Here is a 72,089-nt window from a genome sequence, read left to right as displayed (position 1 = left end):
TACCTAGTTTGGGTGGTACCACCGTCAGACCTTGCTATAAGACATTGAATCGACCAAACAACAAGCCCAATTATGCCCTGATTCAAGCCAATTGGCCCCTAATTGAGTTGGTTTTGTTTCACCCTAATACCAACTCAATTAGACCTAAATTAACTTAAGATAGATAAATTATTACAAAGCACGAATCATATGTTATCCGGCATATCATTGGTTCTTCTAGCACTTCATATGATCCTTCAACGCATCGTCCTCTCCTTCAACGTATTGCCTAATCGGCATGTTGACTGTAATCACCAATAATTTCTCCCTTAACATAAATTAATTACTATAAATGATGTATTGTTTTATTATTAACTTATATGTTTGTGCACTATAGTTAAGAAAATGATTAAATTTGATTTCCTTAACATGTGGATAAGTTAGAAATTCTATTAATCAATTAAATTATTAATTGATTTATTTCCTAATGAGTGATTTGATTTTTTGGAAGTAAATAGTTTACATTCCATTTTGGTGTGTAAAGCATGAGAAATAAATATTATATTTCTCTCTTTGTGTATGAAAGAAAAATAAAAATAAATTAAAAATAAGAATTAAATTATTACTTACCTTCTAGGGATATCATATCTTCTCTTATATAAAGGAGACTACTCCTCCCTCATTCCTCATCGAGCTTAACGATAGGAGAATTGAAGAGAGGACTTTCCGAGGAGATGATATCAAGAAACGGATAGCCGAGGAGAGGTATGATCCTTTTTTTTTTAATTACCTTTGATTTATATTTTGAAATCTTGATGTTAAGATTATTATAATTTTATAATGCATAATGATGTTTCAATTTTGAAATTTCATGATTAGTAAATAATAATAATTGATTTGTGATGTTAGAATGATCTCTTAAGCTGTGAATTTTAATATTGATTTAAGTATTAAAATTTTTATTTTTGAATTAGCATAATAATTTTAATTTATTTAATTAGATATATCTATGTTTTAAGAATTATGTGTAAAATTCTATAATATAATTAGTTTCAAATTAAGCTCATGAATTTAAATTTTTAGTTAATGGATTTGAGTTATCCTTTAATAATTTTAAATATTAAATTTTTATTTGATAATATGAGTCTAATTGGGGTCTGACTTGAGTCAGATTGATCTATCAGATCGAATCAACTTAGCTTATATGGTCATGTACGTCCTAGCCCATGTAACTGAGCATGACCTAGTCCATGTGGTAAGGTATGACCCAACCACATGGCCAAGCATGAGCCGACTCATGGGGCTAGGTACAACTCAACTCATGTGTCACATACGACCCCAACTCATGTTGTCAAATGCATCGTTGCTCCGCTATCTAGCCCGTTATAACTCAAATCAACCTTTTACTTGGAATAGGCATGTGCAACGCATGTGATCCATCCAAGACTCACGTGGGCTAGTTTGGTTTAAGTTAGCACTATACGACATAGTCTAATTTCTTTCTCCTTTATTGGTTTGAGCTCGTAATTGACTAAATCAGACAGGTTTAATCGGTTAAAGCCAGTTTAGAATGATTTCAAACTAACTTGACTAGTTTAAACCCACTTGACTTAATTGAGATCAATCAAATCTAAATTAGACCGGTCTATGATGCTTCTAGATTGGTTCTATAAGGATTTGAGATTAGTTTAGTTTAAGTTATAATCAAATTGAGTTTGGTTTAAGTTAATTGAGCTATTCCAATTAGAGTTTTGGTTGATTGAGGACTATTAAAAAATTGATGTTTCATGTCTTTATGATTTAATGAATTTAAAGGATTTATCTGAAGATATCATTTAAAAATAATTATTGATTTTCTACTTTTCTTGAGTTTATGATATTAATATGAATGTTACCATGTAGTAGATATGACTATGCTAGTAGTTCATATTAGAAGTGTAACTTGTGAAAGGAGCTGCGAGCCCATCATATTGTAGAGCCACTAATGAACATAGTCTAACAAATTTACATTAAGTATAACCTATCATAATATTTAACATATTGATTTTTTTATGCATGCATAAGTGAATGGATGAGTGTAAATAAATAATCATAGATATTTAAGTGTCGAGGGTAGGTATGGTGATTCCTTTCGAGGATTAGTGAGCCGTTAGATGTGATGATTAGACATTCCTCCATCCATTGTTAGGAGGAACGTATCTCCACGGGTAAGAGATGCCACTCTATCTGCTGTTAGGAGTGTGATATGGTGGGAGGAATCTATCCTGTGAAATATGTCTTTCTATTTATTATTGGGAGAGTGCACCATCGGGTGATATACACCTTTGTTATTATGTATGTGTTGTATGTGACTGATACATGATTTTATTTATTATATAAGAAATTATTATCATTTTTCTGATGCATTAATTTTATGATGAATCAATATATTATCATTTCTTATAGAATTATTGATATTTATTTTTATTTCATGAATATTAAAAATTATTATTATGATTTTTTTAAGATTCCTACTAGTATGTATAGTTTTTGATATATTTTTATCTTATATTTATTTTCAGAGTAATCTACTACTTTGTAATAGATCTGAAGCTTGGGTGGAAGAGACTTGTGACTCTACCAAGAAATGTATTTTTTTTTTTAATTAATAAAATATTTACTATTTAAAAGATAAGGATTTAAATTCAAAGATGAAAAAAAAAGAAGAAATTTATTATGTTTATTCTTTTTATAAATCTGGGTCATATCATTGACTCGTAACTTTCGATAGCGCAATGTTCAATCCTTCTGCCTGATACCTAAACTCACGGGACGAAATCCTTCTGCTAGCATGTCGATCGATCCTCCAACTCGATGTTTAATCTCTTGATATGTTTAACTCATGCCCAATATTCGATTCCTCCTATTTCAATCAATTTATCTTTTCTTGATTGAAGTTAGTACTGTATCACTCAAAATACATATTAGATCACAAACTTCTCAATTGATTTTATCATTAAAATATGATATTCAATAATTTTTCTCTCCCAACATATTTTACATGCCCAAGGATAAAGTGACAAATTCAAATACGATGATTGCAACAAAAAGAAACAAATAATTTTTCATATACTTTTTTTATCCCCGTGTGATGGCTTCGCCATTTCTACTCATTCCCCTCCTACTCCCATCTTTTTCTCCTAGTGAAATTTTGAAATCAACTAAACTAGGATAACTCCATACTTAAATCAATTGTAGTCATTTTCAACGTTTGCTAACTATACTACGAAGAAATTGATCCAAATTGGATCAATCTTGCCTGTGATATCAATATCCAAGTATATGATAATAAAATCGGCCAAAGCCACAAACTATGCCTAAAACCTTAGAACTAATTGACCACTAAAGTCAAAGACATTAACTTATCCAGATTCTGATGTCTTTCCATTTCCACACATAGTTCCCAGCTTTATAATAAAGAACAAAAGATAGGACATGAATGTACCACCAACCAAGCAACAAACTCCTTTTAGCAAATAAATTAAGCTACACAAAAACAAAAAAATTAGGCATACCTTACTCGTAAAATTGTCAAGAATTAGGTGTGGATAAGCCTCAGACATTGTTCCCACTACGTTTTTATTCATAATATCATGCATCGTCACCTGAAAGATAATAATAAAATATATGAGTGTGTCAACAATCTTCAAATATCTAGAAAAGAAAAGTACTTGTACATACCACATTGAGCAAGCCAAAGTATGCAGTTGGAGCAAATGACAAATGGCAAACAATCAAACCATCTGGTTCACCCCGATGTTCATGCACGACAAGATTCAATAATTTCCGAGATCACCTATGACAGAATATGTTATAAGTTGACATAAAAGAAAACAGCTATTCCAAAGATTTCATTAGTGGGTGCAGCCCATCGAGATACACAACTATCAAGTAGCAGGGCATATCAAACAGGAAAAACTAACATATTACATAAGCAGTGTGGAAGAGAAGGAACATAAGAGTTGGTGCATGCATGAATAAACACACAAATCTGTGCAACCACAAAGTGGACATTCTCTAATGAAATCAAAATGTTAATATAAAGATGTCTAGGTCGAAGGATTTATAAGATTTTAAGCAATTACTGTAATCCATCCAAACGACAACACCAAGACTACAAAAGTAAATGTGCTGATCCATGACAACCTACACTTATACAGACTCGACTTGCTGAGGGGCAATAGGGTTTGATTAAGCTTGAGTAAGCTTGCCTATAAGGCAAAGACTACAAATTCAAGCCTACAAAATTGGGCAAGAATTATCTAAATCATTAGCTTTGCCATTAATAAAGTAATAGTACCACAATGTATTCAGAAAAGAACAAAAAACACACCTGAACACCACGATTCATTCTTGTTGAGTTGGGAAAGACAAATTTTAGTTCCTACAAGAACAACAATACCAAGTTAAACTTTCAGATATATGATTAGTACTTCAACAAAACCACAAAAATATGCAGCTACTTACTTTGACAAACTGAGTAAGAGGTTTTGGCTTGGATTACGAGATGTTGTCACCAAAAATCTTTGGATCCTTTTCTGATGCTGTGGCGTACTCATCGTCGACGTGCGTTCTTGGTACTACTAGGCAAAGACAAAGACAAAACAACGAGAGCTTTGAACGACCACACACTTAAAGAAGTATTCTAAATAGATGAGTGATAGACCAAAAAAATGAAAAAACACCAAGAAAGATAAAAGAAAACATATTACCTGCAGTGTATTGGAGAGAACAGGGATCGCAGCTGAAAGCTAGGATAAACACAGAATTGTCTTCTTGTCAAGCAGCAATAGCAGTGCAGATAAAGAGCCTCGTTTCTCTTGATTTGGATGGGAAATCTTCCAAAGATGTATTGCGTCGAACACTTGCCTTACTCCTGGATGCTGCTGAAGCTTGTATACTCTCTTTATGGTGGAAATTGAAAATATGTGAGGAGCTGTTCAGGACATTACTCGGTGGAATCAGCCAAATAGCACTGTCTTGCGGAGGCCAGCTCTTGAGAGTGTTGCACATTCCTCTGAAGCCCCTTGTCCTGACCGCTTGTGCTCGGTTTGCTTCTAGTTTCTTTTTTTTTTGTTTTTTGGATGTGGATATTGATCTTCCTATTATACACCAAGTTGTGAACAGATATCATTCGCTTTTGAAGTTTGCTCTTCGGAACAAGCTGGTGTGTTGAGAAATAATCATGGAACTATGTTAGTCCTTTCCGCTAGAACGAGAAAATTTCTCTACTCTGGAAATCCTCCCTCTTAATCCCCTATAAATAAGGGGAGAATAGCTTCAATGTAAAACAGCTTCTTCAATAATTTTTCTTATTTTTTATTTTTTCCAACATGAGAGAATTACTTGAGGTTATTAGATTGCTGTGGCACATCATATTTTATAAGCTTATTGATTTTTTAGCTAGAATAAACAATATACGCTAAAAATTTTCACGTTGATATAGCTATGTGATTTGTCGTCTAATGTAAAATGTTCTTTTTATTACTATCTCATTATTGAGCTTTTAGCCGCCATGCCATATCTCATTTCGGTATCATCTGAGTATTTCTTTGTTTAACCAATTTATGTTGGATTCTCACAAAGCATATGTTATATTGCAGGATGGAAAAAAAAAAACAGGCTGTTCCTGTTGTGCAGCTCAATCGTATGTCTTCTTGCTGACTTGAGCTCATCCATTAAAAAGTGGGAAGTTATAGACATGATATTTCCCCTCTTCATTGAGAGTCTTGAAGAAGGTGATAGCTTCTGCTCCATGTTTATTGCGTCTCCGAGTATGAACCCTTGTCTCTTAAGAATGTATATGCTAGTGAATAATGCTGTTTGTCTTTTTTGCGCTTTGCTTAGTATTTGATATATCATTTCAATTGCTTCTGTGGTAACTATTGTCATCCATATTGTGGCAATCAAGTTCAACTGTTTTCATAAATGTTTCAGCTACTTGATGCGGTATCTCGCATGGTTTGTTTGGGTTTTGATTAGTCTTATCGTGAGACAATAGTTCTAGTGACCAGAAACTATTTAGATGAACTCAAGAATGTCGGATTGGAAGAAGGCAAAACACTGCCCCCAAGAAACTACTACAGAGCGTGTAGAAGTATGTGTTTAGGTGTTTCTTTGTAGTTTGGACTACAGATTATGTGCTATTTTGCAGGCTTGTAACTTCTCATAGTTTTGCTAACTTCTTCAGTTTATATTTTAGAGACTCCCTGCAGGGTTTCTTCTGGTTGCCTCTCGTCTTAGTAGCTCAAAACTGAGGTCTGATTACCGCCAATAGGCTATGGTCTTCATGCTCTTATGTGGCAGTGGCTTGCCGAATCAAAAAGTGGAAGGTAGAGTGCTGATGGGTGTCAGGCTTTTATGTCAACCTTATTGCACTGCACGCCTATCCGCATACCATGTCTTGTTAGGGCCTTGACGCCTGAGCAGCCACCTGATTGTGTTTGGTATTGCTGATTAATATGGATGATGCAGAGAATATTGAGCGAGCACCGGGTGCTGGCGTGGCGTGCCGTGCCGTCTTAGATCATAGCAGCCTTGGGAATGTTTGGACTTTGGAGTTTTGGTTACTTAAAAAGGATCATCTGGAGTTCTTTTCCGTTTTGACTCTTTTCTTCCTTTTTCTCAGTATAATGCTTTCGGATTTGCAGGAGTGGTGCTGATTTCTTGGGGCCATTATTGCCTGCAGTTGTCGAAATTTGCTTTGAGTTTGATCCTGCAGCCAATGTTGAGCCTTCTCTACTAAAGCTGTTTCGAAATCTATGCTTCTATATTGTCTTGTTCGGCTTAGCACCACCAATTCAACAAAATCAGATACCGACAAAACCAGGGTCCACGTCATTGAACACTCTGGAAGCATTGACACGACAGCTCTTCAAGCTGTAGCTTGGCCATACTTGTGGAATGGGGAATGGTCTGTGGCTGTTCAACACATTGCAAAAGGAACACCACCATCGGTAAGCTAATGGAAATATATCATTATAATGCTGTATAATATTGTCATCCTGGAACTTGCTTTTCATGGTTGCGCTAATGATGCTATTTTTGGATAGATTCAACCTAGCCTTTAACACGATGCTCAGTTTACCGCGGTGGTCTGCATTTCGCACCAGCTACGTTTTAGATAGATTCAACCTAGACGGTGTTCTCTCGAAGAGGCCCACGCTTATTGTGTTGAAGTAAGTACACCGGTCACGTATTATAAGATCAATGGTCTTCCTCTTCTTTTTCTAGAAAGTGAAACGTCTTTCCAAGTCTAAAATAACTATATATTTTGCCTTATTTTGTAGTAGTGATTCTGATATATATATATATATATATATATATATATATATATATATATATATATATATATATATATATATATGCCACATTTTCTCATGTATGCATTACATAATTAGCTTCGGTATTAAATATGCAGCGTCCATCCCTTTCCAAGACAAACTGATTTGATGCTTGAGAGCTGCCTTTTCTAATGTACCTGGGATGATCTCTACCTTTGATGTAATCGATAAGTTTCCCTTCTGTACTACTTTGTGTTTTTTAGGTTGGCAACTACTTAAACTTTTTTTAATCTACAAGACTAGTAGATAGGTTTCTGACTAGTCTAAATCCAAAACGTCAAAACTCTAAATCATCAACTAATTCCGACTAGATTGCTAAGTAATTAATGATAATAGTTCTAATTTGTAATCTTACTTATATTTCCATGCATGATTTTCTTTTTTTTTATAATAGACACATATGTCATAGATTGTTAGTGTTAAAAGAGATTAAAAAAAATTATTGAAGAAGCTATATTGCATTTATATGTTCTCTCCCTATTTATACAAGGGAGGATTTCCCTCAAAAGAATAGAGAAATTTTTTACTCATCGTGAGCTAAATGCACTAAACAACCCAACATTGGTAATGAAATAGCTGCTCTTTTTGCTGCATTAGGACAGGAAAAGTTGAGATAGAGTACAATTTCAGGTTTAAGTGAAATTTTATGCTGGAAAATTAATTAATTAATTAATTAATTTATTTATTTATTTATTTTCTTTCTGCTTGTTCAAAGTGCTCCTGTTATGTTATGGTTGGGTTTTATGAGTTTGATTTGTGAAAATGAGAAGTTTAACACATCATAAACAATCTATATTAATGCCATCTGAATTCTTCTTTGCATAATAGGTGTTAGAGCGACATGTCTTCTTGGAGTTGCTTTTTTGGAGATACTACGGTTTAGTTGTAATGGTGGTGTACTCTGTGTTGACTCCTCTTTAACTACATTAAGAAGTGCATTCAGTTATGTGTTCGAGTATCTACTTACTCCAAACTTGGTGTCACCAGTGTTTCAATGCTTAACTGCCTGCAATTGTATATAGATCTTTGGAAGCGGCAGTGTCACGGCTGGTAAGCTTTTGCACCTTTTTATTATACACACTTTTCTTTTCTTTCAAATTTTGCTCAAAATATTTTTTTCTTCATATTTATTTTATTCTAATTTTTTTGTCAACCATGGATGTAGATATTAACAAAGGAGATCTTAGATTCTCATACTTAAGTACAACGTTTGAGGAACTCTCTTGTCCATCTCTGTGAATCATATCAGATGTATAAGCAATGAACACCACCAATTCTGTAGTATAGTTTTAATTATCAAATGGAATGACTTCACATGCAAATATTTTTGGGAACCGAGGCTGAGGCTTCCCATCACACATGCTGAAACTCTTGCCTTGCAGTTTCATGTTATAGCGTCAAAGTTATTTTTTCTGTACATGTGCCCTTAATTCATTTTGCTCTTTTCTTTTTTGCAAAATTAGACGCTTGGATATGCAGTCAAATCTGATTCGCATGTCCAAATCCATGCACATCATTTATACATCTGAGCTCGCTGATAGTTATATTCTATAGTAAAGAAATGTTCTCTTTGTGCATTCATTTATCGGACTTCCAGTTCTAATACATTGAAACTCTTGAACATCTTAGTAGGATCATCATATCCTCTTTTTTGGAATGGCTAGCAAACAGTTAATAATACATGCAGTTTCGCAACAAACCATACTTGAACTCATATTGCTAAAAACAGCATCCAATAATTAACCCTCTCTTAGGCACTTAAATTCGTTTCCTGATGACAGACTGCTCTAAAGTTTCCCGATGACAGAATGCTCTAAAGCACGATAGTTTTGTGCTACTTAATTCTGACCCAGTTCCGTGAGATTATAGTTTGACCTGTTTTAAGTGAAGGTGAAAGCTTTTGAGATCATATCTAATACATAAATGTAGAAAGCTATATTAATGTCATAAAGTTAAGAAAGCATTTTGAAATGACTTATTCAAATAAAACATTTAAATTCATCAAATAATAAATACATAAAACATTAATCTCTCAATTATGCCTCTAATTAGAATAGTTCAATTGACTTAAACCAAACTCAATTCGATTATGATGTAACAGAATCAACTTTAAATGCTTATAGAATCAATCTGGAATCGACTAATCTAATTTAGATTTGATTGATCTCAATTAGATCAAATAGGTTTAAACTAGTCAAGTTAATCAAGAATCACCCTAAACTGACTTTAACCAATCAAACCTATCTGATTTAGCTAATTAACAAGCTCAAACCAAGAGAGAGAGGAAATTGAACTATGTCGTATAGTGCTAACCTAAATCGAACCAACACACCTGAGTCTTGGATGGGTCACATACGTTGCATATACCTGTTCTAAGTAATAGGTTGAGTTGAGGTATAACGGGCTATATAAAAGGAGCAATGATATGTCTAATGACAATCGCATAGCCGGATAAACTTAACTTTATGGACTAGGCTAAGCCTCACTTATAAGTTGGATTGAGCCTTACCATTGAACTAGGTTATTCTTGGCTCGCGAGTTGATCGTACCTAAACATATGAGTTGGGGTTGTATTTGACCATATAGATTGGGTCGTACCTAGTTGAATGAGCTGACCCATGTTTGGCCACATGGTTGGATCGTACCTTACTATATGGGTTAGGTCATACATGGCCACATGGATTTGATTGTACCTAGCCACATGAGTTGACCCATGTCTCGCCACATGGTTTGGTCGTACCTTACCATATGGGTTGGGTTATACATGGCCATATGAACTAGATCGTACATAACTACATTGATTGAGTTATGCCTAGCCATATAGGTTAAGTCATACCTTGCCATATGGGTTGGCTTTTACCAACCACATAGACTGGATCATGCCGAGTCACATGGGCATGGTTGTACTTAGCCACATGGGTTAAGTCGTGCATGAATACATGGGCTAAGTCAATTTGGTTTGATAGATCAACTTGACTCATGTCAAACCCCAATTAAACTCCTCTTATCATTTTAATATCTAAAATTATTAAAGAATAATTCAAATCTATTAATTAAAAATTTTAATTCATGATCTTAAATTTAAAACTAATTACATTATAGAAATTCACACATAATTCTTGAAATATAGATATATCTAATTAAAATAAATTAGAACTATTATGTTAATCTAAAAATAAGAATTTTAATAATTAAATCAATATTAAAATTCACTTAAGCTTAAGAGATCAATATAAATCAAATAATCATTCTAACATTATAAATCAATTATCATTATTTACTAATCATGAAATTTTAAAATTAAAACATCTTTATGCATCATAAAATTATAAAAATATTAACATTAAGATTTCAAAACATAAATTAAAATTAATTAAAAATAATAATCCTACCTCTACTCGGCTATCCTTTCCTCAAAATCATCTCCTCATGAAGTCCTCTCCTCAATCCTCCAATTGTTAGGTTCGATGAGGAATGAGGGAGGAGTAGTCCCCTTTATATAGGAGAAATAAATATACTTTCTATTCGAAAGGTAGGTAATAATTTAATTTAATTTTTAACTTATTTTTATTTTACTTTCACACACAAAAATATAATATTCATTTCTTATAGTTCACACACGAAAATGAAATATAAACTATTTACTTCCTAAAAATCAAATCAAATCAATCATTAGAAAATAAATCAATTAATAATTTGATTAAGGAAACCAAATTTAATCATTTCCTTAACTATAGTACACAAACATAGAAGTTAATAATAAAACAATACATTATTTATAATAATTAATTTATGCTAAGGGAGAAATTATCGGTGATTACATTTCTCCCTCACTTAATAGAATTTTGGTCCCAAATTTGATTAAAAATAACATTAATCAATATAGTTAGCTTTTAAAATACTAAGTCAAAGGACAAAACTAAATTAGCTTGAAAAATATTTTGATTAAATGTATCACTTGAAAACTTTTAAGTCAAAAATATATTTTTTTAACATAAAATACATGATAGATTAATGAAACTTATTGAATAAATTTGATTTTAGATTACCCATAACAAGTATATCAAATTCTATATCTAATAAATCAATAAAATTTTTAAGTTTTAAAAATTAATTGATTATTGACATAAAATATAAGTTGAGATACAACTCAACAAACAAAAGCAATTAAAATGATAGAAAAATTATCCAACTATTCAACATATATTTTTTTATAATTTCAAATTATTTATATATTATATGTGTCAAAGAAATAACATTATATTTAATTCTCATTAGACTCGTCATTACATTAAACAAATAATATCTGATAATTAATTTGACATTAAATTAAAAATTTATTTAAATTAATTACTCATACAATTAAGTTTAAATATCAATGCACTATCAAATTTATTCAACTTCAAAAGCACATATTTTATTAATATCAATAATAAATTCTACAAACCATCCGGTCAAATCTAATCTCAATTTTAAGAATAATATATGGTAACAAAAATTATAAAGGTAAATACTTTTTAATTTATATTTTTAAAAGATCCTATAAAATTTTGAACTTAAAATTATCAAAAATTTTACATAGGAGAGAATAATTGATACTTAGTATAATCTTCAATTAGTAAAACTAAATATGTTAACTATAAACATTCATAACAATGTAAGACAAAACTATAAAAGATAATTAATCATCGATCCTAAAGAATCCACGTAGTAACAAATATGTTTTATTAAATTTACCCTATTCATAATTATAGATAAAATAATATTTTAGAACAAAGGGTAACAAAAATAATATATGAAACTATAATAGAATTATGTCAAAGTTCCTTCAGTATAATCTACTTTAAATTTATAACAAAATTATATGAATGAATTTTAGATCTCCAACATAAAAATGATATGGTCAAAATAATAAATGCTATAAGACTTGTGCAAAAACTTAATTTATTTACTTTTTTATAAAATAAAATATAAATATAAATATTTTACCATGAACATAAGCATCATATAATATTTCTAATCTGATTACCAAATTATTATTATTATTATTATTATTATTATTATTATTATTATTTTCGATATTAGATATAAATCTAATATGTGCATGGAATAACTAAGTCAATTAATAATATTTATTTATCATATATATCTCAAAAGAAAAATAATACATTCTATAATTAAATTAACAACCCTTATCTACTTTGTAAAAATGGGAGAAGAGGGTAATGACAAAATCATATTCAAAATATAAAATGAGTTTATAAGCTAAACTAATAGAACACTTATTTTAATTTAGAAAAAAAATAAAAATTTTGATCTTTTACTCAATAATCTCTATAATCTCATTTCAAGTCGAGATTCTCTTTAAGTAACATCTTTAATCAATTATTTTTTTTAAAGAAACTCATATTTGACTCGCTAAAATGATCCTAATATCTTAAATTCATATTTTAGTTGCATTATAATCTAATTCTCAAAATCTAAATTTTAAAAATGAATTGGGTAATCTAATATTCTAACCCTAGGATCCCATATTCGAACTGGTCCTCAGAATCATTACTTTGATACCTGCCCTCGGTAGGGATACATAAACATCCATGATCATTCATTTATATTCATCCATTCACTCACGCATTCATCAAAAAATTAATATGATTAAATATTATAAGAGACCATACTTAATATAAATATACTAGACTATGTTAATTGGTGGCTCTACATTGGCCTGCAGCTCCTCAGGTTACACTTCCAATATAAACTACTAGCCTAATCATATCTACTACATGATAATAATCCTATCAATATCATAAACTAAAAGTAAAAACCAATAAATATTTTTAAATGATATCTTCAGATAAAATATTTAAATTCATCAAATCCTAAATGCATGAAACATTAATCTCTCAATAGTCCTCGTTCAACCACAATCCTAATTGGAATAGCTCAATTGACTTAAACCAAACTAAATTCGATTATGATCTAATGGAACCAACCTCAAATCCTTATAGAACTAGTCTAGAATCACCCAGACTAGTCTAATTTAGATATGATTGATCTCGATTAGGTCAAATAGGTTTGAACTAGTCAAGTTAGTTTGGAATCACCCTAAATCGACTTTAACCAATTAAACCTATATGATTTAGTTAATTAACGAGCTCAAACCAATAGAGAGAGAGAAAATTGGACTATGTCGAGTGCTAACCCAAACCGAACCAACCCACTTGAGTCTTGGATGGATCACATATGCTACATATGTCTGTTACAAATAATATGTTGAGTTGTGGTACAACTTGCTATATAAAAAGAACAACGATATGTCTAATGCCAATCGCATAGTTGGGCAGAATTAACTTCATGGATTAGGCTAAACCTCACTTATAAGTTGGGCTGAGCTTTACTATTGAACTAGGTCATACTTGGCTCACGAATTGATCGTACCTAGACATATGAGTTAGGGTCATAACCGACCACATGGATTGGATTGTACCTAGCCACATGAGTTGGCCCATGCTTGGTCATATGATTGGGTCGTACCTTACCACATGGGTTGGGTCATACATGGTCACATGGACTGGATCGTACTTAACCACTTGGATTGGGTCATGCATGATCACATGGGTTGGGTTGTACTTTGCCATATGAGTTTACTCCTACCCAGCCACATAAGCTGGGTCATGCCGAGTCACATGGGCTAGGTTGTACTTAACCATATGGGCCGAGTTGTACATGAACACGTAGGCTAAGTTGATTCGGTTTGACAGATCAACTTGACTCAAGTTAAACTCAAATTAGACTCCTCTTATCAAATTATATTTCAATATCTAAAATTATTAATGAATAATTCAAATCCATTAATTAAAAATTTTAGTTCATAATCTTAAATTTAAAACTAATTACATTATAAAAATTTATACATAATTCTTGAAACATAGATATATTTAATTAAATAAATTAGAATTATTATGCTAATCCAAAATTAAGAATTTTAATAATTAAATAAATATTAAAATTTACTTAAGCTTAAGAGATTAATATAAATCAAATATTCATTCTAACATCATAAATTAATTATCATTATTTACTAATCATAAAATTTTGAAATTAAAACATAATTATGCATCATAAAATTATAATAATCTTAACATTAAGATTTCAAAAGAAAGAATCTTAACTATTCCAATTGTTATATATCATTTATAATAATTAATTTATGTTAACTGAGAAATGATTGATGAACGCTTTGATGACGGGCTGCTGTCTCAATAATCGCGCAGAAGAGGCATTGGTCTTGTTCGATGAAATGCTAAAAACAGGGGTTAGAGATCACGGACAGGACAGTCGTCGCTCTGATCTCTGCCTGTTTTCAGATCGGCAATCTGGCCTTGGGCAGCACAACACATGCTTACGTATACAAAAACTGTCACGCATCACGAAGATTATGTGTTCCATCGGCACTGGATTAGCGGACATGCATTCCAAATGCAGATGCCTTGCCAGTGCCCTGAAAGTGTTCGACAATATGAGGGACAGAAACGTGTTGACATGGAGCGACTTGGTAGCAGGGTTCGCGAACCACGACGAAGGCAAGGCGGCGTTGAAGCTGCTTGAAGAGATGGTGAAGGAAGCCCTATGACCCAATGCAGTTACCTTCACAGGATTGCTCTCTGCGTGTTGCCACCGTGGGCTGGCCGAGGAGGGTCTCTACCTGTTCGACGCCATGAAGAGCAAGTTCGGAGTTGAGCCATTCATGCGGTTGCATGGTGGACCTTCTCGGGCGAGTTGGGATGGTAGAACAAGCACATGCGTTCGTAAGAATGCCGATCGAGACGGACGCGATCGTGTGGAGGGCTTTGCTGGGCACTTGCAGGATCTACAAGCACGAAAAGCTCGGGCGGGAGATTGGGAAGATTCTGCTGCAGTTGGAGAAGGGATCAACATAAAAGCCTGACAACTGCGACGATTACGTTGCACTATCAAATATGTATGCTGCAGCAGAAAGATGGGAGGATGTGTTGACACTGAGAGAAGCCATGAAGAATAATGCAGTACATAACAGACCAAGTAGAAGTGCAGTTTGAACCATCAAACTGGCAAAACGTGAACATAGAGGAAGGACTTAAAAGCAGATGAACTCATACATGCTGGGCAGCACATTCGTGCCCACTCTTCGGAGGGAGGGCTAATTTCACTGTGTAACCACCATTGTTTTTAGCGTAGCTCTGTACGCGAAAAGTAACTATTATCTTCAGGATTGCACATATTCTTGGTCTGCAAGATTGTACATATTTTTGGTCCGCAAAAGTAGAGAAACACACTATTTATCTGGGTGGCAGTTGTATGACAAAATATCCGCACTTGCAGCTGCGGCTGAGTTCCAACCAACGCATCTGTAGAATAGATGTTGTAAATTGTTGACAGCAGGATAGCAATTAAGAAAACTGTGTAAGTTCAACTCTATCAAGGACATTGTACGAGAAACATTTTAAATATGTTGCGAGGGACCTGTTTTCTACCATAAAACCTTCTAGATTTGTCGTGATCTGATCCCAACACTTCATAAATTTGATAGGTTTAAATCATTAGTCTAAAATGTTTAAGCAACTCATATATCCTATAACCCATGTCAAATATCCTTCCACATCTCTTAACATAAAAAGTATTAAAGAGAACCTAATATTGAACATGGCGAGCAATCGAAAAAAGTAAGATTCTCAATTAAGATTGGATCTCACATGCACCGATAACAAACCTTAACAAAGAATAGAAAAAACCATGACATCTTAGTTTCTATATTAAATGTGAAAGAAGATTTGGATTAGTTTAGAGGGCTTTAGGGATCTATTATTATCAATCTGAGTTTAAATATTTCGGGTCAATGATCGAAACTTCAACTTAATGGGTCAATTATCTCATCGAATCATGATAGGATTCATTCCTTCACTCCACTTCATGAAATGTCTTACACTAAAACGAAGCCTGTGTCTAGAACTTGGTAAAGCCACAATAGGTCCTTTTATTCGGAAAAGAAATTTCTGCAGGACACTAATGGAATTTTTAGATTGTCTGCAACAAATCATCTACAAAGGACCACTCTTCAGTCCCTCCCATATGGTTGTTTTCAGAAAGAAATCCATTCAGTATCTTCCACGTGTTTGTTTCCATAGAGAAATGGATATCATTAAAGTTTGTTGACCAATACAAATGAACTATTGAGGACAAAAAATGGACCTTAGTTGGCAGTCATTAAGGGATTTTAACTCTTTTTCCAAAAGGCACCTGCATAAAACATTTGTTTGTTTTATCCTCCTTATTCAGCTATACAGCTCAAATTGTGAATGAAAGAGACATAATATGAGAGTTGCTCCACTCCTTTAGTTAATAGCTAGGACAGGAAAGAGAAGAAAAACAAGGGAGAGGGAAGTATTTGTCCCTATACTGAAGGCAACCCCATCATTACGTCATGTTTAGAATTGTATGTATAAAATTATAAATTACACAACTAGTAGTCACAATATAGACAACCATTTTGAAGCACACTGATAAACTTCATTCTTTTACATAGTCATAGAACTAGTACCTTAGACAAGAAGATACTCTTTAGCTCAAAAGTAATAAGATAGGATAAGATAAAAAGCTTGCTGATTAAACTAGGTCATAAACCAATTTGCTAGATCAAGTTTTTCATCCCTATATAGGATAATCACACCAAAAGAAGATAGATAGCATCAACATTTGGTCCATGACTCCATTAACCAGCCTAATGTTGTAATGTTAGGTGAAGAATTTCGAAAAATTAACTCCAGATCTTTTACAGGATGTAAGGCCAAGTTAAGAAATGGATAAGTACATTTACCATAAAAAAAATATAAAAAGAAAAGATCTAGGGATTGAACTATTTAAGCCTTCAACATAAGCTACTTTAAGTTTGTTTCGTACCGTAGTAAACAATTCCTATAAATAAAAAAGGAGGCATCCAAGTCTCTTTTGATTCTCTCCTTGGCTGCATGCTTCCCAAAAGTACTCCAGGCTCCTAGGCACGAAAGTTCTTCCAGATCCAATATGGTTACAGAGTGATTCAAGTCTGGTTTACAAAACAATTCCAGAATAGGAATTCCTTTGCTACAAGTTGCATTTACTGGTTTTTCTCTTTGTCTGTTCCCCTGTTTTTGTTCATGTTATTTTATATGTTTCAAATAAATACATCTCACACAACATTATTCTGTTCTCTATGTTCCTTGATTTCTTTTTGAACTTCTAGCAAATGTACCATGTCATTCTTCAAATTCCGGATTACCGCACGAACTGCTTAAAATGCCAAAACTTTGACAAGTAAAATACTGGATTAAGGATATCCTAGTTCACAAGTTCATCAGAAGCTTCTCTTATCAAGATTTGTAGCTATAGAAGATGAATCTTAAAAGCAGTCAAATAAAGGCTCAACTGAACTAGATTTCCTAATTCCAATCTATATATATGCATAGGCTATGTTTTCAAACCACAAATAAGGGATTGGTTATTAAGATGGTCACACATGTACTTGTATAACATGCAGTTAACAATTAAAATAAAATGAACTTGCAATTCTATGATCCTGGAACTCTTTAGGATTAAATAAATCAGTATTCTCTTTGTCTATCAGCAATTGAACACCAGGACAAGAGTAAGTGTTGCAAAGAAGAATTATCATGCTAAACCAACAAGCTACAATTCAGAAAGGACCCTTTGCAGTTGTTTAGTACATACAAATTATGAAAGTGTAAGAGAAACAAACATAGAGTAACAATCCAAATAATGTCACTAATAAAGCAACAATCATAAACGGTTGAGTGTAATAAAGCTGAACCTGAACTAATACAATGGTTTTCGATACGAGTGGGTTTTCTACTGATCTACAGCTACATTCTTTTAAATCTGAGATCCTCCAAATTGCAAGCAACTTTATCTACCCAAAATAACCAGAAACTGAGCAATATGCAGAAGTAGCAGCTAGAAAGCAACCAAAAACAGACAAAATCACAATCCACTCACGGCTTAATCCTCTTTCTGCAATTAACTCCAGGCATTCATGCATCAGTTGCAAGAAAAAAGCAGCAAGCTGAAGTAAAGCCAAGTAACAAGAGAATCAAAGTCGTTACCCATCACTTAGGCTCCATCAAGCTCAAAATAAGCCTCAAAACTTCGTCTCTCAGCTTGTCCACCGCATCAGCATCGACTTCCTCCTTCAAGGCGGCGAACCACCCGTCCTCCCCGTCCGCGCACCCCCCACGGGCGACATACCAGTCATAGACCACTTTGGCGATGGCCATCACAAACAACCCGCAGTCGTACCCGTTGGTCTGCTGCGGCGTGAACCCCTCAACGAACCGCGGGGGCTCGCCGCCATCATCGACGAACCCGCTGACGGCGTGGAAAAGCCGCTCCCCGTGACACCGATTGGCGCCGCGGCAGCTGTCGTGGTGCACGAATTCGCCGGTCTCCCGGCAGTAGACGAGGAGGCTCCAGTGGGAACCGCCCCCAGCGACGGTGACGTCGACGTTGCTGTTGACGGGGAAGAGGACGAGGTCCCGATCGGGGAGGCGGAGGGGGTCGGCGAACTGGCGGAGGGATTGGGGGTCGTGGCAGTTGGCGAGCCAGAAGGAGATGGAGGGCGGGAGGAGGAGGGCACGCGGGGAGGGGCAGAGGGAGGCGAGGTGGGCGAAGTAGAACTCGATGATGCGGTCGTTGAGGTAATGGGGGCCACGGAGGATGTCGAGGTCGGATCGCCTCATAACCACGTCGAGGTAGCTCAGGATCTTCTCGTCGCCCTTGTTCTTGGGCGGCGCCATGGGCCCTCGCACTGAGAGCGGGGGGTGCAAGGAGCGACAAGCGGCTTCACTTCGGAGGAGAAGGAGATGCCAAGCGGAGAAGAACGCGTCGAGCCGGAAGAAGTAGCAATAACGAAGCCCAATCCGTTAAGAGGACCGACGAGAGGCCGAAACCGCACCATGGGCGGTCCGCTATTGCTCTTAGGTTAAATATGCTAAGACATTAAATTAGATAAGCCTGAATTAAACAGTAAACTGATAATCATCAATACAATCTAAAATTATATATCAATTTCAATATATTTATATAAATCTTCATCACACATATCACATAAATGATTACCTCCTCGATTGCATTGGGTAGATCAAATTACAGTTTGACCTACTATATGCTAGATAATTACACGATGTGATCCTCCTTGTCTCTTAGTTGTGCATAATAATATCTGAGGAACACTACTATGATACTGACAACAATATATCAAAATAGGGTGACTAAGCTACCGAAGAAAGATTGATAAGAGCAAAGCACAGAAGAGATTTATACTACAAGCTTTCTATTCTCAAAATTCTTTGAAAGTAGAAAGTAAAGCAGGTTATTGATCAGCTCGATGAAGAGTTGGGGTATCTTAAGGTTTGTCCCGTAGAAAGTGTAGTAGTAAAGCAGGTCACTTCACTAAGGTTTTGTCCTGTAACAAAACATATTAGTCATAGGTGATTGCCAGGCAATCACCTATCAAATAAACATGTAGATTAGATCAGGCTTCCAACTCAAAATGTACATCAAATAAATAATATCAATTGGTTTTATTATCAAAATCCGAGATTCAACAATCTCTTTTTTTATAATGACAACTAATTAACGACGAAGTTAATAACTCCCTCTATAAATATATCATATTGATAGAACCTTGAATTTGAAGTCAAAACAATATTTCATCATGAATATTTCATACATTATATGTATATTATTGCATTGCATGTATCATTAACATAAGTTTTGCATGCATTATCATAAATATTTTAAATCATCATGGTATCAAAATATCAAAGTATATTACATCTTACCATGTATGATTCTTATATCATCGTATCTTCTCTCCCTTTGTCATCAACAAAAAGAAGAAGTACTGTTGAATCTCGTATTTTGATGATGAAACCACTTGATATATGTTTATGATTTAATCTGTATTTTGAGTGACGTATGATGCTTCGATCAGGATGAGACAATTAAAGCAGGAAAAATCATTTTGTGCCGGAGGAACATGTTAGAAGATTGGACGTCGGGCCGGTTGATCGGTCGACATATCGACAGAAGGCTTCAGGCCGTGGACTCGGGCATTGAGCCAAGAAGAGCGGGTATTGTGCCAAAGATATCAGACTTGTGGAGTCAACTGGCCGATTGGGGAATAGGCCGTAGGAGAGGACGATGCGCCGAAGAATCGGACGAAGTGTGGAGGGACCAATGATATGTCGGACAACTTGGTTAATTGCTTAGGATTAATTGTCTTGATCGAAGTTTTGTTTTACATGTGTATGATTAACTACGATGGAAGAAAAATATGTAGTAGGAGTTGCGCCGGAGTCAAGACCATGATCACGTTGGGGGTTCGAGAGTTCGACGGAAGTCCGGATGATCGTTAGAGGTTCTACGGGAACAAATCCGAGAAGTCCAGGAGCTTGCCAAATAAGCTCGTCGGAACTCGCCAAGTGGATCATTGCAAGTCCAGGAGTTTGCCGGAAGTCCATCGGAGCATCGCCGAAGGTTCGTCGGATGTTCACCGAAAGTTCACCGGAAGAAGCGATTGACGCACTAGAGCAAGTTGCAGTAAATGTCTTAAGAAATATCATAGTTAGTATGTAGATTAAGTTAGGAATGGGAGGTGATCCTATTAAATTAATTTGAGGGCAATTGGGCCCTTGATAGACCTAAATTGGGCCGAATAGATCAACCCATTCGGACCAGAATTCCTGCTAGGCGGTGGCATTGCGAGGGTCGACAATGGCACCGCCCAGGATATGGTCTCCCAAGAAAGCTGGGCGGTGCAACCGCCTAGGTCAAGCGGTGGCACCGCCTGGGCTCAGTCTCCGAGCGAGACTGGGCAGTGCAACCGCCCTAGTCAGGCGGTGGCACCCCCTGGGCTCAGTCTCCGAGCGAGACTGAGTGGTGCAACCACCCCTGACAGGCGGTGGAACCGCCTGAGCTCGATCTCCGAGCTCTGCCAAGCGGTGCAACCGCCCCTGACAGGAGGTGGCACCGCCTAGAGGCTCAGTCTTTGAGCTCTGCCAAGCGATGCAACCGCCTCTGACAGGAGGTGGCACCGCCCAGAGGCTCAGTCTCCGAGCTCTGCCAAGCAATGCAATCACCCCAATCAGGCGGTGCAACTGCCAAACCCCGAAATTTCTGGAGATGACAGTTTTGAGTTTGAAATTTAAACTAGTTTGGGGCCTATAAATACCCCACCATTTCAACAATATAAGGGTAAACCAAAAGCACCAAAAATCCAATCTTACTTTGTGATTTTTAGATCTCAAAAGTGTTGTAAAGGCTAGAAGTTCTCTTCCCTCTTTTCTTCCAAGTTTTGAGCTTTCAAGTGAGGAGAGAAATTCTATAAGGGTTGTCTCCTAAGCCCATCAAAAGGAGTGAAACTGTAAAAGGGTGGTTGGCCTTCGCCTATTGAAGGAAGGCTTATAGTAGACGTCGGTGACCTCGTTTGAGGAGGAAGCCGAAATGGATGTAGGTCACGTTTGATCGAACCACTCTAAATCTCAGTTTGTATTTACTTTGAGCATCTTATCTTTACTGCAAACCTCCTCAGTAGCTTACTGCCTTCTGTTCATTTACGAACGTGTTTCATAGTTAAGTATTTTCCAAATCCGCATTAAGACGGAAATCAGTTTTATCGTACGAACATCATATTTCAGTTTGCGCTTACATTCTGATTTCCATCATAATTGCAAACTACCTTTATATCTTTGCTTTAACTGAATCTCGCTTGATCACAAGTTAAAGTGATTTACGAATCGACTTTCTTACCAAAATCGCTTTTATCGTACGAATGCAGTTTTAATCGTCGAAAGTTTTCCGCTGCATTAATTAACCCCTCCCTCTTAGTGCTCTTGATCCTAACAATTAGTATCAGAGCTCGGTATTTCTCATTTCGGATTTACACCCGAGAGAAATGGCTCTTCATGGCTTTCAAGAGAGCTTATCGGTTGTTCGTCCACCGTTGTTTAACGGATTGGACTACACTTATTGAAAAACTTGAATGAGAGTTTTCTTGATTTCTATGAATTTGGATTTATATAATATTGTTGAAAATAGTTTTTAACTTCTCTCTAAACCGATGAACGAATGGTCGGATTTGGAGAAGAAGTATTTTTTCTTTAAACGCAAAGGCTATGAATGCCTTATTTTGCGCTTTGGACAAAAATGAGTACAATCGAATTTCTATGTGCGAAATGACTTTCGATATTTGGCACACTCTTGAAATCACACACGAAGGTACAAGTAGTGTAAAAGATTCTAAAGTAAATTTTTTGATGCATGATTTCGAGCTTTTTCGAATGAAGCCGAGCGAAACCATTATTGATATGTACACCCGTTTCATGGATGTCATCAATGGTTTAAAAGCTCTTGGCAAATGTTTCTCAAATTTTGAACTTGTTAGCAAAGTTTTATGATCACTTTCTAAAGCTTGGGAATCAAAAGTAACGGCAATACAAGAAACAAAATATTTAAATATTTTTCTACTTGAAGAACTAATTGGTTCGTTGATGACATATGAAATGGTGCACAATACACATAATGAACAAAACAACCTTCCAAAGAACAGGAAGGATTTGGGATATAGAACATTTGAAGACCACTCGAGCATAAGCTCAAGTGATGGTGAACAAGAACTACTCACTAAGAAATTTAAGAGATTAAAGAAACAAAAATTTAAGAACAAAAAGAACGGAACTACTTGCTTTGAACGCAAGAAGAAAAACACAAAGTGGGATGAATCGAGCTCCTCTGAAGATGAGGAGAAAATCAACAAAGGCGAGGTAGCAAACTACGCCTTAATGACATTCAACGATGAGGTAATCGAAACCCCCTTAATTTATTTTGAAATTACTTGATGTTTTCCACGATGCATTTTCTTTTTTAGAATAATTATTTTTCTTGAAAATTACATTTTAAAAAAAAATTAAAAATGCAAGAATATGATCATGCTCGTAATTTTGAAAATAATAATGAAAAATATATATTTTATGATAAATAAACAAAATACTTTTGATTGAAAATATGAAATCATGCTATACGTGGTTAAGAAGTAATAATGTGTATCATGTTGATTTCCATTGTTATTTCTCTATTTTGATTAAATAAAATCATGTTTGAAGAAATGCATAATGATGTAATATTAAACATTTTGATACCATGATTAACAATTTTATGCATGAGATTTTAAGTTATACATGATGATAAGCATGTGTTATTTTCATGAGTGTATTTGAAAAACATATGGCAAAACCATGTCCGAATGCATGAAAGTGTTAAATTTCATTTTATGATTCTCTTGATTTTTGTGATTTATTGATCTTGATGGTTTTATGACGAAATTCATTTTTCGATCCTAAATGTTGATGTATGTTTTTATTTAACATAAATGAAAAAGTATGCTAACATAAAATCAATCACTTAAAATGAAATACTTAAAAAAGGGAAAATATATTATCAATGAAATCATGAATCTACTTATGTTATGAATTTTGTGAACCATAAAAATGATTTTGGTGATTTGAATTTGAGATGAGTTTTATCAAAATCATGATCTTGATTTCTTGGAATAACATGAGATTTCCCTTGATGATCATCTCGATTATTTAAAAGGAGATTTGTCGAAATGATTCATGAAATTTTCGATTCATGACTTGATCCTTCATTTGTTTATGAAATGGTTGAAATCTTTGTACCTTTGAATTCTTCCCTTCTCCCTTCGGTTTTTGAATTTATGTATGTTATATGTTGAAGATTTGAAACCATATTTTTATATCATTCATACCCAAGAAATGTTGATTTGACAAAATGAATGATGATTTTTCTCTTGAATATAACTTGTGATATATATTTTTTTATTAATCATCATCTTGATTTCTCGATATTCGATACATGAAATTTTATTATGAATCAAGATTTTTTGTTTAATCGATCTCCTAAGATTTTCTTTCGATTATTAATGAGGAGGTTTTTCAAAAAGAAATCATGTCTTTTGGTATTCACATGTTTAAATCTTTCATGATATGATCTTTATGCAATTCCTTATATTTATGAAATGTTTGTCTCATCACCCAACTATTTCTTCTTGATATTCTTTATGTGATGATATGAATGTATAAAATATTCATAAATTTGTAATGATGAATACAATACTTATGATAATGATATACATGATGTATTGCATATGATGTGTATCATAAATGCTTTAAATGATGAATATTTGATATCATAATCAACATGTTGATAAATGCTTAAAAATTTTAATGCTTGAATATCATGTATGCTATGCTTATAATGATGATTGATTTATTTATATTATGCATAAAAAATGAAATGTATGGTTTTGAAAATGTGCATGTTTTAATTTGAAAATATAATGATAAGATTGATACTTACCTTTGTCATGATTTAGAAATTAACGCAAAGGGTCTTCACTTCTTTTTGACATTGACAAAGGGGGAGAAATATCACTAGCTCATCTTGCAAAATTTAGAAACATGCACTTTGCAAAGGAAGCAAATATTTGCTAGCTTACATATTGCAAAGAAAAGAACTTGGCATCTTGAACATCACAAAAATTTGCTACCTTGCATAATGTAAAATTTGCTAGAATTGCTAGCTTGTGATCTAAAGAGAAGTAAAAAGTTGCTATCTCAAAAGAAACAAATTGCACAATTCAAGAAGAAAGCAAAAATTGCACTTCTCAAAAGAGAAGAAATTTCTATCTTGAACATCACCGAGAATTGCTAGTTTGAAATCTCAAGAAAATGTAAAAATATGCTATCGTGCCTATCTCAAGAAAAGCAAATATGCCAACTTGTATATCTTTGAATTTGCTAGCTTGTATATTTTAAAACTTGCGTATTTCAAGAAGCAAGAGTTGCTTTCTTGAACATCTCTAAATTGCTAGCTTGCAAGTTCTAAAATTTTGTAACATTGCTAGCTTGCATGATGTAGAACTTGCTATCTTAAACATTATCGAAAATGCTATCTTGTATGCTATAAAACATGCATATCTAAAACTTGATAGCTTGAATGTTCTAAGCATGATGTAACACTTGCTAAATTTTCTAGCTTCAAAACTACATGATGATAAAACTTGATATTATGTTTTTCATGCAATGAGTTAAACTTATATTCCAAACACAAGAATAGTTGGACTTCTCTTTTTTTTGTTGATGAAAAAAGGGGAGAAGTATGATGTTATGCATAAGTTTATGCATAAGTTCATGATGACGTGTTGCAAGTATTCATTATGAATATTGCAATGACTTGAATTCAGTTTGAATTCAATGTTCTATCAATATGGCATATTGATAGGGGGAGTTTGTTTAAACTCTGGGAGTTAAGGTTAACTCCGTCATCAAGTGGATGTCATCATAAAAAAGGGGGAGATTATTGAATCTCGTGTTTTAATGATGAAACCACTTGATATATTTTTATGATTTAATCTGCATTTTGAGTGACGCAAGATGCTTCGATCAGGATGAGACATTTAAAGCAGGAAAAATCATGTTGTGCCAGAGGAACATGTCAGAAGATTGGACGTCGGGCTAGTGGATCGGTCGACGTATCGACAGAAGGCTTCGGGCCGTGGACTCGGGCATCGGGCCAAGAAGAGCGGTATTGTGCCAAGGATATCGGAGTTGCGGAGTCAACTGGCTGTTTGGGCAATAGGCCGCAAGAGAGGACGATGCGCCGAAGAATCGGACAAAGTGTCGAGGGACCAATGACATGCCGGACAACTTGGTTAATTGCTTAGGATTAATTGTCTCGATCGAAGTTTTGTTTTACATGTGTAGGATTAACTATGATGGAAGAAAGACATGCAGTAGGAGTTGCGCTGGAGTCAAGACCATGATCACGTTGAGGGTTCGAGAGTTCGACGAAAGTCTGGACAGTCATCGAAGGTTCTGCAAGAACAAATCCGAGAAGTCCAGGAGCTTGCCAAAGAAGCTCATCAGAACTCGCCAAGTGGATCGTTGCAAGTACGCCGGAGCATCGCCGAAGGTTCATCGGATGTTCACCGGAAGTTCACCGGAAGCTCGCTGGAAGAAATGATTGACGCACCGAAGCAAGTTTCAGTAAATGTCTTAAGAAATATCATAGTTAGCATGTCGATTAAGTTAGGAATGGGAGGTGATCGCATTAACTTAATCTAAGAGCAATTGGGCCCTTGATAGACCCAAATTGGGCTGAATGGATCAACCCATTTGGACCAGAATTCCAACCAAGCAGTGGCACCGCTAGGGTCGGCGGTGGCACCGCCCAAGATATGGTCTCCCAGGAAAGCTGGGCGGTGCAACTACCCAGGTCAAGCGATGGCACCGCTAGGGCTCAGTCTCCGAGCGAGACTGGGCGGTGCAACCGCCCTTGACAAGCGATGCAACCGCCCCTAACAGGAGGTGGCACCGCCTAGAGGCTCAGTCTCCGAGCTCTGCCAAGCGATGCAACCGCCTCTGACAGGATGTGGCACCGCCCAGAGGCTCAGTCTCCGAGCTCTGCCAAGCAATGCAATCACCCCAATCAGGCGGTGCAACCGCCAAACCCCGGAATTTCGGGAGATGACAGTTTTGAGTTTAGAATTTAAACTGGTTTGGGGCCTATAAATACCCCACCATTTCAGCAATATAAGGGTAAACCAAAAGCACCAAAAATCCAATCTTACTTTGTGATTTTTAGATCTCAAAAGTGTTGTAAAGGCTAGAAGTTCTCTTCCCTCTTTTCTTCCAAATTTTGAGCTTTCAAGAGAAGAGAGAAATTCTATAAGGGTTGTCTCCTAAGCCCATCAAAAGGAGTGAAACTGTAAAAGGGTGGTTGGCCTTCGCCTATTGAAGGAAGGCTTATAGTGGACGTCGGTGACCTCGTTTGAGGACGAAGCCGAAATGGATGTAGGTCACGTTTGATCGAACCATTCTAAATCTCAGTTTGTATTTACTTTGAGCATCTTATCTTTACTGCAAACCTCCTCAGTAGCTTACTGCCTTCTGTTCATTTACGAACGTGTTTCATAGTTAAGTATTTTCCAAATCGGCATTAAGACGGAAATCGGTTTTATCGTACGAACATCATATTTCAGTTTATGCTTACATTCTGATTTCCATCATAATTGCAAACTACCTTTATATCTTTGCTTTAACTGAATCTCACTTGATCACAAGTTAAAGTGATTTACGAATCGGCTTTCTTACCAAAATCGCTTTTATCATACGAATGCAGTTTTAATCGTCGAGAGTTTTCCGCTGCACTAATTCACCCCTCCCTCTTAGTGCTCTTGATCCTAACAATTAGTATCAGAGCTCAGTATTTCTCATTTCGGATTTACACCCGAGAGAAATGGCTCTTCATGGCTTTCAAGAGAGCTTATCGGTTGTTCGTCCACCGTTGTTTAACGGATTGGACTACACTTATTGGAAAACTTGAATGAGAGTTTTCTTGATTTCTATGAATTTGGATTTATATAATATTGTTGAAAATAGTTTTTAACTTCCCTCTAAACCGATGAACGAATGGTCGGATTTGGAGAAGAAGTATTTTTTTCTTTAAATGCAAAGGTTATGAATGCCTTCTTTTGCGCTTTGAACAAAAATGAGTTCAATCGAATTTCTATATGTTTAATGACTTTCGATATTTGGCACACTCTTGAAATCACACACGAAGGTACAAGTAGTGTTGGCATTGCGACGAGCCATGGAGCCGCGAGCATCGCTGTAAAAAAGGTAGACTTCTTATGATTGAACCAGTAGAAGAAGAGGTCATTGAACATCTAGAAGAGAGCCTTGAACATGAAGAAGAAGATATGGAAGAAGAGCCACAGCCGACTGACATTACGGTACACGCACTAGCCGGCTATTTAAATCCGCAAACGATGAAAGTTGGAGGCCTTCTCAAACAACAGCCGATCACTGTTCTCATCGACACGGCTAGCACTAATAACTTCCTGAATAGTAAGGTTTCTGCTCGGATGACACTGCATATTGAAGGTTGTAGCAAGTTCGATGTAAAGGTTGCTGACGGTAGAATCCTAAAGTACGACCAAAGATGCCCGCAGGTGAAACTATTACTGCAAGACCAAGAAATTATCACCGATTTCTTCCTCCTACCAATTGATGACTATGAGGCAGTGCTTGGTATAGAATGGCTGACTACACTAGGTGATGTCTCTTGGAACTTTTCTAAATTAATTATGAAATTCTACTATAAGGGCAAACATATCATCCTACGCGGGAAGCGCGGAAGCAACGTTACCACTGTTTCGACCCAACGAATGGAGAAAGTTTTACACAAGGTAAATGGTGCCTTTTTGATGCACCTCCAGTAGCAACCAGAGGGGAAGAAAATAGAATTTGAAGATCAAAATCTTGCCCAATTGCTTACTAAATTTGCCGACATATTTGCTGAACCGCGCGGTCTTCCTCCTTCTCGGCAACATGACCATCGAATTCCAATCCTTCCGGGCAAGCCATCAGCGAACACTCGACCATACCAATATCCTCACCTCCAGAAAGATGAAATTGAAAAGATCGTAAAGGAGATGCTTGAAACAGGGGTGATTCGACCAAGTTGCAGCCCCTATTCCTCACCGGTACTACTTATATGCAAGAAGGACGGAACTTGGCGGATGTGCATCGACTACCGAGCTTTAAATGGCATCACCGTCAAGGACAAATACCCAATACCAGTGGTGGATGAACTTCTTGATGAATTGAAAGGAGCTCGAGTCTTCACGAAGTTGGACCTCCGATCCGGTTACCACCAAATTCGGGTATGTAACGATGACATTCCAAAAACTACATTTCGCACACATGATGGCCATTATGAATTCTTGGTAATGCCTTTTGGACTCACTAATGCTCCTTCAACCTTTCAAAGTCTCATAAATGATATATTTCGGAGCTTTCTTCGTAAATTTGTGCTGGTATTTTTCGATGATATTCTCGTCTACAGCCCTTCTCTTGAGACTCACTTTCAGCATATACAGATTGTTTTGACGATCCTTCGGGAGAATACTCTTTTTGTTAAGCAACCAAAGTGCAGCTTTCTCCAGCAAAAAGTAGAGTACCTTGGGCATATAATATCAGAAGAAGGAGTAGCGGTAGACCCAACAAAACTTGAGGCAATGCAAGGCTGGCCGAAACCTACAAACGTGAAATTACTACGGGGGTTCCTTGGACTAACGGGCTACTACCGAAAATTTGTTAAGGACTATTGGAAGATCAGTGCACCACTCACTTCTTTACTGAAAAAAGATGCTTTCCAATGGTCGGACAAAGCCTCTGCTGCCTTCGACAAACTTAAAGCAGCCATGACAACGACGCCGGTGCTTGCGCTACCAGATTTCAATAGACCCTTCATCATTGAGGCCGACGCATCTGGAGTTAGAATTGGAGTCGTTCTCATGCAAAATGGTCGACCACTCGCATACACTAGCAAGACATTATCTCCCTCCCATCAAAATATGTCAGTATATGATAAGGAGATGCTTGCCATTGTACACGCAGTAACGAGGTGGAGACCCTACCTGATCGGTCGGCGATTTCAAATTAAAACTGACCATAAAAGCCTTAAGTACTTTTTGGAGCAAAAGATATCATCCCCTGAGCAGCAAAAATGGGTAACCAAACTTCTTGGATTTGATTATGAAATTATTTACAAAAAGGGGAAAGAAAATGTTGTTGCAGATGCACTCTCACGGCTACCTGAACAAGCTAAGGTTTCAGCCATCTCCCTTCCTACCACCGGTCTCCTCGAGGACATTAGGGAAGAATGGAAGAAGGATCCAGAGATCAGCAAGATCATAAAAAAATTGGAGGAGGATCCAAGTGCAATAGCCCACTACACCTGGGATTTGAGGGATTTACGCTACAAAGGTCGCATTGTGCTTATACCTGACTCCCCTTGCATCGTAATCATCTTGCATGAAATGTACTCTATACCTTTAGCAGGGCACTCTGGATTCCTAACCTACAAAAGAGTGAAGCAAAATTTTTATTGGAGAGGGATGAAAAAAATTATTGCTGAATATGTGGCACAATGTGATGTATGTCAACAGCACAAGGGTGAAACTGTGGCAAATCCAGGGAAGCTACAACCACTACCCATACCGGACTCAGTATGTATTGACATCTCCATGGACTTCATTGAAGGGCCGCCATCTTCCAAAGGTAAAAGCACGATTCTCGTGGTGGTTGATCGACTTACGAAATATGCTCATTTTTGTGCTGTGAGAAATCCCTACACTACTGCTAGTATTGCTCAGATTTTCATAGAAAATATTGTTAAACTGCATGGGATGCCAAGGTCCATCGTAAGTGATCGTGACAGGATCTTCACTAGTAAATTTTGGACCGAGTTATTTCAGTTACAAGGCACCAAACTCAAGATGAGCACAACATATCATCCACAAACTGACGGCCAAACAAAGGTGGTAAATAGGTGCTTAGAGACGTACCTCTAGTGTTTTACTAGCGACCGACTAAAAGAGTGGGCAAAATGGCTTCCTTGGGTCGAATGGTGGTATAATATTACATATCATTCATCTACAAAATGTGCCCCTTATGAAGCATTGTATGGTCGACCAGCACCTGTGATTCCAAAGTATGTAATTGGCTCGGCCAAGGTAGATCAGGTTGACCAAGAATTGATTGATAGGGACAAACTCTTACAACTGTTAAAAGATAATCTCTCTACCGCTCAAGCCAGAATGAAGCAGTAAGCCGACACACGACGAAGTGAAAGAGAATTTTCAGTGGGAGATTGGGTTTATCTTTGCCTACAACCATACAAGCAACTCTCTATCAACACTCGAGCCTCCATGAAGCTATCCCCACATTTTTATGGGCCCTATCACCATGTCTTCCACGTATCATGCCTAAAGCCCAAGTTGGGAGAACATGAGTCACCCCAGATCCAACTGCCCAACACAACTGAGGATGGAGTTATTCAAGCCCAACCACAGGCCATCCTCGATCGTAGGATCGTGATGCGTTGCCGACATCCCTCTACTGAAGTATTAGTGCATTGGAATAATCTACCACTTGAAGATGCCGCATGGGAACCATATAAGGAGCTGAAGACCCGGTTCCCTGAGTTCATGGAATCTCAGCCTTGAGGACAAGGCTGATTTGAAGAGGGTGGGTCTGTTAGGACTCTAGCTAGGAGAGTCCTAATTGAGAGGGACATTCTGTTAGGACTCTAGCTAGGAGAGTCCTAATTGAGAGGGACACTCTGTTAGGACTCTAACTAGGAGAGTCCTAATTGAAAGGGACATTCTATTAGGAGGTTTTTTCTTAGAGAAGAATTAGGAGTTGTAAGGGAATAGGAGTCTTGAGTATGAGTCATATTAGGAGTTGGTTAGAAGTAAGAGTCTTAAGTAGGAGTCCTATTAGGAGTTAGGGTTTAGAAGCTCTATAAATAGCCATGTATTCCTTCTCTTTTCTTAAGCAATAGATGAAACTTTTCTGCAGCCTTTGAGCAGCACTTGGAGGGAGGAACCCCTATAGAGTTCCAAGGAGGCCGATCCCCTAAAGAGATCAACCCCAAGTTTAGAATCTGCAAGGGTTCTAACACATGACCATCAGATTCTAATTTTTTCGAGCAAACCACTAGCGAACACTCGGTTGTACCATTATTATCCTTACCTCCAAAAAGATGAAATTGAAAATATTGTAAAAAAGATGCTTGAAAAAGGGGTGATTCGACCAAGTTGCAGCTCCTATTCCTCACCGGTGCTACTTGTACGCAAGAAGGATGAAACTTGACGGATGTGCATTGACTACCAAGCTTTAAATGATATCACTGTTAAGGACAAGTATCCAATACTAATGGTGGATGAACTTCTTAATGAGTTAAAAGGAGCTCGAGTCTTCACAAATTTGGACCTGTTACCACCAAATTCGGGTATGTGAAGACGACATTCCAAAAACTACATTCTGCACACATAACGACTATTATGAATTCTTGGTAATTCCTTTTGGACTCACTAATGCTCATTCAACCTTTCAAAGTCTCATGAACAATATTTTTTGGAGCTTTCTTCGTAAATTTATGCTGATATTTTTTTATGATATTCTCATTTACAGCCCTTCTCTTGAGACCCACTTTTAGCATTTACGGGTTGTTTTGATGATCCTTCGAGAGAATACTCATTTTTTTAAGTAGCTAAAGTGCAGCTTTCTCTAGCAAAAAGTAGAGTACCTTGGGCACATAATATCAAAAGAAGGCATGGCAGTAGACCCAACAAAAATTGAAGTATTGCAAGGCTGGCCGAAACCTACAAACGTAAAATTATTGCGTGTGTTCCTTGGACTAACGGGCTACTACCAAAAATTTATCAAGGACTATGGGAAGATCAATGCACCCCTCACTTCTCTACTGAAAAAAGATATCTTCCAATGGTCGGACAAAGCCTTCGCTGCCTTTGACAAACTTAAGGCAGCCATGACGATGACGTTGGTGCTAGCGCTACTAGATTTCAACTGACCCTTCATCATTGAGGGTGATGCATTTAGAGTCGGAATTGGAGCTGTTCTTATTAGAGAGGGATGAAAAAAATTATTTCTGAATATGTGGTACAATGTGATGTATATCAACAGCACAAGAGTGAAACAATGGCAAGTCCAGGGAAGCTACAACCACTACCTATACCAGACTTAGTGTGGACTAGCATCTCCATAGACTTCATCGAAGGGCTGCCACCTTCTAAAGGTAAAAGCATAATTCTCATAGTGGTTGATCGACTTACGAAATATGTTCATTTTTGTGCCGTGCGAAATCCCTACACTACTACTAATATTGCCCAGATTTTCATAGGATGCCAAGGTCCATTGTAAATGATCGTGACAGAATCTTCACTGGTAAATTTTGGACCGAGTTATTTCAGTTACAGGGCACCAAACTCAAGATGAGCACAACATATCATCTACAAACTAACAGCCAAACAGAAGTGGTGAACAAGTGTTTAGAGATGTACCTTCGGTATTTTGCCGGTCATGGGCTAAATGGCTCCCTTGGGCCAAATAATGGTATAATACTATATATCAATCATCTATAAAATATGCCCCTTATGAAGCAGTATATGGTATGCCGTCTCTTGTGATTCCAAAGTATATAATTGGCTCAGCCAAGGTAGATCAAGTCGATCAAGAATTAATTGATAGGGTTAAACTCTTATAGCTAGTAAAGGATAAGCTCTCTACCGCTCAAGCCAGAATGAAGCAACAAGCTGACACATGATGAAGCGAAAGAGAATTTTTAGTAGGATATTGGGTTTATCTTCACCTACAACCATATAAGCAACTCTCCATCAACACACGAGCCTCTATGAAGCTATCCCTACATTTTTATGGGCCTTATTAGATCACAGAGCATATTGGAGCTATGGCGTATAGACTTAAATTGCTCGAGGATGCCAAAATTCATCCTATCTTCCATATGTCATGCCTAAAGCCCAAGTTAGGAGAACACGGGTCACCCCAGATCCAACTGCCCAACACCACTGATGATAAAGATATTCAAGCCCAACCACAAGCCATCCTCAATCGTAGAATCGTGATATGCCACCGACGTCTCTCTACTGAAGTACTAATACATTAGAATAATTTACCACTTGAAGATGCCACATAAGAATCATATAAGGAGCTGAAGATCCAGTTCCTTGAGTTCATGGAACCTCAGCCTTGAGGACAAGGCTGATTTGGAGAGGACGAACTTAATAGGACCCTAGTAGGGTTGGGTCCTACTCAACTAAGAAGCAGCTAATAAAACCCTGTGTGATTGTAATAATGCTAGTCATAGGTGCCCAGCAAGCCAATCACGTGAGTGATGGCACGTGTGACTTGATACATAATTTTTTTGCTTATTATATTTTGGCGTATATCACTTTATAACTATTACACACACACACATATATATATATATATATGTATATATATATACATGTATATATATATACATGTATATATATATACATGTATATATATACATATATATATATATACATATATATATATATACATATACATATATATACATATATATATATACATATATATATACATATACATATATATATATACATATATATATACATATATATATATATACATATATATATACATATATATATACATATATATATATATATAAATATACATATATATATATATACATATATATATATATACATATATATATATATATATACATATATACATATATATATACATATATACATATATATATATACATATACATATATATATACATATATACATATGTATATATATATACATATATATATTGTGATGTCCTTGGATTTGTGCAATGGGAATCGGATCATGATGAGATCACGATAATAAGATCGATTCACCTTTAAACACAGATCCTAAATAATCTCGGTCATAGGTTACTCGAGAGGGACATAGTGATAACGGGACAGACTAGTGTGCTGTATACCCGTCCATATGATGGATGTGGCTGGTCTCATAGTTGCTCGTGTAGGGACACTAGGGGTACAGTACAGGTGCTCATTAGAGAATGAGTTCACTAATTGATCCACTTATGAAATGCTGGATGGTTGATGATGTCTTATTGTCAGACAATGATTCCGTAGTCCTAGTGGTGTATCTGGTTCTTAGACTTGAGACACTAAGGATGTCTTGTATGAGTGCTCCACTCTTTGATACCAGACTTATAGGTTTGGCTGTCTCATATCTAGTATAACTGGTCATTAGGAGTGGTAGTCGACCTTACGAGGGCTATTGAGTGTCGATAGAGGATCATCCACTCTCGGCATCATGAGAGGAATATCTCATGTGTTCTTGCTCAGACAAATCCCTGGCCAGGGCCATTCAGGTTGAGAGAGAAAGAGTTCTCCGGGAGAATCCGATTAGAGCGAGACTCGAGTAGAAACCGTATGGGTCTGACAGCACCATACTCGATATACGGTCTCTGGGATATTAGATGGATGAGGGACTATAGGTACATGGTAACTGAGGACAGACAGGTCCAATGGATTGGATTCCCCTGTATCGTCTAGGGACTACGGCGTAGTGGCCTAGTACGTTCGTAGTCGATGAGTCAAGTGAATTATTACAGAGATAATAATTCACTGAGTTAGAAGGAGTTCTAACATGTATGACTCACGCCCAGCTCGATATTGGGCCTAAAGGGTCACACACATATGGTAGGCATTGCGATGAGTAGAGGTTCGGATATGAGATATCCGACGGAGCCCTTGTCTTATTGAATGCAGATCCAATACCCACTAGGGGAGGACCCATTAGGGTTTGATAGGGGACCTCTATAAATAGGAGGGATTCAGAGCCTTATAGGCTAGAGCCTTTGCTTGCCTCTCCTATTCTCCTCTCCCTCTCCACCTCAGAGTAGGCCTGGAGTTTTGAGGAGCGTCGTCGCAACCCTATTGTGTGGATCACTGCTAGAGAGGAGGACGCTTAACCTCCTTCACCCTCTCCTAAGGATCTGCAAGGAAATAGGGATATACGATCTCCCTAGGTAACACAATCTACTCTATACGCAGTTTTAAGTTTCGCGAATTTTTTGCACCAATCTTCGCACGACGACGAACATCTCTTTGGGAATCGAGGATTTTGTTTTCTTATTCTTCCGCTGCGCATGTGATGTCACCCCCAAGATTTCCCAACAAATAAACCCCACCTAACTGCCTTTATCCTATATAGAAGAGTGGCTAGGGTTTATATTTGGGCCTTTGGGCTTCCTAGCCACTACCCCCTTTTATTGGGTTGGTTGGTTAGGGTTAAGGGCAAAAGGGGTAACTTACTTAGAAAGCAGCCCCTAGGGCTAGGGTTTGGAGCCCTATATAAGCATGTAGCTTCCATTTCTTTGGAAATAAGATCTATCTATAATTGTAGTCATTTGGCCGACTTCTTGGAGGGTGGAACCCCTATAGCGTTCCAAGGAGTGATCTCCCTCAAAGATCAATCTATATAGAATTCCTCTGAGGTTCTATCAAATTCTCTTTTTGTTAAGCAACCAAAGTGCAGCTTTCTCTAACAAAAAGTAGAGTACCTTGGGCATATAATATCAAAAGAAGGAGTGGTGGTAGACCCAACAAAAATTGAAGCAATACAAGGCTGGTCGAAACCTACAAATGTGAAATTACTATGTGGGTTCCTTGGACTAACGGACTACTACCGAAAATTTGTCAATGACTATAGGAAGATTAGTGCACCTGTTAGAACCCTTGCAGATTCTAAACTTGGGGTTGATCTCTTTAGGGGATCGACCTCCTTGGAACTCTATAGGGGTTCCTCCCTCCAAATTGCTACTCAAAGCTACAGAAAAGATTCATTTATTGCTTATGAAAAGAGGAGGAATACATAGTTATTTATAGGGCTTCTAAACCCTAACTCTTAATATGACTCCTACTCAAGACTCCTATTCTTTTACAACTCCTAATTCTTCTCTAAGAAACAACCTCCTAACCCTAGCCGGCCTCTTCACCTCTTTAATAGAGGTCAGCTTAGGTAGGTTTTACATGAATATCCCTCTCAATTAGGACTCTTCTAGCTAGAGTCCTAATAGACCCGCCCTCTTCAAATCAGCCTTGTCCTCGAGCTTGATGATTCATGAATTTTGAGAATTTGATCTTCAAGTCGTCATAGTTTTCCCAAGTGACATCTTCTGTTGGTAGGTTCGCCCACTGTATTAGCACTTTAGTAGTGGGTCATTGTCGTCGAGTCATGATCTATCGATCAATAATAGCACTTGGCTGGATCTGGAGTTCTCCTTGAGTAGTCATATTTGGTGGGTGATTTTGGGTTGTCTCCAAGCACCTATTTACAACTTCCGTCTGGCCATCGGTTTGTGGGTTATATGTCATACTCCTTTTCAATTTAGTATTATGCATATGGAATAACTTTGTCCAAAATCTGCTCGTGAAGATGCAAGTAGAATTTATCACAAGTACAATGCGTCCCTTATAGTGTAATTCTTTTGAGTCCTAATTGTAATGAGCCACGGAGATTGGTGCTTCCTTCAATTTTTTTATGATCTTACTGGTCTCTGAATCTTCCTGCCATTCCATCTTAATATCCTTAAGGAAGTCACTGGTTGGAAGTGAAACGACCGAAAATTCAGCTTGCTTGGGTAGCCGCGAAAGTGTAACTGCAACAACATTCTCTTTCCCCTTTTTGTAAATTATTTCATAATCAAATCTAAGAAGTTTTGTTACCCATTTTTACTGCTCAAGGGATGATATCTTTTGCTCCAAAAAGTACTTGAGGCTTTTATGGTCGATTTTAATTTGAAATCGTCGACCGATCAAGTAGGGTCTCCACCTCATTGTTGCGTGCATAATGGCGAGCATCTCCTTATCATATATTGATATATTTTGATGGGAGGGAGATAATTCCTTGCTAGTGTATGCGAGTGGTCGACCATCTTGCATGTTAATGACTCCAATTCCGACTCCAAATGCGTCGGCATCAATAATGAAGGGTTGGTTGAAATCTGGTAGTGCTAGCACCGGTGTCGTCATCATGGCTACCTTAAGTTTGTGGAAGGCAGTGGAGGCTCTATCTGACCATTGGAATATATCTTTTTTTAGTAAGAAAGTAAGTGGTGCATTGATCTTTCCATAGTTTTTTACAAACTTGCGGTTGTTGAATCTCGGATTTTGATGATAAAATCAATTAATGGGTTAATTGATCTAATCCATATTATTAAAGTTAACTATGCAGGATTAACTACGATAGCCTGAAAACATAAAGCAAGGATACCGGAGTCAAGTTCGATGGACGTTTGAGAGTTCGAAGATTCGTCGGGAATATTGTCGGAACTAGCCGAAAATGAGTAGGGAGCTTACCAAAGGGTTTTCGGATGCTCGCCGGAAGGTATGTCGGAAGTTTGCGGAGCTCACCGAGAAAGATCGTAGCTTGCCGAAGAAGCTCGTCGGAACTTGCCAAGATCAAATTGTGAAGTCTAGGAGCCTGCCGGGAGTCCGTAGAATGTTTTCCAAGAGTTTATCAGAAGACCATCGGAAGTTCACTGGAAGCTCGCCGGAAGAAGTCTTGACTTACGGACTTTGTAATAGCTTAGAAAATGTCTTTAAATTCGTAGTTAGCATGTTAATTAGGGGTAGGATTAGGTGTTAATCCTATAACCCAAGTAGGGGCCAATTGGGCCCGAGTTCGGACTGGTTTGGGCCAAGTTTGGAGCCCAACCAGTAAGCTGAAATAGTGTAGGCAGTGGCACTGTCAGATTAGGCGGTGGCACCGCCCATAACCCGAGAACTGAGCGGTGGCACCGCCCAACACCCGAGAGCCTCGGAAACCCAAGAGAATTCAAAATTTGGAGCCCAAATTTGAATCCTCTTGGGGCCTATAAATACCCCTCAATTCTTAGTTGAGATTACAACTTTTGTGAAAGCAATAGTTTGAGACAAAGGTCTTAGAAAAGTCTTTAGCAAGTCTTGTCTTAAATTGCTTGAGTGTTCACCTCTATCTTCCTCTTCAAAAATTGTAAGAGTGTGAATCACTTGTAAAAGGTTGTAAGAGGGATATTTGTCATTCCCCTTTAAAGAGATTTGCTGGTGAAAATTGGGAGCCTCATTGAAGAAGGCTTCGTAAGTGGATATAGGTCATTTGACCGAACCACTTTAAATTGGCATGTTCATTGAATGTGTGAGTACTTACTTTTCTGCAATCGTTATCTACACAACAGCAAGTTTCCGGTTTTTACTTTACTCAAGTTACAATCAAAGTGAAATCTCCTTGCATTTTACGGAATCATTTTCGAACTTACAAGTTTTAATCCACTGCACTAATTCACACCCCCCCCCCCCCCCCCCCCCCCCTCCTCTTAGTGCTGCTCCGATCTTAACAGCGGTAGTAGCCTATTAAACCCAAAAAGTCATGTAGCAATTTTATGTTCCTCAAGGTCGGCCAGTTTTGCATTGCTCCAATTTTGAAGGGGTCCATTGGCACACCTTCCTCTGATATAATATGCCCAAGATATTCCACCTTCTGTTGAAGAAAGTAAAAATTCGTAGTGGTTGTTGTGTGTTTAAAAGGTGGTTTTTGGTATGTCTTCTTTGCACACTCGTATTTGATGATACCCGGATCAAAGGTCTAGCTTTATGAAGATTTGTACTTCCTTTCATCTAGCAATTCATTTATTATTGGAATATGGTACTTGTCCTTAGCGGTTATGCCATTGAGAGCTCGGTAATCAACACACAATCACCATGTTTCGTCCTTCGTTTGTACGAGGAGCACCGGTGAAGAGTAGAGGCTGCAACTTGGTCGAATAACTCATGTTTCGAGCATCTCTTTTACAATCCTTTCTATTTCATCCTTCTGGAGATGTGGACACTAATATAACTAAGTATTTGCTGGAGATTTTCCTGGAAGAATCATTATACAATGATCATGCCGACGGGTAAGAGGTAGGTTACGCGGTTCGTCAAATATATCTGAAAATTCAGCAAGCAAAGGAAGTAAATTTGGATCTTCAAATTCTGTTAGCTCTCCCTTAGTTTACTACTTAAGTTGTACCAAAAATCTACTATATGCTTTATGCAAAACATTGTCCATTTGTTGTGTGCAAATCGTCGTTACGTCGCACTCATGTTTCCCGTGCAATATCACCTGTTTCTTCTTACTGTAAAATTTTATAATTAGTTTCATAAAATTCTAAGAAATATCACCTAATGTCATCAATCATTTAATTTTGAGCATGGCCTCATGATCATCAAGAGGAGGAGGAAGAAATATGCAATTATTTCTTGGTCCTATAGTAGTAGCTTCGCTCGTGGGCATCTTTGGTCGCGTTTTAGGGTTCTGCCGTCAGCGACCTTTACATCAAACTTGCTGTAACCTTCGATGTGGAGTGCCATCCGAGTTGCAACCTTACTATTTAAGAAGTTATTAGTGCTGCCTATGTCGATGAGAATAGTGATCGATTGTTGTTTGAGAAGGCCTCCAACTTTCATCGTTTGCGGGTTTGAGTAGCTTGCTAGTGCATGTACCGTAAAGTCGGTCGGTTGTGGCTCTTCTTCCACATCTTCTTCTTCATGTTCAAGGCTCTCTTCTAGATATTCAATGACCTCTTCTTCTACTGGTTCAATCATAAGAAGTCTCCCTTTACTACAATAATGCTCATGGCTCCATGGCTCATCATAGTGCCAACATAACCCCTTCGCATATCGCTCTCGAAGCTCTTCTCTTGTCAACCTTTTTGGTGCAGGGACTCGGTCGACAATAGGAGGGGCTGAGGGCTTCATTATAACTGGTCGAGGAGTGACCCTAGTCCTCCGAGCTTCATGGTTCAATCACTCCTCTTGGTGTCATGCGAAAGAGATGGCTGCCATATGTGTGTATGGTTGTCGCGCTTTAACTTCTCCCTGAATCTCAGGCTTGAAGCCCTCAGTGAAGGTCCCTAATAGCTATTTTTGAGACCAATTATGAGTTTGATTAGATAACCTTTCAAACCTAGTTTGGTACTCTTGAATAGTGGAGGTTTGTCGGATATTTGCTAGTTGTCCGTCAATGTTCTCGTAATTGGTTGGTTCGAAGCGAATCAGTAGTCCTTTTTTGAATTGTTGCCATGAGAGGACTCCATAAGTGTGTTCAAACTAGTCAAACTACTGTATGACATCCCCTTCAAGATGTATAGCTACAATTTTCACCATAGATACATCCATGGTTTTGTGGTACCGAAAATATCGCTCTACGCACGAGATCCAACCAATTGGGTCTCCTTCTTCCCATCTAGGGAAGTCCACCCTCATGTGTGGATAGTTCGGGGTCGATTATAGGTCGGCCCAATCTGAGTTTGGTAAAAAGCATCAGAATCTTATCCTCCATTCGTGCCTCGAAGGCTTCGAATTTAGCATTGATTACCCCCTCAGATGCCACAGTATATGCCGCCAAATCTGTAATGTTAAGATCTCTCTTTTGTTATTGGGTTAAAGGCATATATAGGTTGAGAGAGGTGATGGTCGAAAGGGTTGGTGGATTGGTGGATGTAGACTACGGTTTAGGCTTGTTTTGTGGCTGTTTTGGGTGCAGTTTGAGGGTGTCATTTGGTGGAGTTTTAGGGCTGTGGATGAAAGTTTTAGATCTGTGGTAGATGTCAGCAAAGGTTTGATAGAAATCAATGGAAGTTGCTACAAATATGTGTTGTCTTGTAAGAGCAGAATTGTCGTTAAAGAAACAGTAGTTTTTCGACGAAATTTCTACCAAAAACTCGAGAGATTTAAGGAGAGAATTGACAGCAATATCTTAGTTTATATGACAGCAAGGATGTCCAATTTAATCAAGAAAATTTTGGCAGTAATAGCAAGAAAATTGGTGCAAGTTGTGATAGCAGAATTCTTGTCAAAAAATTTCAACAGTTTACGATGAAAATTTACAGTAATACAAAATCATTTTTAGAGATGAATTCCTCAATAGATCAATCTTAGATAGAAGCCAAGATGATCTATTAAGTATATAAGAAATTTTATTTAAAAAAGATTACAAATAGATGGTTTAAGGCAACAATATGCGGCTGAAATTTTCTGCAGCACAGATTTTCAAGTGTAGCAGATTGGATGTAAAAGATCAATAGTTTATATTAAGATTTTTTCAATGAAACTAAAGAGAAATACACTGTTAGGAAGTGTCAAAGCTATCATAAAAATTTTATAGAGATTTGGACAGAAAAACCGTAGTAGCAAGATCAAACAAACTATGCTCTATGGTTGAAATTTTATAGTACAGATTTTCAAGTATAGCAGATTAGACGTGAAAGCTCAATGGTTTATATTGAGAATTTTTTAATAAAACCAAAGGAAAATCTGCTATTAGGAAGTGTCAAAGTTGTCATAAAAATTTTGTAGAAATTTGGATAGAAAAAATATAGTAACAAGATCAAATAGATTGTGCTATGCGGTTAAAATTCTGCAATGTATCTTTCGTCGTAGAGATGAAAACTGTATGACGAAAAGTTTATGCAGCAATATAGGAATAATTTTGTTTAGATTTTCAAATAAGGATAACTAAATTGCAGCAGTAGTAAGGTATGAAACCAGAACTTGTTGTAATTCATGGGGAGATCAAAGGATAATCTGCGGTGATGGAGATGACAACAGAATTTGGCGACGATCTTTTAAGTAATTGTGGGAATTACTTTGGGTGGCTGTGGAGGGTTGATAGATGGTTGTGGAAGGGCAGCGAGATGCCAAGAATGCTGCTCTGATACCAGGTGTTAGAACCCTTGTAGATTCTAAACTTGGGGTTGATCTCTTTAGGGGATCGACCTCCTTAGAACTCTATAGGAGTTCCTCCCTCCAAGTTGCTGGTCAAAGGCTACAAAAAGGATTCATCTATTGCTTATGAAAGGAGTAGGAATACATGGCTATTTATAAGGCTTCTAAACCCTAACTCCTAATAGGACTCCAACTCAAGACTCCTATTCCTTTATAACTCCTAATTCTTCTCTAAGAAACAACCACTTAACCCTAGCCGGCCTCTTCACCTCTTTAATAGGGGTTAGCTTAGGTAGGTTTTACATGAATATCCCTCTCAATTAGGACTCTCATAGCTAGAGTCCTAATAGCACCGCTCACTTCTCTACTGAAAAAAGATGCCTTCCAATGGTCAGACAAAGCCTTCGCTACATTCGACAAACTTAAGGCACCCATGACGATGATACTGGTGCTAGCGCTACCAAATTTCAACCGACCCTTCATCGTTAAGATTGATGTATCTGGAGTTAGAATTGGAGTCATTCTCATGCAAGATGATCGACCACTCGCATACACTAGCAATACGTTATCTCTCTCCTATCAAAACATGTCAATATATGATAAGGAGATGCTCGCCATTGTACACACAAGAACATGGTGGAGACCTTACCTGATCGACCGATGATTTCAAATTAAAACCGACCATAGAATCCTCAAGTACTTTTTGGAGTAGAAAATATCATCTCTTGAGCAGCAAAAATGAGTAACCAAACTTCTAGGATTTTATTATGAAATTATTTACAAAAAGGGGAAAGAAAACATTGTTGCATATGCACTCTCACGGTTGCCTGAGCAAGCTAAATTTTCAGCCATCTCCCTTCCTACCACCAGCTTCCTCAAGGACATTAGGGAGGAATGGAAGAAGGATCCAGAGATTAGCAACATCATAAAAAAATTGGAGGAGGATCCAAGCACAATAACACACTACACTTGGGATTCAAGGGATCTACGCTACAAAGGTCGCATTGTGTTTATACCCGACTCTCCTTACATCAAAATCATCCTGCATGAAATACACTCCACAGCTTCAGCAAGGCACTTCAGATTCCTAAGAACCTACAAAAGAGTGAAGCAAAATTTTTATTAGAGAGGGATGAAAAAAATTATTTCTGAATATGTGGCATAATATGATGTATATCAATAGCACAAGGGTGAAACAGTGGCAAGTCCAGGGAAGGTGTAACCACTACCCATACTAGACTCGGTGTGGACTGACATCTCCATCAACTTTATCAAAGGTCTACCACCTTCCAAAGGTAAAAGCACAATTCTTGTGGTGGTTGATCGACTTATGAAATATGCTCATTTTTGTGCTGTGCGAAATCCCTACTCTACTGCTAATATTGCCCAGATTTTTATAAAAAATATTATTAAACTATATGTGATACCAAGGTCCATTGTAAGTGATCATGACAGAATCTTCATCGGTAAATTTTGGACCGAGTTATTTCAGTTACAGGGTACCAAACTCAAGATGAGCACAATATATCATCTATAAACTGACGGCCAAACAGAGTTAATGAACAAGTGTTTAGAGACATACCTTTCATATTTTGCTAGTGACCGGCTAAAGGAGTGGGCTAAATGGCTCCCTTGGGCCGAATGATAGTATAATACTATATATCAATCATCTACAAAATGTGCCAAGCACTATTTGGTCGGTCGGCCCCTGTGATTCCAAAGTATATAATTGGCTCAACTAAGGTAGATTAGGTTGATTAAGAATTTATTGACAGAGACAAACTCCTACGGCTGGTAAAACATAATCTCTCTATCGCTTAAGCTAGAATGAAGTAGTAAGCCGGTAAACAACGAAGCGAAAGAGAATTTTCAGTAGGAGATTGGGTTTATCTTCGCCTATAGCCATACAAGAAACTCTCCATCAACACACGAGCCTCCATAAAGCTATCCCTATATTTTTATAGGTCATATCATATCACAGAGCATATTGAAGCCGTGACATACAAACTTAAATTGCCTAAGGATGCTAAAATTCACCCTATCTTCCACGTGCCATACTTGAAGCCCAAGTTGGTCGAACACGAGTCACCCCATATCCAACTGCCCAACACCACTGATGATAGAGATATTCAAGTCCAATCACTGGCCATCCTCGACCGCAGAATCGTGATGCATCACCGACGTCCTCATACTAAAGTACTAGTGCATCGAAATAATTTACCACTCGAAGACCCGATTCCTTGAGTTCATAGAACCTCAGCCATGAGGACAATGTTGATTTGGAGAGGGCGGGCTTGATATGACCCTAGCAGGGTTGGGTCCTACTTAAGTAAGAAGTAGCTAATCAAAAACCTTATGAGATTATAATAAACCCCACCTAGCCATCTCTTGCTAGTCATAGGTGCCCTACAAGCTAATCACATGAGTGATGACACGTGTGACTTGACACGCAGTCTTTTTGCTTATTATATTTTGATATTTATCACTTTATATTACTTGTTGCATATATGAATATATATATTGTGATGTCTTGGATCTGTGCAATGGGAATCGGATCATGATAAGATCACGATAATGAGACTGATTCACCTTTAAACAGAGATCCTAAATAATCCCGATCATAGGTTACTCGAGAGGGACATTGAGATAACCGGACGGACTGGTATGTTATATACTCGTCCATATGATGGATGTAGTTAGTCTCATAGCTACTCATGTGGGGACACTAGGGATAAAATATAGGTGCTCATTGGGGAATGAGTTCACTGATTGATCCGCTTACGGAATGTTGAATGGTTAATGATGTCTTATTATCAAACAATGACTCCGTAGTCCTAGTGGTGTATATGGTCCTTAGACTTGAGATACCAAGGATGTCCTATATGAGTGCTCCACTCTTTGATGCCAGACTTACAGGTTTGGATGTCTCAGATCTAACACAACCGGTCATCGGGAGTGATAGTTATCTTTACGAGGGCTATTGAGTATCGGTAGAGAATCATCCACTCTTGGTATCATGAGAGGAATGTTCCATATGTTCTTCCTCAGACAAATCTGTTAGAACCCTTACAGATTCTAAACTTAGGGTTGATCTCTTTAGGGGATCGGCCTCCTTGGAACTCTATAGGGGTTCCTCCTTCCAAGTTGCTGCTCAAAGGCTGCAAAAAAGATTCATCTATTGTTGATGAAAAGAGGAGGAATACATGACTATTTATAGGGCTTCTAAACCCTAACTCCTAATAGGACTCCTACTCAAGACTCCTACTTCTAACCAACTCCTAATAGAACTCATACTCAAGACTCCTATTCCTTTACAACTCTTTATTCTTCTCTAAGAAACAACCTCCTAACCCTAGCTGACCTCTTCACCTCTTTAATAGGGGTCGGCTTAGGTAGGTTTTACATGAATGCCCCTCTCAATTAGGACTCTCCAAGCTAGAGTCCTAACAGACCCACCCTCTTCAAATCAGCCTTGTCCTCGAGGCTGATGATTCATGAATTCTGGGAATTTAATCTTCAAGTCGTTATAGTTCTCCCAAGTGGCATCTTCTATTGGTAGGTTCGCCCACTGTATTAGCACTTCATTAGTGGGTCATCGAGTCACGATCCGTCGATCAATAATGGCACTTGGCTGGGTCTGGAGTTCTCCTTGGGTAGTCTTATTTGGTGGGTGGCTTTGGGCTATCTCCAAGCACCTATTTATAACTTTCATCTAGCCATCGGTTTATGTGTGATATGCGATACTCTTTTTCAATTTAATACCCTGCATGTGGAATAACTTTGTCCAAAATCTGCTTGTGAAGATGCAAGTAGAATTTGTCACAAGCATAATGCATCTCTTATAGTGTAATTCTTTTGAGTCCCAATTGTAATGAGCCATGGGGCTTGGTGCTTCCTCCAATTTTTTATAATCTTACTAGTTTCTGAATCTTCCTGTCATTCCATCTTAATAACCTCAAGGAAGTTGTTGGTCGGAAGTGAAACGGCCGAAACTTCAACATGCTCGGGTAGCTACGAAAGCAAACATTCTCTTTCCCCTTTTTGTAAGTTATTTCATAATCAAATCCAAGAAGGTTTGTTACCCATTTTTGCAGCTCAGGGGATGATATCTTTCGCTCCAAAAAGTACATGAGGCTTTTATGGTCGGTTTTAATTTGAAATCGTTGACCAATCAAGTAGGGTCTCCACCTCGTTGCTGTGCGCACAATGGCGAGCATCTCCTTATCATATGTTGACTTATTTTGATAGGAGGAAGATAATGCCTTACTAGTGTATATGAGTGGTCGACCATCTTGCATGAGAATAGCTCCAATTCCGACTCCAGATGCGCCGGCCTCAATAATGAAGGGTCGGTTGAAATCTGGTAGTGTTAGCACCGGCGTCGTCGTCATGGCTGCCTTAAGTTTGTTGAAGACAGCGGAGGCTCTGTCCGACCATTGGAAGACATCTTTTTTCAATAAGGAGGTAAGTGGTGCACTGATCTCTCTATAGTTTTTCATGAACTTGCAGTAGTAGCCTTTTAAACCCAGAAAGCCATGTAGTAATTTTATGTTCCTGGGGGTTAGCCAGTTTTGCATTGCTCCAATTTTGAAGGGGTCTACTGCCACACCTTCCTCTGATATGATATACCCAAGATATTCCACCTTCTTTTGAAGAAAGCAAAAATTCATAGTGGTTGTTGTGTGTTCAAAAGGTGATTTTCGGTATGTCTTCTTCGCATACTCGTATTTGATGATACCCGGATCGAAGGTCCAGCTTTGTGAAGATTTGTGCTCCCTTTCATCTAGCAACTCATCTACTACTGGAATAGGGTATTTATCCTTGATGGTTATGCCATTGAGAGCTCGGTAATCAACACATAATCGCCATATTCCATCCTTCTTTCGTATGAGGAGCACCGGTGAAGAGTAGGGACTGCAACATGGCCGAATAACTCCTGTTTTGAGCATCTCTTTTACAATCCTTTCTATTTCATCCTTCTGGAGATGTGAATATTGATATGACTGAGCATTTGCTAGAGATTTGACTGGAAAAATCATTATACAATGATCATGCCGACGAGTAAGAGGTAGGTTGTGCGGCTCGTCAAATATATCTGAAAATTTAGCAAGCAAAGGAAATAAGTTTGTATCTTCAAATTTTATTGGCTCTCCTTTAATTTGCTGCTCAAGTTGTACCAAAAAGCCTCTGCATGCTTTATGCAAAACCTTCTCCATTTGTTGTGTGCAAATCATCATTACGTCGCCCTCACGGTTCCCGTGCAGTATCACCTGTTTCTCCTTACTGTAAAATTTTATAATTAGTTGCATAAAATTCCAAGAAATATCACCTAATGTCATTAACCATTTAATTCTGAGTATGGCCTCATGATCATCAAGAGGGAGGAGGAAGAAATCTGCAATTATCTCTTGGTCCTACAGCAATAGTTTCACCTGCGGGCGCCTACGATCATACTTCAAAATCCGTCCGTTGGTGACCTTAACGACAAACCTGCTGTAATTCTCAATAGGTAAGTTCATATGGATAGTAACCTTATTGTTTAGGAAGTTATTAGTGCTACCCGTGTCGATGAGAACAGTGATCGGTTGTTGTTTGATAAGGCCTCCAACTTTCATCGTTTGCGGGTTTGAGTAGCCAGCTAGTGTATGTACCGTAACTTCAGTCGGTTGTGGCTCTTCTTCTACATCTTCTTCTTCATGTTCAAGACTTTCTTCTGGATGTTCAATTACCTCTTCTTCTATCGGTTCAATCATAAGAAGTCCCCCTTTACTACAGCGATGCTCACGGCTCCATGGCTCGTCACAATGCCAACATAACCCCTTCGCATATTGCTCCCGAAGCTCTTCTCTTATTAACCTCTTTGGTGTAGGGACTTGGTCGATAGTAGGGGGGGCTAAGGGGTTCAATATTACTGGTTGAGGAGTGACCCTAGTCCTTCGAGCTTCATGGTTCAATTGCTCCTCTTAATGTCGTGCGAAAGAGATAACTGCCATAAGCGTATACGGTTGTCATATTTTAACTTCTCTTCGGATCTCCGGCTTCAAGCCCTCAACGAAGGTCCTCAATAGCTATTTTTGAGACCAATCATGAGTTTGATTAGATAACCTTTCAAACCTAGTTTGGTATTCCTGAATGGTGGAGGTTTGTTGGATCTTTGCTAGTTGTTCGTCAATATTCTCGTAATTCGTTGGTTTGTAGCGGATCAACAGTCCTTCTTTGAATTGTCGCCATGAAAGGACTCCATAAGTGTGTTCAAACCAATCAAACCACTGTATGGCATCCCCTTCAAGATGTATAGCTGCAATTTTCACCATAGATGCATCCGCGATTTTATGGTACCGAAAATATCGCTCCGCGCGCGAGATCCAACCAATCAGGTCTCCTTCTTCCCATCTAGGGAAGTCCACTCTCATGCATGGATAGTTGGGGTTAGTCATAGAGCCTCCCCTCCCTTGGAACTCATCTATTTGGGCCTGGTGCGATTGGGCAAAGCTCTCTCCTTGATATAATTTTTTCGGGCTTAGTGGTCGGCCCAATCTGAGTTCGGTAAAGAGCGTCTGAATCTTATCCTCCATTCACATCTCCAAGGCGAGGACAAGGCTGATTTGAAGATGGCGGATTTGTTAGGACTCTAGCTTGGAGAGTCCTAATTGAGAGGGACATTCATGTAAAACCTACCTAAGCCAACCCCTATTAAAGAGGTGAAGAGGTCGGCTAGGGTTAGGAGGTTGTTTCTTAGAGAAGAATTAGGAGTTGTAAAGGAATAGGAGTCTTGAGTAGGAGTCCTATTATGAGTTGGTTAGAAGTAGGAGTCTTGAGTAGGAGTCCTATTAGGAGTTGGTTAGAAATAGGAGTCTTGAGTAAGAGTCCTATTATGAGTTAGGGTTTAGAAGCCCTATAAATAGTCATATATTCCTCCTCTTTTCATACGCAATAGATGAATCTTTTCTGCAGCCTTTGAGCAGCAACTTGGAAGGAGGAACCCTTATAGAGTTCCAAGGAGGCCGATCCCCTAAAGAGATCAACCCCAAGTTTAGAATTTGCAAGGGTTCTAACACCAAGTCTCATTAGAAATCTAAGCATGTTCTGAGGAGGTTTCATCTGATCAAAGAGATCGTGACCCGATGAGATGTAGCAGTGGAAAGAGTTCCATCCGAAGATAACATTGTAGATCCACTAACAAAGCCGTTGTCTCAAATTATCTTTGAGCATCACAGAGGTCTGATGGGGATCAGACACATAAGTGATTGGCTTTAGGTCAAGTAGGAGATTGCTAGTCATAGGTGCCCTGCAAGCCAATCACGTGAGTGATGGCATGTGTGACTTGACACGCAGTCTTTTTGCTTATTATATTTTGGCATTTATCACTTTATATTTCTTGTTACATATATACATATATATATTGTGATGTCTTTGGATCTGTGCAATGAGAATCGAATCGTAATGAGATAACGATAATAAGACCGATTCGTCTTTAAATATAAATCATAAATAATCCCAGTCATAGGTTACTCGAAAGGGACATCGAGATAACCGGACAGATTTGTGTATTGTATACCCGTCCATATAATGGATGCAGTTGGTCTCATAGCTGGTTGTGTGTGGACACTAGTGATACAATACAAGTGCTCATTGGGGAATAAGTTCACTGATTAATCTGCTTACAGAATGTTGAATGGTTGATGATGCCTTATTGTCAGACAGTGATTCTGTAGTCCCAATGGTGCATCTAGTCCTTAGACTTGAGATGCCAAGGATGTCCTATATGGGTGCTCCACTTTTTAATACTAGACTTATAGGTTTAGATGTCCTAGATCTAACATAGCTGATCATCAGGAGTGATAGTTAACCTTACAAGGGCTATTGAGTATCGATAGAGGATCATCCACTCTCAGTGTCATGAGAGGAATGTCTCATGTGTTATTGCTTAGGCAAATCCCTAGCTAGGGTTATTCGGATTGAGAGAGAAAGAGTTCTCCGGGAGAATCCGATTAGAGCAAGACTCGAGTAGAAATCGTACGGGTCTAACAGTACTATGCCCAGTATATGCTCTTTGGAATATTATATGGATGAAGGACTATAGGTACATGGTAACTGTGGACAAACATGTCTAATGAATCGGATTCCCTTGTATCGTTTGGGGACTGTGGCATAGTGGTCTAGTACGTCCGCAATCGATGAGTCAAGTGAATTATTATGGAGATAATAATTCACTGAGCCAAAATGAGTTCTGATAGGTATGACTCATGGCTAACTCGATATTGGGCCTAGAAGGTCACACACATATGATAGGCATTGCAATGAGTAGAGGTTCGGATATAAGATATCCGTCGGAGCCCCTATTTTATTGGATAAGAGCCCATGAGAGATTATTGGATAGAGATCCACTAATCTAAGAGGCTTGAGTAGTCAGATGGAGATCCAATACCCAATAGGGGAGGATCCATTAGGGTTAAGTTGATATAGGACCTTTATAAATATGAGGGTTTCAATAGTTTATACACTAGAACTTTTTGCTTCCTCTCTATTCTCCTCCCCCTCTCCACCTCAAAGCAGGCTTGGAGCTTTTAGGAGTGTCATCGCAGCCCTGTTGTGTGGATCACAGCTAAAGAGGAGGGTATTTGACCTCATTCACCCTCTCCTAGAGATATGTAGGGATTCAGGGATATACGATCTCCCTAGGTAACACAATCTATCTCACACATGATTTTTTATTTCGTTGATTTTTATACACCAATCTTCATACGACGATAAACATATCTTTAGGATTTAGGGATTTTGTTTTATGTTCTTCCGTTGCATATGTAATTGATAGAAAGAATATAAGATAAAATATTTATTGAATAAGCTTTATTGAAGTAATTTTAACTTTAATATATTAACATGTCCTCTCCTATTTATATTGATTAGGAGGGAGGATTTTCCTCAATAGAATAGAGGATTTCCCTCAACAGAGTAGAGATATTTCCTTATATAGTTGAGGAAATCTTATATGCTATCATGCCCCTACAAGATGGTACTCCTGTGAAGGATATCAATCTTGGATTGATGCAAAGCAAACAGTTTACGAGCTAGAGGCTTCGTGAGTAGGGCGAGAGCAGATCGCTGCTGCTGTTGTTGCTGTTGCTATTGTTGCAACTGCAACGGTGACGGCGATGGCTGCAGCAGAGGAGAAAGCTACAGCAATGGAAAAAGCTATAGCAATACTATAGCAGAAGAGGAAGTTGTAATAGAGGAGGAAGTTGTAATGATATTACAGTGATACTACAGTAGAGGAGGAAGCTACAACAGAGGTGCAGTAGAGGAGAAAGCTGCAATAGAGGTACAATAGAGGAGGAAGTTACAACAATACTACAATAGAGAAGAAGGCTACAGTAGAGGAGGAAAGGTGGGGCAGTGCTGGTGAGCGCAACATTAGAGATGCCACAGCGGAAGGGAACAGACGTTGGTGCAGAGTGGTAGTAGAGAAGACAGTTGTTGTTCGCCGAGGAGGAAAGATTTGTCGCATCGACGGCCTAACGATGGAAAAGCGGTAGTAGAAAGTCTTTTCTTTTGCCGCCGGAGGTAGAGAAGCAATAGTGATGAATCGACAGCGAGAAGAGAACTTGCTCTAGTTAAGTGGCTCTGATACCATGATGGAAAGAATAAAAGATAAGAACAATTATTGACGAAGCTTTATTGAAGTAACTTTAGCTTTAATACATTAACATGTCCTCTCCTATTTATACAGATTAAGAGGGAAATTACAAAATAGAGAGATTTTCTCATGTAGTTGAGGAAATCTTATCTGCTATCAGTAATGTCGCTCCCAAGATTTTACAACACCTCTATCAAGAGTGACTAGGGTTTATATTTGAGCTTTTGGGCTTCCTAGTCGTCGCCCTACTAGGGTTGAGGGAAAAAAGTGTAACTCACTTAGGAAGCAGCCCCTAGGGCTTGGTTTGGAGTCCTATATAAGCATGTAACCTCCATCTCTTTTATAATAATATCTAATTTTGTAGTCATTTGGCCAACTTCTAGAAGCGTGGAACCCCTATAGCGTTCCAAGGGTTGATCCCCTCAAAGATCAATCTACATAGAATTCTTCTGGGGTTCTATCAGATACCTCTTTAGTGTTGAACCCATGTTGACCAGCACAATAATCCTTGATATGACTTGTTTATAAAGATAATAAAAAAACATGTAGTAGTAATTAATGTAAATATGCTTTTCTAGCATAAACAGATTTTCAATGTGCAAGCAAGTAATATGGCTTTACATTTCAGAGCCTATCAGATAATAAGCTTGCTCTTATTAACTTTTGTAAAAGTTATTATTTGACTGCCTAAATAATAACTAAAATGATCAACAATGTGTTAATCAGAACAAATTATTTTACCATGGCTGTGCTCAAACCTCACTCAAGCAACAAATTAATACTTCAAAATATCAATAGATAAATCAAATAACTATAATTAATAAGCTTGTGAGTATAGGAACATTTTTAATCTTCACATCTTTGTGATGCATCATAAAGGATTTAAATTTAAGATCTTCGTTTTGCTTCCTTATCCTCGGATAAAGGTTCTACTTCTTAATAGCATGAAATACGTTTAATCAATTTGTTTCCTACTTTAAAACATTGAAATAAGTAGATTATTATTATAAAAAAAAATGACTATGACCTTTATTATAATCCTCTTCTCCTACTACTTATACTTAATTCTTTACCCCTGTAAGTCTCTCCCAATCTCATATATAGTCCTCTTCCCCCATCCTCCCCCCTTTGCCCTTCTAAGCTTCTCCCACATCTAAAGCATTATTCCTTAAATCTCAATCTATTACCTATACATGACCATTTAACATATGAGGCAGCTAGTTAATGGCAAATATCACATTGCTATTCCTAGTAGGCATGCAGTACCACAACTTACAAAGAAAGCAGAAGAGCAGAGAATGATGAAGTTAAATTGGTGCAAGTGGGTTGCATCAATAAGAAAACTTGGTGCCTAGTTGCAACCACATAAAAGCCCACTGAATAAAATGTCTTTTTTTTTTTCTTTTTTTTTTTGTCAATGGTTTCAATTGTTACCTTACCCTTGACTGCTTGTCCAAATTTACTAGCAGGAATTATCCTAGTTATACATTTCCTTTTATTTTCTTGATTGTATTATTCCTTTTTCATAATGGTTGCATAATTCAAACTAACTAAAATTACAACCTTCTTTCTTTTAATGAGATAAACCAGGAAACATAACAGAAAATGGAAGGCAACCTTATGAACATAGCTTAGCATGAATACTTTTGTACCAGATTTAACCTCTGATTTAGTCATTATGATTCATTGAGAAGCCAAAAAAAATATATGACTGGTATGAAAATGTTTTTTTATGTATTCACGGTTGCCTAATTACACATGAAAAAGGTAGCATTCTTCCAACAGCTTCCACCCCGAAAAAGGAAACAATCATACTAGCTTCTTCAACATGATTGGGGAAGAGCACAACCATAAAAGCTCTGTTTTGAGGAAAGTATATATTCTATTCTTATTACATTTAAGCTTCTTGCAATTGATAAATTTGTTAAGCCTTTGATCTGTCTTATTTAAGTATTGTTTACTATATAGTTGAAGGAGTTTCTAGTCAGACTGAAACACACTGGGACAAAAAACTCAAGTACAACAGGCTCTTTTCTATTATTAGATGTATCTTCCCCTAATGCCCTTTCTCTGTATTACCTTACCTACCCTACTTATATATTTTCTGTGTATTGGCTCTTTATATGACATATGACTTCGATAACTCAACTTGTAAGGTTATGGCGGGTCATCCCAACCCAATACCATGGCTCCACTATAGTTCTAATTTCACATTGTGGATTTTGTCTTTTCTTCGCATGTGTTGAAGCACTTCAGTTTTTTTTTTTTTTTTTTTTTTTTTGCAAGGAAAATGTACGTTTTTTACTTTTGTTCCATTTGTTCTACTTTCAAGTGTTTGACTCAAGACCTATGTGGACATTCCCTGAGTTACTCAAACTTTTGTTATGATGTGGAAATGGTTCCTGCTTATCCACATATATTAATCAGTCTTATTTAAAATATAACTGGAATAAATAACCAAGCATAATATAGTAATCATGAGATGGATAAGCTGTTATTTGAACCCTTGTGAACTAGAAAATTGATTTCTGGTTTTAGGTTATAATCAGTATATAGTTTGACAATGTTAAGAGACAAATTAGCAATAAACATGTCTATCGAATAAATCAGGCGAAATAACGAACCTATTTGATTTGTTTGGATCATTAGATTGTACATGTTGCTCTTTACATGGAATATTATTATTAATCCAAGATAATTGAAATATATTGGCAAAGTTTTTTTCATAGGTTTTTAAACTCATCTTCTCTCCCATTTCACTCTATTTCATTCTTATGTTCTCATAAACTATCTCAAACTTTTTTTTTTTCATATTTGTGCTTTCCTAAACTCTACGAAATAATGATTTATAAATTAAATCGATGTTAATTTGGAAAAATTAAGAGGAAGAACTTTCAGAGGTACGTATTCTCTTTCTTTAATTAGAGGTAATTAATATCTTTATTATTATTATTAGTGTGTATAATATTGATTAAATCAAAATTAGATACTTAATAGGTTAAATATTTATATTTCATGTATATTAAATATTGAAAGATATTTATGATAGTAAAATAAGTTTAATTAGGTTTTATTAAATTTACTAAATACTCTAATTAGTCATTTTAATGATGATTTAATTAAAATTTAATCGATTTTATGTCAATTCAATGTGTTTAATACTTTGTCATATTTATAGTATTGGAAGAAAAATAATTAGTGGGTAATTAACTATGTTAATCATATAAATAATATATCTAATGATAATTTCATCGTAATTTGAACTGATCAAAATTACATGTTTAATACTTCCTTTACGACATATTTATGATGGTAAAATAAGTTTAATTAGGTTCTCTTAAGTTATTTAATATTATGATTAGTCATTTTAATGATGATTTAATCAAAAAATTTGATTGATTTTATATTAATTTAATATCTTTAATACCTATTAGGATGTTTGACTTATTTATAGTATTGAAAAAGAAGTAATTAGTAGGTAATTAACTATATTAATCAAGTGATTAGTATATCTAATGATAATTTTATCATAATTGATCTCATCAAAATTATGTATTTAATGTTTCTTTTATGTATGTAACATATTTACATGATAAAATAGAATTAGTTATATTTTAATAAATTATTTAATGTTACAATTAATGATTTTTTATCGATATTTGGTCAATTCAATATGTTTATACTTTATAGCTTATTTGATTTAAATTTGGTTAGATCATGGGACCAAAGGAACATAATGCATGAGTTCATGCCCGAAAGATAGATGAGAATCATCATCCCTAGCAATGTATTTATTGTGATTATATTGGCAAGGGTAGAGGAATAACTCGGGTGAAGATGCATTTCGTCGGCGGATATCCTGATGTTATAAAATGCAAGAAGATTCCGATAGAGATCCATAAATTATATCAAAACAAGCTACAACAAGCAAAGGAAGATACATTAAAAAAGAAGGCAAAAGTTGAAAAAGAATATTATAGAACTACGTAGGAACTAGATTATGATCAGTATGAGGGTTATGACAATCAAATCGACCCGGATCTCACCATTGGGATTTATACATCATTAGAGCATTAGTATACGGTCGATGAAGTAATGAGGCATCAATGACCTAACTCACAATTGGAGCATGGCAACGATAGTAGAATCTAAAGGTCGACCAGTATGAGGTAGCCAACTACTCCTCCTCAATTAGGCCGAACTAGTAGTATAAGGTATAGTAGACTCCGTGGTTTATGAGAGGTCTTGGCAGGAAGTCCGCACTTGATATTGTTGATATTGATTCATAAATATATCCTCCACAAACAGCAAAACAGACACAGATTAATGATGTATACACAAAAGAAAATAAGCAGGATATTGGAAAGATAATTTCAAAATGGTTCAACTTCCACAGGATTCCAACCAATATAGCCAAGGTCCATATTATCAAAGAATGGTCTCTTCTATTCAAAAGTCTAGCATGGGGATCCAACCTCCAACACCGAAGGTGGCAAAACTGAAGGATTTAATCAAATTCTTCAAGAGATAATGAGACGAATATGGGGTGACACTAATGTGTGACAGTTTGACAGGACCAACAAGAATGAGTATCATTAACTTTCTTATTTATTGCAATAGAAGAGTGATGTTTCATAAGTAGTTAATACTTCTAAAAAGATCCAAGATGTAAACTACATTGAGAGCTTGATGGATACTATAGTAGAGGAGATCGGATAACAATATATTATCTAAATAATAACCGACAATGGAGCGAATTTTAAGAAAACCGATTTGTAATTGATGGAAAAAAAAAAAACTTTGTTTTGGACTCCATGTGTAGCTCATTACATAAATCTAATGGTGAAGGATATTGGTGAGCTAGACGCGATCAAAAATTATGTAGGTTAAGTACAATCAATTATAAAATTTATATATAATTATCATTAGGTTCACACTTTAATGCAAAAGTATGTAAACGGTGAGATACTCCGATATAGAATTACTCGGTTTTTTTTTTTTTTTTTTTTGTCTGTTGACAAACTTGGCCTACCGATAATTGCAACTAGAAAAACATGGCACATGTTATAACCAGCTACATTTTGTTAGGTAAACATGGGCGATACTATAATTGCAGGGAGAAAAGCTTTTGGAGAAAGCCCATGACCAATGCTAACTCGGTGAGACCATAATTGCAAGGAAAAAAGCATTGTAGATGGACCATGACTACATTCACCAACTTACACAGCACACATTCAGCACCAGCTGAAGTTGCGAAGGATTTGATATAGGTTCTCAACTAATTATCGGTAGGACTTGTAGATTTTTCTTTCTTCTATTGATAAGCACGCTTAATCACATGTTGATTTAGTAGGTGAACCAAGGCCTATAAATGTCAGTCACCTTCTATCCTCAAAAGTATTTTTGGGGCTATCTCGAAAGGATAAAACAGTGTAAGCCGAAGATAATTCATTGTGAACCCACGTACTCATGCCTATGACAACAAACGATGACTTATCTACTGGCACTAGGAGGACCTATGAGGCTTTAGCTCTCCTATTGTGGGTTAGGATAAGCACGTGCTTATCCTTAGAGGTGCCAAAGTCACTCTCTACCCTCAAAGGCCAAAATCATGTAGTCCCATCCAAAATGAATAATTTTTTATGAGCTCTCATATCCATACGAATGATGATAAATAATGATTTATCAACTGTCACTAGGAGAGCTTCCTTTATATACCAAAGGGGAACAGTGATATCAAGATTGATCCCTGTAATATCCAAAGTGCACCTTGGCTATTATCAACATAAATAATTAAACTTGATTTGTCGGTTTTGAATTTATACCGGGAAATCAAACATTTGTGTTATTGAAATTCTAGGGTTTTGTTGTCAGCTTAAGCTTGTTTTACAAGACTTGTTTGAATAATCGTACTTTTGGAACTTACAGAAATCTTTCTTTATATTCCAAATGGGAGAATCAACAGCAAGATCGATCGACTCTGATATCAAAAGTTTCACCATGGCAGATAATCCTGATCATCAACATGAATAATTAAAGTCGATATATCAGTTTTTGAATTTATAAATTGGAAAATCCAGCAATTTTGGTGATCATTTCCTTTTAGATCAGTCATTTTGTGTTATCGAAATTCTAGTATTATGTTGTTTGCTTGAGCTTGTTTTCGAGAACTACTGTTTGAACATAACATTTTGTACAACCAGGTTGTTTGGGGTGAGACTTGCATGGTTGAGGCAGAAAGGAGGCTCTTGGCAATATGCACTCCAGGACTATGACAATCAGCATTTTGTTTTGCTTTTGACAGGTGATCGAAACATGTATTCTTGATATAAACTTTGTTGTGCTCTTCTACCAATGAAATGAATACTCTTGTGTTCCCCTTCATAACTTTGATTATGTGTACAAACAAACTATCTGATGGGAACAAATATCAGCTGTCAATCATTGACAGGTAAGACCCTCCCTCGTCTGCACTGGCCAAAGAACCCATCTGCTGTTCCCACGTCCTGTTCTTGTGGGATCCTTACGCACTGGACTGCCCTTTTCTTCTATAGTAAGCAGATGAACTGCTTTTTCTGATGTATTATTTTCATCCGACTGTTACAACACTAATTTACAGTTTTATTTTTAAATTGTTTGAGACTGTTACAGCTTTTGTGATCCTACTGGTGCACATGATAATGCCAAGATATACTGAGCATATGTTGCCTGAGATTGAAGGGAAGGATTCACAGGTAAACTTACTTTTTCTTATTTTTCAGTGTAGAGTTTACTTAATAAAACTGAACTACCCATGAGATGCAAGAAAGAACAGATTGATCAAAACTGAGCAAATAAGGACGAGGAGAAAGTAGAAAATTTTACACATGTTATTGAAGAGAAGGAAAAAAAAAAAAATTATGAGAAGAGAATAACTGCTATAGTCCAAGAATAACATAGCAAGGAAATTGGAAATTGGGCATGGATTTCAACCATTTCATTTCCCCTATTTCCCATTCCCTCATCCTTCTAATCTACATACTTTCAATCTGAATATGGAGAGCATAACCGATGACTTACAGTGATTCCTAAGCTCATGTTGGTTTAGTTGATACGTGCCTTGGAAAAGGGCATATTGAAATATATTTGCAGACGACAGAATCTTCTATTCCGACTCTACTATAAAACTTAGAATCATCAGTTTTTTGTTTGCGAGGGACAGACTAGACACCAATCGTTGATAGCCATGGCATGGAGTGGATAGAGAAGAAGACTAAAACACACAAACAATTCTCATTTACTGGCTTTGTACTTTTAGCACCAGCATGGAGGAGAACTTGGTGGCATAGGTCAAAGAAACTATTAAGTTAATAATATAATATGAAATTAGCATCGTCAGATGGCCTTATTCTCTATGGTTTCTTTAGGCAAATTCACTTGGTGGACCAGCCAGCCTTTTGTGGTTTGATAGACTGTTTGCTACGATAGAGAATCCCAGTGAGACCTGAGAAGTGGAGCTCAACTAGATTATTTATCTATCTTATTGGCTCTATTCATAGGACTAAATTCTAACCCTTTGCTGCGCTGCCACCTCAATTGTTAACAGGCTTCTATATAGGCAAAGAGATGCATTAGCCTGTCAAATTCCATTTCAATGAGCATATGTTGAGATTAGGGGCAATTATTAGCAGTTTCATGCATTTCTAACTGTTAAAGTCATCCTTCTCTTTATAGGATATAAAACGGCATCTGCATTTTCATGTTGTAACATTACTGTAGTGAAGATGTCCTTTTCTTGGAGCAAATGTATGCACATTTGAACTTTACCTTTTAAAAGAGAAGCCTTTTCTTTAAAAGAATTAAAAGATATATTATATTTATATAGAAAGATATTTCTGTTGTCTTTTGACATGTTGAGTCATGCAAATGGCAGTGGTTCTCAAGAGAGCGCCAGCATGCTTTGATAGTTATGGCAGACAACCTTTATTTTACAAAGTTCAAGCTTTATTGCAGGGTTAGTACATGCCTACATCATTTTTCATTTCATATCATAAGTAGGACCGTAGCAGTGTATAAGAGAAGATGAGAATTATATTTATATGGGTGTGTGTGTGTGTTCTATGTATATATATATATATATATATATATATATATATATGTATATACATATATATACATATACACATATATATGTATATACATATACACATATATATGTATATACATATATAAATATATATATATATATACATGTATATATGTATGTATGTACAGAATTGAACTAGACAATATGTATACATATATACATGTATACATATATATATATGTATGTATGTATAGGGTTGCGAATTGAACTAGACAATTTGAGATTGCACTATGTTGGTTCAAGTAACTTGTATAAGCTTTTTATCAATTCTGATTGTAATTTTGCATGATAAAAAAAAAAATATATTTTTTAATTCATTTCTGCATCTCTTTGAAGATCTTGCACTTCAATGATGGAATCTTCCAACCACAATGCAATGAAGAAAGAGAAAGGAAGTTAGAGGCTCCACTGTCGAATTGCAGGCTAAAAATAAAAGCACAATCCAAGAATTTTAGTGTTTCTCCGCAATTCTAAGTGGCAAAATTTTTTAGTTGATTTATCTTTTCCCACTATGATCAGTAGAATGTAGATAGCTTGCCGCACTAGTGTCTAGGTCTTGTAAGAACCTATGGCACGTACTATTTTGTGTTCTCATTAGAAATGGGAGGTTGGACTTTACGTGAGTTTTGGTCGTGAAAGTATATCCATTTATGCATGTATATGTATTTGCTATGTACGGTGTCCAATAATTTTGCAACTTTGGTAGCTGCAGGCTTTACATAACTTTTTTGTTTAGTTTATATCGATGCAATTGCAGTCTTGGAATCATGACAACTTTATTTTAATGCACATGAATAACTAACTGCCTTCAAAACTGGTTCACATGTCATTCTGCTTTGTCTTCATAACCTGATTTAGAAAGATAAAATGGAGAATAGTCTCATGAAAATGTGATATTGTATCTGGCAATTTAAATGATTTGCCAAGTTAATTTATAACCAAATGATTTGCCCGATAGATATACAATACAAATTAAAAGAAAATTTTTTAAGAGTGCAGTCAGTATAATTTAACCCAATATGCATCCAAAGCAAAAAATCTGTGAAAATTTAGAGTGCAGTAAGTATAATTTAAGAGTGATGTTTTCCCCACTCCCTTCATGAATACCTAAGATGCTCAAGTAATTAATTGGATGGCACAAACCTTTTCATTTATCCCCTCTAAGGAGGTTTAGGAATGAAGCTGTTGATGTTAACAGTACACCTAATGATGGGTTGCTGCGCATGTTGACGTTAGAAGCATATTAAGTTCTATTAGGTAGAGACACTTTTATCATGCACTCCATTGTTTCCGTGACATGGCTAGCGAAAGGATCTCCTTCTACCGTTACATGGGTGAGATCGGCATGCGCGATCTGGCTTCTGTTTCTGTTGCGTGTTACGTGTTAGCATCCAGTGGACCCACTTAGAGTGCTCGACTAAGAAGCATCTTGCATTCGTCCCCTCTGCCTGTTGCTTTGCAACCAATCCCGAGGGAGGTCTTACACAAGCACAAGCGCACTTTATCGGCTCCAAGAATGCCACGTGATACCGCGCCCTAACCCAAAGTCACATTTTTCATGTGCGTTCTAGCTTCAGAACCCGGTGGCCGTCACCTAAAGCCCCCCGACAAAGAAGTCACCTTACATGTTCCGTTCCTGTTTACCGCTTTGAAGCCATTCCGTCACCCACAACCCAACCAAAAGGGCCATAGGTCGGCATAAGTTATCAACTTTAAAAACACCACGTGGCCCTCGACCCAATCCAAAAGCGTCCTACTTGATCACCTCCACGAATGACACGTGACAAGAATCCCAAGTAAAGCTACTGATTCAACTATATATAAATAGAAAAAAAAAAAGTTTTTTTTTTTTTTTTTTTTTTGCAAAAACCAATATATCCATAAAGCTCACAGTGTGAGTGCTACAGACTGCACTAATGGTCACAACTACCATAAACCAAACCTTTTGTTGTGCTCTCTTCTAGTTGGGTTTGCATGGTTAATTTCAGATGACAACATTGGATATGAATGGCGACGAGATAAATGTGATTTTTCAGCTTGCAATGCGATGTATGTACATTTGTACTGTCTCAACTATAGATTGAATGTGCACACAGAGGCATGATCAAGTTGGGACATTTCACAATGGTTTGCAAGTGAGGCCTATAACTTTTCCAAAGTGATATCTATCATACACATCGAACCGATATCATACACAGTATCGCTTAAAATCAAAATCAAACTTTCCACATGACATAAGAATCCACTTGAATTCGAAGAAACCTGAAGGTAATGGTAGGAACAGACTATAACCTTCCCAGTTACCCTTTTCGCTCATGTTCAGACCTAAATAATCACAACCTATTGATTGTTTGGAAAAGACTTATGGAAATAACTTAATTGTTGTTATGGAAGCCTGGAAGAAGAGAAGTCAAGAACCCAACAACAAACAATTGAATCTCTTTCATCACACCCCAAAAATTGTTTCCATGTCCTTCACGTTCTGGATGATTGTCATAGGTATCTGGTTGCTCCTGGTTATCGGCTGGTTGGTTCCGATTCTGATCGTCAACACCATGATTTTCAACTGCCGCCATTAAAAAGGCATGTTAAAGTACAGAAAAAACACATGGTTCCAGCTCAACTTTGTTTGAAATGGCTTTCCAGAATTTGATAGAGGTCCATCCACAAAGTAGCAATTGCATAATCCACAAAAGGAAAATTTGGTACCATGAGTACAATTATCTCAATGATTCACTTAGGTGATGTTCCCAAAAACTCATTGGCATGATGTTATAGATTGAGATGAAGAAAAGCAAAATAGTAGTTAAGACTTAAAGAGGACATCAAGGAACATACTCTTCACAGGTTTAGAAGCATACCAGGTTGAGGATTATTCTGACCATCACGACCAACAGGAGGCCCATTCTGTCGCCGTATAGGAGCTTGCAATCGAGGAGCTCCTGCTTGCTGAAGCCATTGTATAAAAGGAGCAAGAGCACCAGTTTGATATCTATGAATTAGGAAGGCATAAAACAATTAGAAGTTGAGACACAATCCACCACAAAAGCTATTAAGACACCAGCCAAAACTCCGCTATCACATTTACATTTCTGATAATAGCCAAAGGATTGTAGATTGTTGGTGATTGACTGGGACTAAATGCAAACTGTGGCAAATGAAAGCACAAATATATTCCAGGTATTATAGTGAAAGAATTTGATCTCACAGATAAACCAATGATGCAAAGAAAATAAGGAAAACGAGCTTTTGTGGTGATCCATCCTGACTGAGAAGAAAGACCATCGCCGCCAACTTGATGATCAGACCCAAGTCAAGCTGAAATGCAAAGTGGAATCTCCTTACTGCTACTTGTCTTTGAGGGCCATGTTGCTGCCTCGCTTCCTGCCCATGCTCATCACTAGCTCCTCCAGAACTTGGCCTCCTGAAAGATATATTATTGTTTCTAATATACTTTCACTCTGTTTATGACATAGACCAACAAGCACAGTTGCAGTTTCGGCCAATTTTAGCACAGTACATCTGATTGCTCATCCAAGACTGATCTGGTGTAATTGATTTGCCAACCTTATGGCCAGAAATAGGTTGGAATTGGCCAGAATAAATCAAATGCAACCAAAGTTGTTGGATTTTGAATATTCGTAGCTGATTGGACATCCTCAAAAGAGTAAAGAAGAGGGAAGAAGGAGCAGAAGGATTCTAAGATGAAAGAAAGGCAAAAACGAATTCTGTTCAGCTTAGTATGTAAATAACTAAATATTATAAAACTTATAATCCTGCAGCAAAATCGTGATAATAAAATGGTCAACGGTCAAAAAGTATGATTCTGCAAAGCAATAGGTGTTCTATTTTCATGGAAGTTATTTAGGCAGAAGGATGCTGTTTGTATACTCTACCTGTTTAAATAACATGCTAAAGCACAATAGCAATGTAAATTTATATGGTTACCAATTGTATAATTAATAATATTTAGACTGCATATAGTCCATTCTTCACATTCTTATATCTTGCTTTTCAAGAAACAGTATCTTGCAAAAAAAAATTTCAAAAGATGGACATTGATTTATACGACGGATTGATAAATGATAATCAGAAAATAGAAGGTACAGTTAGGATTAATGTCACCAAAACCAAGGACAAAACAGCAAGGCAAATAACAGTAACAACGTTCTAACTAACAGAAAACCCTCTGACAAATTGGCAAAAGTCAATTACCAGAAAAGGCATCAGCTATTACAGTGAAAAATAATTAAACAAAAATATGTTATCAAGTTTATGTGTGCACTTAAGTTTAACAAAGGATCAAATGGGCAATACTGCTTAATAGTAAATTTTTCTCAAAGAAGAACTTCAATATTGTCTCCAAAAATTGAAAATTATTGATTGAATGCAAACATGACAAAGCTACACCTCATTTTATATCCAGTTTTAGGCAAGTATCTTTACATTGCAGAGGCTTCACAGGTGAGCCTGGTTACTTGCTTTTAACAACAGAAATATCAGGGTAGAAAACTAAAAGAGACTCGATTTAAATGCCTACAATTTGATTAAACCCAAAAGATAAGATGATATGATTTTAGCAGAAGGAAATAAAAGCGTACGTTGGTATGTTATACTTTAATGGAATGAGAGTATTAGGAGAAAACCCAGCCATTGGCCTAGTGTATGGAAGATATGGAATAGCATAAATTCCTGATCCATGTTCATTGTAATCTGGATTTTGGATAGGAAGCATTCCAGGCAAAATGAGTGGAGACACCTGGAAGCCAGAAATACCAGGTACCTGAATTGCCAACACATATGAGGTCAGTAACCATCAAAAGACAAAATAATTGGGCCCTTCTTAGAGGAATTAATTTCTCCAATGCAATTAATAGTGCACAGAAAGAGATGTGCACTAAAAAAAATATATCCAACTTTAACATCTACGTTGAAGAATTTACACAAGCTGATATATTATATTTTCCTCGAGAAGAGGGGAAATTATCACTTCGCTTCAGATGGTTACTTACCGCAAATATGGCTCATATATTCCCGAATGACACCAATTACCCATCAGAAACGAGATGTAACGAGAAAAGGGATAAAAAAGACTAAATCTTTAACGCCTCCAAACTCGAGTTATAAAACAATGACTCGGAGAAAACAGGAGAAGCCCAGATATCGATTCTCAGGACGAAAGTCACCAAACGCAGAGTTGAACGAATGGAAGCGAGACGTATAATCATAAAATTCCGAAATGGACAAGAAAGCAGAAGAATCGTGCTTCACCCACATGTCGGCAGACACAAACCCTACCTCTAACGAAACCGATCCGATCCAGCAAATGAATCAAAAAGAGACGGCCAAGCCATGGGCGGGGTCGAAGGGATCCAAACGATTACACGCACCTGAGGTGTAACAGCGCTATTCGTGGTTGGAGGTGTCGGATGGGGATGAGAGCGATAGGTTTGGGGTTCTTCCGCCATCGCCGAAGGGAAAACGGAAACGATGTGTTTCGCGGAGCGAGATATGGAGCGAGTTGAGCCGTATGTTGTTCCTCAGGCAGCAGCTATAATAAATCAAGCCCGACACGTCACACAATTGATCTGCACCGTCCACGTTTCGGAACACGAGCTGATGCACCGTAGTTGCCGCCAGCGAGGCAACATCCGTCAAAAAGGAAAACGATTCGTGAACGCGCAGATTGCTATCGGATCGGATCTCACTGAATGCCCGAATCCAATTCTGGTGAGAAACATGCGACCCGAATGTGAGTCTAAAGACGAGAATTTTCGAATTCAGATCGGAAACTGGGGTCGTGGATCCGCAAAGTCCGCCTCTTTTGTGTTATCTCGATTTATCGGGTTAGGGATTTTAGCAATGGTGGTGCTCCGATGGCGCTGCGAGCGTTCTACAACGAGATCAAGGGGATGAAGGTGAGCGAGATTCCCTCGAACCTGAAGCCCAAGCTGTCACGGGATCACATCAAGAAGAGCGCGGACCAGGCGGTTGATCGCTACATCTAGAAGTACATCGAGACAATCTCCATCCAGCCTCTCTACCATGTCTGCTTCGTTGGCATGATCTTCTCCTACCTCGTCGCCCTCCCCGAGGAGCGCCGCCACCCCGAGCACCAGCAGCACGCCGCCGCTGCCGGCCACCGATCCTCCCAGGTCGACCCGTATCTCTGTCCTTGATGTTCCGTCATGGTTTTGGAGTTAAAACGAAGACTATTATCTTTAGATTATGATTCGATTCGTGATGTTTCGAATCAACCTAAAAGTTCTAACTGGTCTTATAATCAACCGAAATATGTTTGACTGCAAGATTTGGGTTACAGGTTATGGATCGATTTTGCTTTATTCTTATTGCTAAAATAAGAATTAAGAGTTACAGTTTACAATACTGTTCCAATCCGCCGGGAACAGAAATTATCATAAAGGGTTAAAGATCATCATGCATTGCAGTTGCAAACTAGTTGAGTAATTGGATTATTTTTAGCTTGTCTAGATTCCCCATTCCTGAGTCCGTTAAGTATTTTGACTGCAGCAAAAATGACATACATTTTCCAGGGGAAACAACAAAGATTGGCATGAAATTATTTATATTGGAATAGTAGCTTTATCCTTGTAACCCCCAATCTACGGAGTCTTAGCTGCTAAGTTGGCTTTAAAATTTGTCAGGAATTATTGTTCAAATGAATCTTTTTATTATTAATTATCTGGCATACTGGTAGAATGTTGTTTTCAGAATAAGCTCAAATTATCATGTGTATGGAAGCATTTCTGGGTAAATTTCATGTTCTATCTGCTTTCTATTTAATCTCCATTGTGGGCCTGCTCAGGTTCACACAAGGATATGTTAATGTTCTTTGTACTCAAAACATAGCAACTTCGTTTTTTGAGCCTTTCTTTTTTTGTGCTTTTGCGCTCCCATTTTTTTTTAATACTCCATGGCAAGGAAAATAATCTTTCTTGAGTGTGATCTAACACCAACCATAGTCATTGACACAGCACTAGAAAAAGTTAATCGGGCGATTCTGGTGTTGTAAATGAAATATTGCATGCAGTGTAAAGTGTAAATCAAATGCGATGCACTCGGATTTTTAGTGTCCATTATCTTCTTTTGGACCTCACTCAATATCATTTTGTTCATGTCAGGGTTCAAGAGCTTTCATTTGGACGATGAGGAATGGATACCTACATTCATTTTCGACTTACCTAAACCAAGCTGTTTGTGATTTATTTGCAGCTGCCGAATTGAAACAACAGTATATTATGATTTTTTTTCCTGAATTTAATTGTCATGGGACAACTATGTCTATGATCATGATGCAAAATATTTTCTGATTTTTTTTTTGGCAAAAACAGCATTATTCACTGGTGCAAAAGTATGCATTAGTACATTTGGGTAAATAAGTTTCTGAATTTTTTTTATTAAGGTAATTTCTGAGTGTTTTATCTCTGCCATTATGGAAACTGAAGTATGTAAATTGCCTTGCTATTAAGCGGTCCTTACCTGCATTTGTGTCTTGGTACCTTTTGCCTTCTTAAACAATCATGCAAATCCGGATGCAAAATCATGCAGAAGGGGAAGTAGGAAGAAGAAATAAAAGACATTAATACCTTTTGTACATGACAGGTGATAAATATTTCCACAACCATGTTCACTCGTTAGTCTATCTCTATCCTGAAACAATGATATGCTAATGAAATGTCATATGACCAACAGTTCATTGTCTCTTTGCAAGCACAACCAGGACCAACTTTGGTAACTTTATAGCAAAATTTGCCTGTAACACTTTGTGGATGATACTTTATATGAAAAACTTGAAGAATTAGAAAATCATCTTTCTGTGACATTGTTTGAGGCAAGATATTGGCCATATACTTTCCATTTCCTTCCCCAGAAATTTAGGTAAGACCCATTCAGATAAGAGAAGGATGAAGGTGTTAAACAGTAAGATTATAATATATATATATATATATATATATATATATATATATATATATATCTTTCATATGTTCTTCAACATTTTGAAAATTCAGATTAGATGAAAATCTAAATATTTATGGTAACTAGACTTCAGATCATGCGATTATGTGATAATACTTGCCTTTCTGCATTGCTTGCTCTCAATTAACTTGTGTGGATATACCAATGTGTGTGTTGAGAAATGTTAAGACTTGGAACAGGCACCTACTTATATATTCAAATAAAGTAGGTTATGGTTGCTTCCCACCATGAATCATTGGATGATAGCCCTTTTCCTGTGTGTTTTTGTTGGAGTATTATGCAAATTTGCTTTGCTGAATTAAGCATTATCAGTGATACACAGCTGTGTCATTTGACCCACAGTAGATTAGAAGATAATTAAAACTTGGTTGTTTTGAAATACAATGATAGTGTTAGGAGGATACAGAGAGTAAGCACTTTTTCAAGCTTCCAATAGATAGCATCAGAGTATTCATTAAAAAAAACTACAGTAAGCTATATATAAAAAGCTCCCATACACTTGTATGTATGAAGTTTATATCCTCTAATCAATGAAATAGTGTGTTAGAAGTAACATAGGACCACCTCAAATCGGTTTACTTTAGTCACTTGCTAGGCTTTCCAGGTCTGCCAGTTTCACGAGGAACAGTTAATCTGTATCCTTAGCATCTAGACTGTTAGTAAGATAGATCATGAAGTGGATGAGAACTTTTAGACAAGCTCGATGCTACAGCAGTCCATGATAAATCTAGACTTCAGTTTTGTCAGACCAGGCCATCAGGGAAGAAGCTAGCTAGTTTGGTCTTTTAGAGACTTGCCCACTACAACGAAGCATGCATGCCTGTGAACCAAGCAGAAATCCTAGTGTCCGAGGCTCCGGGGATTCCCCTGGTTTTTGTCAAAGTATTACTGTGAATCCGGTGTTAGGATGGATATAGTTGCGCAAAGACTGATTCGTGGTGCACCCAACAAAAACTCTCGCTCCATGTTTTAGTGTTGAAAAATTAACATGAATAATCAAGGATTTGGAAGATTTATAACCATGGTTATCATTGGATGTTACTTGGACGTGAAGAGTTGATCGAACCATCGGATATTGTAGTTGCAGTTCGACGTGAAGAGTTGATTCGCCACGTGTTCCCTTACCCGCGGGGCCCCGTCGGCAGATATTTTGTTCCGTGATCACAAATTGACCCGTACCCGTGGACGAGACTTCGTTGCGCCCCGAGTGGCGTGTTGTTTTGTTAAAAGAGTTTAACCTACCCGAATCGCCTACCTGCTTCGTGACTCCAACTGGCAATGGTTTGGGCCTGCGACGCGTCCGTCCACGGCGCCAACTTCCTCGTCGCCACGGGATGGGAAAGCGACGCCGTGAACTCGGCCTTGGCTTTTCTACGAGGCGGTCGCGGTGCCAACGAAGGCCGCTAGCTTTGCTGGCTGGCTCGCCTTGTGATCTCATGTGCATCGCCTGCCTCCGCTTCCAGCAGCACCAGAGACGCCATGTGTGACTCGTGCAATCTGGACGTGAAATTGCATCAGGACATGTTTCTTGTCCTGATCTGCTCCGCAGATGAGGGGTTGTTGTGGTTATCGAATGCTTTGGATGTGATGTGATGTTATGTGCAGCAGCAACTCGGATCACAAATGCCTTAATAGTAATTATACCATCATACTGTAAGTGCAATTAGTGTTGACGTTGGTCATCATCAATTTGGCTTGGCAGAATAGATCCGACCTAAGAAATCTAGCTTGAGAAGATCTAATACACTCGCTATCCTGTCCATCAAACATTCACGGCAGTAAAATCTTTAAAAATAGTTCACGATGGGAAAAAGAGAGAGCTTAACTCATCGTTGATTCTGTTTTGATTTATGGGATGTGGTAACCAATTTTTTCTTCTTTTTTTAATCGGACTGACTCCACATGTATAACACATTAGTCAGTCATATATATAAATAAAAAAAATTTGATATTAATTTTATGATTAGGGAAATATTTTTTCAATCAATCAATCAATCAGATATATGTCCATTTCCTGATTGGATAAAAAAATATTAGTCATACTAAAAAGCATTGATTTTAATCTTGTTGTAAGAAATACTTTTCACAACGTAAAAGATCAAATACCCCAACAATGCAGACAAACATACAGCACACCGCAAAAGTTACTCAGCAATTAGAGTTGGTTGCATGTAAAAAAACGAGATTAAGATTTACAATTTGTGGAATTGCACTCTCAATCCCCATCTGATAGATAGATAGATAGATAGATAGATAGATAGATAGAAAGATACATTATAGTCTTTTCGGGCTCTTCTTCCTTATCTAGCTAAGCTTTCTTTCAGGTTAAGCAACGATAAATTGCCAGTGCTCTTCTATCAATCTTCAGCAGAGGCTGTTGTTGGAGCACTGGCAATTCATAGCTCTTCTGAATTGAATTGCCAGTAGTGACGATGACAGCATTCTGTTCTTACGTGTTTGTATACCTGCTGGTACTTTGGAAGACGTGGATAATGGGGTGGGAGGTAGGGGCGCTTTGCCGCTAGATTATTCCGTGTTTCTCTGATTCACATTTAAAGCCGTGGTAGACTCGCAGATATAACCTGCGTCTGAGAGCATGTATTCCCAGTATATATACAACCGGCGCAGGTGCAACATGAAACCATGAGAAATCTCCCAGTTTCTGAAAACCAACCCACCAAAGTGGATAAGCATACTTGCGTAATATTTGATCCATTCCAAAGAGTAGCAGAGACAATTCTACCACCTATTAATGCATTTTGGGTGTTCCATTCGCTCTGGTAGTGAGTGCAACAATGAGAAAAGGTATTGCAAATTAATGCATTTTGGGTGTTCCATTCGCTCTGGTAGCGAGTGCAACAACGAGAAAGGTATTTATGTCTAAGCATATAAACTCCTCGTAGTTTTAAGCAACATTTTACCAGCCTGTTCATTTAGTGTGGATTCTGGAAATGGTTCTATGAGCAGCAGCCATCTATCTGATTACCTGTTGGAAGCAGTAAAATGGATCACATAAAGGTACATGAATAACATACAGAAATCTTATGTGTTCACTCTCCTACGGATAACATCAATACAGCCGGTCAAGTCTCGAGATAAACATCAACAACAACAGAGATTGCTCTAAAAAAGAACACATTCGAGTGGTTAGATGATTCAACAGGATCGTCTTCTCAATGGCTCTAGCTTTTCAACATATCCAGACCCGGAGTGACCCTAGAGATTGACAGAACATGACGGTGGATCAGGAGTGATTGGAACTTACAAGCAACACATGTCTTAATCTAAGTGTGTTGACACAAATTTCACCATTTGTCGCAATGTTTGGATGGAAAATTTTGGTCAAGAAGTAGCCTGCAAAATGATAATTTGTTGCAATTATAAACAGAATGACTTGCTAAATTAGATAGCAGTAACATAATAATACCTCACAAGACAACAAAAGCTTCACCGTTCTCGCATGGAGTTCTGGCTGCAGTTTCCGTGTGGTACAAGCTTATCGACTCTCATTTTTCATGCTAAAAACTATATGGAAACATATTGTCCAGTATCACATACCAGGAGGACCCTCGTTATCAGCAAATCTAGTAAAAATGTCATGATCGTTTACAACCACTTTAATGTCTTTTGGGAGGTGAATCATCTAAACTCTTTAGTTCCTTGCCA

General features: G+C 37.3%; 3 protein-coding genes, 2 long non-coding RNA genes and 1 pseudogene across 10 annotated transcripts; 3 read left to right on the top strand and 3 right to left on the bottom strand.

Moving 5' to 3' along the window:
- Window positions 1-3,380: 3,380 nt before the first annotated feature.
- On the bottom strand, window positions 3,381-4,725 carry LOC135622015 (U3 small nucleolar ribonucleoprotein protein imp4-like; annotated as a pseudogene).
- On the top strand, window positions 4,724-8,753 carry LOC135621960 (uncharacterized). Of its 5 annotated transcripts, none has more exons than XR_010490971.1 (6): window positions 4,724-5,067; window positions 5,622-5,756; window positions 5,956-6,974; window positions 7,071-7,196; window positions 7,439-7,521; window positions 8,190-8,753. It is a non-coding gene; the product is annotated as an uncharacterized LOC135621960 (long non-coding RNA). The 5 variants fall into 5 exon arrangements; XR_010490970.1 differs by having other exon boundaries at window positions 5,622-5,792; XR_010490969.1 differs by having other exon boundaries at window positions 5,622-6,115; window positions 6,221-6,974.
- Window positions 8,754-14,604: 5,851 nt separating this feature from the next.
- LOC135622014 (pentatricopeptide repeat-containing protein At1g50270-like) lies at window positions 14,605-14,994 on the top strand. Its single transcript, XM_065123641.1, has one exon. It carries the CDS (start codon window positions 14,605-14,607, stop codon window positions 14,992-14,994), a length of 390 nt encoding a protein of 129 aa, XP_064979713.1.
- A 398-nt stretch (window positions 14,995-15,392) lies between these two features.
- On the bottom strand, window positions 15,393-19,303 carry LOC103973575 (NEDD8-specific protease 1). Its single transcript, XM_009388183.3, has 2 exons — window positions 18,497-19,303; window positions 15,393-15,748 (listed from the first exon to the last, which is right to left on the bottom strand). The coding sequence occupies exon 1, from the start codon at window positions 19,184-19,186 to the stop codon at window positions 18,500-18,502; it is 687 nt and encodes a 228-aa protein (XP_009386458.1). The 5' UTR covers window positions 19,187-19,303; the 3' UTR covers window positions 15,393-15,748; window positions 18,497-18,499.
- A 43,326-nt stretch (window positions 19,304-62,629) lies between these two features.
- Window positions 62,630-65,972, bottom strand: LOC135623270 (uncharacterized). Of its 2 annotated transcripts, XM_065126047.1 has the most exons (5): window positions 65,816-65,972; window positions 65,027-65,208; window positions 63,634-63,849; window positions 63,287-63,417; window positions 62,630-62,991 (listed from the first exon to the last, which is right to left on the bottom strand). In XM_065126047.1, the coding sequence occupies exons 1-5, from the start codon at window positions 65,891-65,893 to the stop codon at window positions 62,801-62,803; spliced, it is 798 nt and encodes a 265-aa protein (XP_064982119.1). In that variant the 5' UTR covers window positions 65,894-65,972; the 3' UTR covers window positions 62,630-62,800. The 2 variants fall into 2 exon arrangements, with proteins under 2 accessions (XP_064982119.1, XP_064982120.1); XM_065126048.1 differs by lacking the exon at window positions 63,634-63,849.
- A 251-nt stretch (window positions 65,973-66,223) lies between these two features.
- Window positions 66,224-67,852, top strand: LOC103973573 (uncharacterized). The gene is made up of 2 exons (XR_010490949.1): window positions 66,224-66,580; window positions 67,568-67,852. It is a non-coding gene; the product is annotated as an uncharacterized LOC103973573 (long non-coding RNA).
- The last annotated feature ends 4,237 nt before the right edge of the window (window positions 67,853-72,089 follow it).

The sequence above is a fragment of the Musa acuminata genome, chromosome BXJ2-9, assembly GCF_036884655.1.
Source record: "Musa acuminata AAA Group cultivar baxijiao chromosome BXJ2-9, Cavendish_Baxijiao_AAA, whole genome shotgun sequence".
Classification (NCBI taxonomy): Eukaryota; Viridiplantae; Streptophyta; class Magnoliopsida; order Zingiberales; family Musaceae; genus Musa; species Musa acuminata.
This window is presented reverse-complemented; position numbering and strand designations above follow the sequence as displayed.

Bases quoted from the DNA above. Each gene is read 5' to 3' on its own strand.
- LOC135622014 (XM_065123641.1), top strand. From the start codon at position 14,605: ATGACGGGCTGCTGTCTCAATAATCGCGCAGAAGAGGCATTGGTCTTG.
- LOC103973575 (XM_009388183.3), bottom strand. From the start codon at position 19,186: ATGGCGCCGCCCAAGAACAAGGGCGACGAGAAGATCCTGAGCTACCTC.
- LOC135623270 (XM_065126047.1), bottom strand. From the start codon at position 65,893: ATGGCGGAAGAACCCCAAACCTATCGCTCTCATCCCCATCCGACACCT. The intron at 65,209-65,815 runs GTGCGTGTAATC...TTGGCAATTCAG, and splicing joins ATAGCGCTGTTACACCTCAG to GTACCTGGTATTTCTGGCTT. The intron at 63,418-63,633 runs GTGAGATCAAAT...CCTAATTCATAG, and splicing joins TTTGCATCATTGGTTTATCT to ATATCAAACTGGTGCTCTTG.